This window comes from Cupressus sempervirens, chromosome 4 (assembly GCF_028749045.1).
Source record: "Cupressus sempervirens isolate cs-2001-9-10 chromosome 4, ASM2874904v1, whole genome shotgun sequence".
NCBI classification, from domain to species: Eukaryota; Viridiplantae; Streptophyta; class Pinopsida; order Cupressales; family Cupressaceae; genus Cupressus; species Cupressus sempervirens.
In genome coordinates this window covers 581,044,795-581,116,883 of record NC_143121.1, presented here as the reverse complement: position 1 = coordinate 581,116,883, position 72,089 = coordinate 581,044,795, and the positions used below count along the sequence as shown (strand labels likewise).

Below are 72,089 nucleotides of genomic sequence, written 5' to 3'. Positions count from 1 at the left end.
CTAGGACCAGGTGTGTGGATCTTAAATTAGAATAGTTTTTTTTAGTTCATAGGTGGAGTGTTTAATGATTTTTAGAATCCAATAATAGGTAGTAGGCAGTTTTTGGAATATTTCTAATTTAGAAAATGACTGTCTAATATTGGTAGAAAAAATGTTTTAGATTCTTATCCTTTTTTTGGATAGAAGACGTTCTTCTTTTCTAAATAAGAAGAAAACGTTTCACATCCTTTAATTAGGAAAAAGAAAGTCAGTTTTAAAATGAGAGCCAGTCGGCTATGTAAAAAAGAGAGGAATCGAGTTTGGAGAGAAATGAAATGATTTTTCATTGTGCAAGTTTCAATGGACTAAATTTAAAACAGATTTTTTTATCTTCTCATTGAAAAAAGTTGATAGTTTGCAGAAGATTAAAAAGTTTTAGTTTTGGGTCGAATTCGGTATGTTTGCAGAAAATTAGTCTCAGTGCGTGGGTAATATCTCCAAAAAGAATTGTTGAATTTTCATGAGCTTTGGATATGTTATTATAGGCCTAATTACTCCCATATTCACTAGAGCGATTGAAGATTTTTGATTTGGTTCAAAAGTTATACATGTCTGTTCACAGGTCTATCTAGAGACAGCAAGAAGCAATGTTTTGCAGAAAAATGTACTCTGATGCGGGGTCAATAACTTGGGTTTGAACCGTTGGATTTCTCTCAAATTTTTATATGTTGTTTGAAACCTAGTTACACAAAATATTAATCGTTAGATTGAGAAAATATTGTCTGATTAAAAATTTATACATGTCTGTTCACGGGTCTATCTAGAGACAGCAAGAAGCAATGTTTTGCAGAAAAATGTACTCCGATGCATGGTCAATATCTCAGGTTTGAACCGTTGGATTTTTCTAAAAAATGTATATGTTTTTTGAAACCTAATTATGAAAAATCTCAATGATTGGGTTGAATAAATATTTTTTGGTTCGAAAGTTATTCATGTCTAAGTGCAGGTCTATTCGGAGGCAGCAAGAAGAAATTTTGGGGAATTTATTTTCAAAGTTTTGTTTATTGAATCTAGTGGATGGTAATAGGAGTCTTATGAGTTGAGTCTAAGGTATCTCTGGTTGTGTTTTCATAATAATAATAATAATAAGAACAGTTGGTTCAAATCACAATGGGTGGTTATAATATATCGTGTGTGATCCTGAAGGTTGTAGATGCCCCTTGAAGCAACTCAGTTGAGTGACTAATTCCTCCTGAGTTTTCCAATGTGTGGCTCTGCATCAAAGATCTTCTTGATTTTTTGGGCAATGCAAAGTACTTCACCAAAATTGACTTAAAGTTTGGATATTATCAAATAAGGATTAATGAGGGAAATGAGTGGAAGACAACTTTTAAGACTACTAAAGGTTTGTATGAGTGGCTAGTGATTCCCTTTGGTTTTTCAAATTCCCCATCCACATTCATGAGGCTCATGAATGAATTTTTTTCTGATTACTTGGGTAAGTTTGTTGCCATTTACCTTGATGATATCTTGGTTTTTAGTAGCACAAAAGAGGAAAATTTAAGGCATTTGAGTTTGGTGTTGAAAAGGTTGTATGATGCTAAGCTCAACATCAATCTTAAGAAATGTGACTTCATGAAGGAAGAGTTGGTCTACTTGGGTTTTTTCATCTCACAAGGGAAGCTCAAGATGGATCCCAAAAAGGTGGGGGCCATACTTAGTTTGCCAACACCCAAGACTGCCTCAGAGGTAAGGAGCTTCCATGGCTTAGCATAATTTTATAGAAAGTTCATTAAGTAGTTTAGCCATATTTGTGCACCTTTATTGGAGACCATTAAAGGTTGGATTAGAGCCAAGTTCAAGTGCATTGAACAAGCCACTAGGAACTTTGAATTGTTGAAACAACAGATTCCCATTCAACCCATTTTGGTTTTACCTAGCTTTGAGAAGTTGTTTACTGTTGAATGTGATGTCAATAACCTTTCCATTGGAGCGGTCCTTAACCACGAGGGTAAGCCAATTGCATTTCATAATGAAAAGTTAACTGAAGCCAATAGGAAGTATTCTTCCCATGACCTTGAGATGTATGCCTTGGACCAAGACTTGAGGAAATGGAGGCATTATCTATTGCCTAAAAGATTTTGTTGTATATTCTGATAATTAGGTATTGATCTTTCTAAATTCCCAAGATAAGGTAAGTCACAAGTACATGAAGTGGGTGGAGTATATTCAGGCCTATACCTTCACCATCAAGCATAAAAAAAGTCATTGCAAACAAAATTGCACATGCACTTAGTCATAGGTTGCTGATTGTACAAGAAGTGTAGATTAGGAGTGTGGGGATTGAGAACTTCAAGGAGTTGTACCTGGTGATCTACACTTTTTCAAGCCCTATCAAGTGTGTACTGATTATACAAACCATTTTCATCATGAGTTTTCTAATTTTTAGGAAGCCCTCTTGTTCAAAGACAATCAATCATGTGTCCCAAAAGGATCCATCAGAGAAAAGCTAATTCAAGAGAAACACATTGGTGCTTTGAGTGGGCATTTTGGAATTCACAAGATAGTGAATTTGGTCCAAAGGTTCTATTATTAGCCTACCTTGAGCAGGTATGTGAAGAGGTATGTTGAATGTTGCATGGTTTTTTAGAAATCGAAGAGAGTTTCCACCAATGTAGGATTATATCAACCACTTCATATTCCCCAAAGACCTTGGGAATTCCTAAGCATGGACTTTGTGGTGGGACTACCTAAAAAAAACCAAGGTTTTGATAGTGTTAATGTTATTGTAGACAAGTTTAGAAAAATGGCTCATTTGTGCCATGTATAACCACTCATGATGCATGTTCCATTGTAAATTTTCTCTTTAGGGAAGTAGTAAGGATACATGGAATACCTCTTAGCATTGTCTCTAATAGGGACACTAACTTTATGAGTCATTTTTGGAAGACTATGTGGCCCAAGTTGGGTGCAAACCTTTCTTTTAGATCTTCATATTGTCCTCAAATGGATGGGTAGATAGAGGTGGTTAATAGGAGCTAGGAAACCTCTTAAGATGTTTATCCAAGGAATATGGTTAGATTTGGGACCACATTATTGCACAAGCAGAGTATTCCTACAATGACACTATAAATAGGTCTACTGGGAAGAGCCCTTTCGAAGTGGTGTATGGAGTGCATCCTAAAGGCATTCTTGAACTAAGGGACATGAAAGAATGTGTAGAGGACATTAGAGTGGCCAAAGGCTTTTCTCTTTCCATGAAAGAGGTTCATGATATGGTAAAGAAAACCTTGGAGAAAAACACCACAAAGATGAAGTAATGGGAAGATACAAGGAAGAGAGATGTACAATTTGTAGTTGGGGACTATGTTATGGTACATCTTAACAAGCATAGGTTGTCCAAAGGAGAATAAAACAAACTACAGATGAGGAAGGTGGGACCATGCAATATTTTGGTCAAGTATTGAGCCAATGCATACCAAGTTGATCTATGATCAGATATGGACATATCCACTAACTTTAATGTTGCTGATTTAGTATCCTACAAGGGTCCTATTTAATGTAGGGAGATATTAGATAACCAAGGCCCAAAGACATACCCATTTATTCTAACCATTTGTGAGAGTAAACACAGTGGAAAATAAACACCAAATAATAGAAAAAATAAGAGATAGAGGAGAAAATGCTTTCATACATTCATTCAAATAGCATATGCATGCCTAGTTGTAAGGCCTTCTAGGTTACAACCAACATTACAATTCAAATTTTATTCACAATGATAATCTTTGCATTTCAACTTTCCTTCTACTCCTCCTACTCTACTTTGATCTAACCTCCTCTCCTATGATTCTACCCAAAACCTTATTAAATACATGCACAGCCACAAGTTAGCCTATTCCAAATACAACAAAATAAACTCTTATATTAAATGATAAAACAAGCCACAAGTCAGCTCTCAGAAAATACCTAACACAAAATTAAATGCAAATCTTGGCTCCAACTAGAAATCACACACAGACAACTCAGCACACAAAGGATGAAATAAAATGTTGCAACTTAAAAAACTTGGCAACCAAAGGAACACAACAACTACTCTAAACTCAAAAATTAAAGAGAACTTGACAACCAAAGAGAACTCAAAAACCACTTTGACTCAGCAAGCAAAGGATAACTTGGGAACAACTACAAACTTAGCAAACATAGAGAACTCAGCAATGCAAGACATTACAATTCAGCAACACCTAAAAAAATTGGTAAACATGTAGGATAGAAATGCAACCCATGATGCTCCTCCATCAGAGAACCAAGGTTGAAATAAATGATTCTCCTAAATCATTTAGATGTCACAACTCAAGCTAAATCCAACTCAGATTGGGAAATCCATGTAGCATCTTCAATTTTTCTATTCTTTCACTTTACCAAATACTCACAGTAATCTTTCCCTCTTGTGCTCTTACCAACCTTCAGATCTAATATTTGTTCAACCTCTTCAATCTTCTTCTTAGGATAATTATCTAACATAGCAACTTCATCATCTAACTCATGATACTTATACAAATCAAAAACACTGAATATAGGAGATATAGTCATGTCACTAGGTAACTCAACCTCATAAGCATTACCACTATCAAACTTCTTCAAGATCTTACAAGGTCCAAACTTATTCATCTTCAACTTATTGTACATTCCAATAGGAAATCTTCATTTCTTCAAATGAACCATAACCTCATCACCAACCTCAAAAACATGATGTCTTCTAGACTTATCAGCATTCTCCTTATACTTCAGATTACTTTGTTCCAATCTCAATTTTACTTCCTTGTGAAAAGACTTCATAAAATTAGAAAACTCCTCTATTGTAGCACTTCTCTTCTCTTCACCAACAGTATCTCTTAAATCTAATATCCTATTAGGCTATATTCTAGTGACAATCTCAAAAGGTGTTTTTCTTGTACTTCTATTCACATAATTGTTATATGCAAGCTCAGCTTGTGCTAATACCTCTTCCAATTATGTGGTTTGTCTCCAACTAAACATATCAACAAATTTCCCAAAATTATTTTCATAACCTCTATCTATCCATCTATCTATAGATGGAAATTAGAACTAAACTTCAACTCAATACTCATCTTCTTCCACAAAGTCTTCCAAAACCAACCAAAAAACTTACTATCTCTATCAGAAATAATACTTTTTTGGTAATCCATGCAATCTAACAATCTCTTTGAAGGAAATCTCAACAAAATTCTTGACATCTGATGTCTTCTTACAAGGTATAAAATGAGCCATCTTAGAAAATCTATCCACAAGAACAAATACAGAATCATAGCCCTTCATTGTCTTAGACAAAACAAGAACAAAACCCATACTAATGTCACTCCAAGGTTTCATAGAAATATAAATAGGTGTATACAAACCAATATTTTGACTTAACCCTTTTTCAACTTGACAAACTCCACAACTCTTTACAAACTTCTGAACATCCTTATACATTTGAGGCCAATAATACTTCTCTTTCAACAAACTCATTGTGTTATCAATTCCAATATGTCTAGCTAATCCACCACTATGCTTTTCCTTACTCAAATTCAATTTCATAGAAATCTTAGGAATACACAACTAAATACCCTTAAACAACATACCTTCTTGAATAAAATACTCATCAAACTTACTTGGTTGTTTTGTCAAACTAGGTGCTCTACATTCTCTCCACATCTCATTAAAATCAGGATTAGTATCATACAACTCCTTCATGTTATAAAAACCAAGAACTTCAATCTCGGTCAACAAAGAATTTCTTCTACTCAATGTATTAGCAACTTGATTAGTGACTCCACTTTTATGATTAATCACAAATATGAAACTCTACAATTACTCAATCCACTTCATATGTCTCTAATTTAACTTATGTTGACTTCCCAGGTATTGTAAAGCTTTATGATTGGTATACAACACAAACTCCTTAGGAATCAAATAATGTCTCCACTTCTTCCATGCTTGAAAAATAGTATAAAAATCTTGATCATACACAAAATAATTCTTTTTAGCACCATTCAACTTCTCGCTAAAGAAAGAAACATGTTTTACATCTTGAATTAATATAGCTCCTATTGTACTACCACTTGCATCATATTCAACTTGAAATACCTTATTGAAATTAGGCAAAGCTAATACACATAACTCAATAACCTTTTGTTTCAAAGTCTCAAAATTGTTATCAACTCCATGTGTCCACTTGAATTCCTTTTTCTCTCCTCTCATTGTCTTAGTCATAGCATAACAAATAATATTGAAATTCCTTATAAACTTCCTATAAAAACTAGCCAAACCATGAAATCATCTTACCTCACCCACATTCTTAGGTGTAGGTCATCCCAAAATTGCTTTAACCTTCTCAAGGTCCATCTTCAAACCATTAGCTAAAATAAAAAATCCCAAATACACAATCATGTATAGGATGTCTATCATATTACCAAGGTCTACCCAACAAAATATGACAACAATCCATAGGCATAATATCACAAAGAACTCCATCAAAATTTAATGTCCAATCTTGAACTTCACAATGCATTGTTCACTTACCAATATCTTGTGCTCATCTTTGATCCATGAGACATGATAAGGTTTAGGATGCTCCAACCTTTGCAACTAAAGCTTTGTAACCAATTCTTCTGATGCAAAATTTGTAGAAATTCCACTATCAATGATCACCTTGCAAAATTTTCCAACCATCTTACATCTAATCTTGAAAAGACTTCTCATTAGGATAGGCTCCTCTTCACTTCCCTTATTACATAAGGTTCTTCTCACCATCAAATTTTCTCAAGCCTCAAGTCCACTAGGTGAACCCTTAGTATCTCCTTGTACCACAACATTTTTGTTACCTTTCCCACTTGTAAAGGATCTACATTCAAAAAATATATTCCCTTCTTTACCACATTTGAAACAATTACCATGAAAACCACCTCTAGAATAAGAATTACCTCTTCCTTGGTAAGAACCAGTACCTCCTCAATTAGAATCACCACTTTTCCACTCGGTCTTGCCTTTATCATCATTCTTCCATTCAGGTTTTCCCTTATCCTACACATAATTGTCAAATCTACCACCTTCTCCATAAGATCTACCTCTGCCTCTCTAGATTCTACTACCTCTACCTCTTTGTCTTTGTGCATGCTTCTTTGTCAATATCTCCTCAAATTTCAAAGCATATTGATATGCTTCCTCCACACTTTCCAATTTCAAAAAACTTATCTCATATTGAATTCCATATCTCAATCCATTTAGATACTTAGCAATTTTCTCAACATCATCATCCATATGTACAGATATGATGTCCAATATATAGAATTCCTCACTATACTCCTTCAAAATCATGTCTCTTTGTCTCAAATTTTGAATCTTTTTCAACAAACTAACTTGGTAATCAGCAAGAAGGAACTTGTTCTTTACCTTGTTCACCATCTTTTCCTAATTCCTAGTCTTTTCCTTTCATTTACTTTATCTATAGTTTGCAAATCCTCCAACCACAATGATGCATGTCCCATCAACCTAGTAACTAAAATCTTCAACATCCTATTATTAGTAGTGTTTTCATAGTACAAGAACTTCTCCATTTTAGAGATTCAATCCAACATAGCATCAGTATCCAATTTTCCATCATAACAAACAACATCTATAGTAGGTTTTGAATTTTCCCTAGATAATACTCTCAACAACCTCGCCTCATCTTGATCTTCTTTAGGTTCTGGATTAGGGTTTGGTGTTGTTGCATCATCACCACTCACATTATCAAGATGCACTCCTCTTCTTATCGTTGTCTCTACAACATCTAATCTAGCTACAATTTGTTTCAATGTATCCAATATGACATTACCATCATTTCCTCTACCTCAAACCATCTTTACAATTATGTTCCTACAAGATCATAACCCTCTGTAAGTTATAGGTCGAATATATAGATCTACAACCCTACAAAAAAATTCACTCAAGGTTCTACACGATCCAATATCCACAACAATAAACCTTGAGCTTTGATACCAACTGATGCAAGGATAGACTAGATAACCATGGCCCAAAGGCACACCTAGTTATTCAAATAGCCTGCAAGAGTAAAAATACTAGAAAACAAACACCAAATAACAACAAACATTGAAGATAGAGGATAAAATGCTTTAATACATTCATTCAATTAGTAGATACATGTCTAGTTGTAAGGCCTTCTAGGTTATGGGCAACATTACAATTCTAATTTGATCCACAATGATAATCTTTGTATTTTAGCTTTCATTCTACTCCTCCTACTCTACTTTGATCTAACCTCCCTCTCCTAAGACTCTACCCAAAACCTTATTAAATGCATGCATGGACACAAGTCAGTTAGTTGAAAATACAAAAAAATAAACTCTTATATTAAATGATAAAACAAGACACAAGTTGGCTCTTAGTGAATACCTAACACAAAATTAAATGAAAAGGTTAGCTCCAACTAGAAACTACACATGGACAACTCAACACATGAATGACCAAACAAAATATTGCAACTCAATGATATCAATAACCAAAGGAACTCAAAAACAAGAAACTTAAACACCAAAGGAACTCAACAACCAAAGAGAACTCGGAAACCACTCTGACTTGGCAACCAAAGGATAACTTGGCAGCAACTACAAACTTGAAAAACATAAATAACTTGGCAATGCAAGGCATTGCAACTCAGCAGTAACTAAGAAAATCAGTAAACATGTAGGATAGAAATGCAACCTAGGATGATCTTGCATCACTATTCTATCTTGCATTTTGTTAGAGGATACAAACCTCCAAGACATTGTAGCCACTTTGCCTAAGCCATCTACAAGAAAGCCACAAGCTAAGAAGATTTTTGAGTTCTAAGGTGAACAAGGTGACTAGGAATAAAACCTACATGAAACATCTTGTGAAGTGGATGGGAAATATAGATAGTGAAGCCACTTGATCTGTAGAAGGAGACTTCAAGAAAAAGAGCATTGACCTTTCTCTAATTCCCTCTTAAACTCCTAGAAGGACTTTCAGCTCATTGGGGGAGTATGGTATAGGAGCATATAGGATAGGTGATTAGGAAGAAATAAGAGTTTTTTAATGACCTAGGGGGAATAAAGAGTTCCTTGATATAGGTTCATCATACATGTTAAGTGCCAATGTAGTGCATGATAGGCAACTAGATGTAAAGTTTCATTGTTGTCAATTACGGGCAAAAGTGCAAAAAGTGGTTTTAGGGGGAAAGCTAAACATAGAAGGGTAGTTATGCATGGAAATGACCTAAAAATGGTTTAAGTAACTTCCATGGTTGATTTGGAGTCATAATGTATAGTCCTAACAAGTATAAGGTTCAAAAATGCAAAAAATGTCAATTTCGAAAAAATTGCACATTAACAATTTTGCAAAAATTATAAATTTTCTTGTAAAACTTACAAATGTGGTTAGAAGTCACAAGGTGGTTACCAACTAGTAGTTTTTTCTTCAATTAGTTGGGAAATGAGTTTTTAAATCCCTCCAGGTCACTATTGTATGGTTGGAAGTTTCTGAGTTGTACGGATGCATATAACAAACAAGGAAATCCATGATAGTTTGAATGAAAGAAAGTGATTTTTCTTGACATGTGATTGAATCTATGTTTTTGCATTGGAATCTAGTTTTTGAATTGTAATCACTTGTTTCTTGTTTTTGTTAGAAGTTCTTAGCAACCAGTTAGTTCTCACAATAAATGTTTTAGGAAATTGCATGTGTGTTGGCCAGTACTAGGGTAGACTTGGAAAAATGGTGTCCACTAGCATTCCCCATGGTTGAAACTCTCTAAAACCTTGAGAAATCCAATTATACACCTTGTACATTTTTTAGTAGGAAGGATGTACTAAGAAGTGAAGGGCTAAGCCATTTCCTTGGAAGCCCTAGGTGAGACAGAGTTGTACTTAGGAGCCAAGGAAAGAAGATTTCTTGCAAGGGTGAAGTGATTTGAATAGGATGGTTGTTATGCAAGGTTAGAGAATAGTGTGAAGACACTTTGACTATAGGTAGAAGATTTGGAATTTTCTAGAGAGTCAAGAAGAGCAAATTTTCTCTTGACTGGTCCAAATTGTTGTTAAACCCTAGCAAACCCTCAAAAATAGGGTTAAGGGATGTGGTAGATGTTGAGAACCTGAGACCTCAAGAATCTTGAAGGCCTTTGAAAAGGGTATCTCAAAAATAAGCTTTTTTGGGGCCTTCTTGAGGAAATATTTGCACAAATTTCAAATTAGTCCATTAGGAGGGCTAGTTGATAGCTACTAGGCCTAATATGAGTTTTTCATTGGTTTGATGAAATCATATAATAATATAATGAATGGACTATGACAGATGGATGGAAAGAAGTCCAAGATACCATAGGAAGATCCTCCAACCCTTGCAGGAGGCCTAAAATGAAGTTTCAAGTAAGTGTGCAAACCTAAATAGGTAGGTGAGTCTTAGGGAAAGTTGTCTCTAATTAATTAGGGTTAAACTTGTGTAATTAGGGGATATCAAGGAGTGCATATCAACTATCTACACTACCCTAGGCTATTCCTATTATTCTCCATATTCAATTCCTTCTTCTTGTGCATATCCCTTGCAAACTAATCTTGCCTTATTCCTTGTGACTTCACCATTCTCATCTAGTTTGTTTCTGTACACCCACTTGCTTCCAATCACATTCTTGTTCTCTATTCTGGAAACTAGAGTCCATTTTTTGTTCTTCTAAATATGACCAATCTCTTCTTTCATGGCTTTACTACAATCCTCATTCTCTAATGCACCCTTCATTGACTTAGGCTCGTGCATGCTTAACAAACATGTATCATTTCTCAACCTATTCCTTCTTATTGGTTTGTCTTCTTTATCTCCAATAATTTGTCTAGTAGGGTGATGTCTTTTGACATACTTTGACAATATTTTTTTTTCTCTTATTTCTATAACGAGTCTATCAATTTTAGAATCATTGTGCATTTCTCTATTAGGTAACTTGACCTTCCTTTTATGTACATTGATTGAGCAATATCAAAATGTACCTCAACTTCTAACTATAACTTAGCTCCTAAATCTAGCTTGGCTCTTGACTGCAACTCAACATCCATTGTATGTGACTCAACAGTCATTGATTCTTGTTGATTAGCAACTTGGTTAGTAGAATTATCATCATTAGCAGACATGTCTTCATAGTAGTACATGAAGAATCTATAATTTTTAGGTTCCTTCTTTGGTTCATCTTCATGCACTTTTCTATATTCATCAAAATTAACATTTTCACTTTCCACAACTTTTTTGATGTTAGTAATTAAAAACTTATAAGCTTTACTTCTTGTGGAACAACCTAGCAATATACCTTCTTCACTTTTAGCATCAATTTTACCATTTCTATTGTCCTTAGGAATGTAACACTTGCTTCTAAATACCTTAAAATATTTGACATTGAGTTAGTATCCATACCAAAATTTAGAAGGCATGGAATTTGTACCTTTCTTGGCTTATACTCAGTTCAAGGTATAGATAGCTATATTGATAGCTCTCCAGTATTACAAAGCAACATTCTTCTCCATAATCAGTGTTCTAGCACAATCTATTACAAAAAATTTCCTCCTTTCAGCAATCCCATTTTGTGGAGGGGTCCTAGGTGCAAAATTTTATCTCTTGATTCCTCTATCATTACAAAAGTTTTCAAACTTATTTGATGTAAACTCTCCACCTCTATTAAATCTCCAACATTTCAAGCTCTTGCTAGTTTCCTTTTCAACTCTTTCCAGATACCACTTAAACATTTTAAAAGCATTTGATTTTTATTTTAAGAACATTACCTGTCATCATTCTTGAGTAATCATCAAAAAATAGGATAATGTACTTGTCGCCTTTGTACATTTTCACATCAATTGGTCCACATAAATTAGTATGAACTAATTCAAGAATTTCTTTTAAAGTATTTTTCATACTTTTAAAAACTAGACTTTGTCATCTTTCCTAACTAACATTGTTTGCAAATTACATTATTAGATTTCTTCAGTTTTGGTAAACCTTTGACTCTTTTCATCTCACTAACACTAACCAAATTATCAAAATGTACATGACATAACCTCTTGTGTCATAGCCACACATCATCAAATTGTACAACAATACAAGTAGCACCATTCATATCAAGATAAAATAGATTACCTCTAGTTCGATATCCACTTTTAATTAGTTTTCCTTCAGTGTCATAGATCTTAGCTTTTCTATTATCAAATTCAACTTTACAACCCAAACTATTCAATTGTGACACACTTAACAAATTTTAGTTAACTCCTTCCACATAGTAAGCATTGTTACACATGATCTTGTCTGTCAATCTTATTGATCCTTTTCCTTTAATCAGATAGGATGCATCATTACAAAATCTAACACTATTTCCATTGTAATACTCAAGGGAAATTAACTTACTCTTGTCTCCATTCATGTGATGTGAACTTCCACTATCAATGATCCATCTATCACTTTTTTTGACATAAGATATCAATGTAGGCCTCATCTTCATAAAAATCATCCTTCATAGCAACATAGACAACTTCATCATCATGGTCTTTAGATTCATCATGTGAACTTATCTCTAGCAATGTAAGAAGCCTCCTTTCTCCTATCCTTGTGGCCTTTACTAATGTCATATTTTCTACCTTTGAATTTGTCTTCATTCTTGTTGTTTCACTTATCAAGACATCTTGCTACAATATGATTAACCTCATGACAATTAAAGCATATGATAGGTAACTTATCTTTGTATTTTCCTTTGCCTCTATGAAACTGCCTAGCTAGAAATGCTTCCAATTCTTCTAGCTCTTAATCATCTGTATCACTATCACTAGCAATAGGTTTTGCCTTTTTCTTTTTCTTATTTTTAGGCTCTTTTAGTGTCATCTTAGCTTTAAAGGAAGATTCAACATTTTTAGATTTGAAATCAAAAGCAATGAGTCTACCAACCAATCCTTCAAGGGTCAAATTACTACCAAGGGTACACCTTAGTTCTTCTATAGTAGAGACTCTAATAGCATAGATAAGCATCAGAGTTCTCAATACTTTGTTGATCATAGTCTCATCTTTAATCTTTCCATCAAATCCTCAAATAGCATTAATAATATCTTTGATCCTTTGAAAATACTGGACTATAGTCTCACTCTCTTGCATTCTCATTTCATCAAATTTTCCTCTAAGGATTTCAGCTTTGGCTCTCAACACATTCTTGTCTCCTCTATAGATCACCTATAGGTCAACCCACATCTTCTTATCAATATCACATCCTTTGATGTCATCAAACTCTAAGTAGCTTAGGGCATATGCAATCTCTGACATTGCTTGATTGTTTTCTTTCTTCTGTTTCATTTGATTAGTAGTTGGGGCTCCAGCTAGATCAACATGCTTAGTTGTGATAGTTGACTATGTGGAATCTCTAAGACCTCCTAGACATAGCTTCATCAAGCTTTTCCATGCAAGAAATTTTTCCTTGTTTAACTTGGGCACCTCCTTTCTATACATCTTGATCTTTAGCTTTAAGTACCTTCAAACATTCTCTTCATAGGCACTTGGTGCTCTAATACCAACTGTTGGAATACTTTACAATAATTAAAGGGGGTTTAGTTAGTTATCCAAGGTCCAAATGTACAAATAAAATTTTTTCAGTACTGCAACATATTCTTATGCATGCATTGACCATTCAATATATTAAACATACGCATGTTTTTGTCCTTTTTCAAAATAACATTGTAGAAATGTAAACATGCAAAATCACAAAATCAATCACACGTTTTGATACAAGGATTTTATGTGGAAACCCAATTTGGGAAAAACCACCAGTAACATGCTACCAATTTTCACTCTTCTGAAGTGATCTCTATGAGGATCCAACCCTATTATAGGTTACAATGGACATTGTCAAAGGATTTCAATCACACTATTAGGAGTGAGCCTTGTTATAGGACTTTAAAGCATTCCATTAGAATGTCACCTTGCAAATTATAGATCTCTAGTTCAATCCTCCATTTTGCTTGGCATTCATACCCTTCATCTTTGATTTCTTCTTCACCCTTCAAGCCTTCAATTCCTTAAGCCTTCTTTCTTAGTATGCCAATTGTAGATTCTTCTATTTGACCACCAAGAAGCAATACCCTATACTTCTTCTCTTTCCTAGGTTCTCGTACATGATAATTGTTGCTTCTGGCTTGCTATCGCTATAAATAGAGAATTTAGGTATTTTTCTACTTAACCAAAATCATCCATTCTAGGGTTAGGTAAGATTCAATGAATCTACCCACTTTTCCATTTTAGTCCCTTCTAGAAAATTCTTCTACAATCCTCTTTGAATTCACCTCAAAAAGGCTTATCTTGAATTCCCTACCACCAGCTCATCATATAAATCTTCCATGTCCTTTACACAATTCAAGAAATCAACTTTGTCAGCTTAGATTCATTAAATCTTTGATCTAACACATTTTATTAGCACTCAAAAGTAACATTCTATTTTCTCAACAAACACTATGTTTTGATGCTCGATACTAGGTTTCTCGACATCCACTGGGTCTTTTAACTAGTGCTCGACACATACTATCTTCACTTGGAATCAACAATATTTCTCTTGCTTGGCTCAACTAACTTTCTTCACTTGACACATGATAAACTTTGATGTTTGGCTTCAACTATTTTTTGCTCGACCTGCACTAACTTTTCTCAGCTTGCATTATTTGCTCGGTCAGGCTTGGTAGACACTTTGCTTTAGTTAGCCTCCTTCTAGTCTTTTCTTAAGTATACTTTCATTATAGACTTTAAGTAGATAAAAAATACACTATATCATCAATGTATTTCTTGTTTTTAGTGCTCTATTTATACACCAAATAACATAACCTTTCTCTACATTCTCTTATTATCCTTTCTTTTCAAATCCTCTTCATCAATCAAAAAACTGATAACATTCAGAACAAAGTAAGAAATTGTCTCACCAAAACCTTAGAATAGTAGGGGCCTCAATAGAATTGTGACCCCTTCCAAGCCCCTACTTTTGCATGCACTGGTCTAGTGTCAAGGCTATACTGGTGCATGCTGGGGTGCCATAAGGTTGAAGTTCGATCGAGCATGTTACGCAAAGATGGTGACATGAACAATAATTTTTGGAGCCCTTCCCTTATCTTATAAATGTAGGGATAGGGGGTAGGGTACACCTATAATGGTTCACCTACCCCCACATTATTGGCATGAAGCCTACCCATAATAGTTGAATGGAGCCCTACCATGTGCGCCTACCATTCTATAAGGGGGCTATAATCTCTATGGCCTATAGCCTCTACATCAAAATAATGGGGCCTCCTAGTAGTAGGTTTGACATCAGTGAAAAAATAATGATTCTTCCATGATAGTTTCATCAATCTTATTCACTTCAACAATCTCATTTCAATAGTTATTTTTCGTTAGGAAGGTAAACTCATTTCTTGTTTTAGTGAGAAGTTGAATGACACCAAAAAAAATGTTTATAGTTAAGAGTTTTATGATCTATTTCATGCAGTAAGAAAATAGAGATGTCATATTTTTCCTAAGGAGTTTGTCTTATTAACCGATCTTCAATCTTTATAGAATTTAAATAGTTAAGGAAATTTGAATCAAAGACAAATAAAGTGGGTTGAGTTTTAATATAGTTATACTTTTTTTTGAAGCACAAGACTAGAAATTCTAATAGAATTAGAGATTGCCTAAGTAAGAGGTAAAATTTGTTGGTAGATTTTTAGGTTGAGTTCTTGTTGATGGGTTTCATGAAATAAACTATTTATAACTAGAGGATCCTAGTTTTGGTGAGGCTTAGAGAGATTGTGTCAAGCCTATTATAAATTAGAAAAGATCAAATAGTTGTATTTTATTATATAATATCTTATTCAAATGAATCTAACTATGCATTATAAGAGCTCCATAAGGGAGAACCTAATCAAATAATTGCATAATGGAAGATTGGTTGGACACTCTAGTTGAGATAAGGCTATTTTTCTAGTTAGTGAGAATTATTATTGGTTACAATTGCATAAATATGTTAAGAAGTTTCTGTAAAGTTGTAAAATATGTTGGATTCCAAAAGGAAATAAATAGGATATAGGACTTTGTTCTTGGTTTATTTAGGACTAAATAGGACATGATTCCATTTTTTGGGTGGTTGGAAAATTCTCAAAGATGACACATTTAACTCATTTTACAAATATCATGATGTTATTCATGTGACAAAACTATTTTTCAAATAAGTATTGAGACTACATGGTCTACCGAAGGGAATATAAATTGGGTAAAAGTACAAATCTATGTCATCTTTTAGGACCTCTAAATATGTTTTGGTCAAATATCATTTCTTAATCAAAACTCAACTTTTTTCAAAAGCTAAAAATACTCTTTTATAGATCCAAGAGTTATATCATCATTATATATAAATTTCATAGCGTTTTGATTAGTTATAATATGTTATAATTTCAAAATATTATAAGTAATTATTTTAACATTTGAGAAGATGCTACCTCAAAAAAGGGAAAAAAATAGTAAATCATATTTTTAAAAATTATATTTATATTTAACCCTAAAGGAGAGAGTCATCTTCAATAACATGTAATTTCTTTTCAAAATGGTTTAGATTTGATACGGAAATAGGAGGAAAAAATTATTGGTTTCTAATAAGGCCAACCTTGAGTACTTATAACAAAGAAAATATACATCAGAAACTAATATTTCTTTTTTGTGCCCTATCTATACATGTCATCTATAACATATTTCCAAATCAGAGCAAAAAAAGATGATTTGCATATATTTGTTTTGTTGAAAACTAAAAATTGGAATAATTGTTGTATTGTCATTGATGCCAAGTCTACTAATGAGACATGTAGTTATCTGATCCAAATGTCATATCTATTTGTTTGATAAAGAGGATTTGAGAAGTTTCTCATAAAAAAAGCACCTAGAAGAAAGGTTGAGTTATGAAAAGAAGCTACAATGGACATTTGATTAGTTAGACTTTGATAAGGAAAAGTGATTTTTTATATCATGTTAATGCTCAAGTCTTTACAATATAAGTCAAGATATATCATTGATGCAAAGCTTGACCGAGTAATAGAGTAAAAGTGTAAGGTATGTCAAGTGATGCTAGTGTCAACCGAGCCATAGTACAAGCCAAGCAAATCTAGTGTTGACCAAGCATCAGTGTTGAGCAAGAAAGCTAGCTAATGTCAAGCAAAGAGTTCTATAGTGACCAAGTAATTTAGTGATGACTGAGTGTCAGAACTTAGTAATGGCCAAGTGACAATATTTTGAATGTGTATGAGGAATCATGATTTCTAATTGACTTAGTTGATTTCTTGGGATATGAAAAGCATGTTGAAGATAAGATTGATGATTTGGATCATTTAATTCAAGGAGGGATTAGGTATAACACCCATGATCGAATTCAATGGATGATACATTTATAGAGAAGAAGAAAGATGAACAAATACAATGAACCTGATGAATCAAATTATAAACTCTAAGATCCATGGTGATCATGAAAAATGTAAAAGTTAGAATTACCTAATTAAAGAGGCATAGAGTCAAAGAGAAAGTGAATGTGAGAGCAAAGCACGAGAAAGTAATGCTTGCATAGATATTGTTGGAAGTCGATAAGTGAATATGAGTAGAAGGCATTAAAATTTTGTTGGAAGAAGAAGATTTGCTGCTTGAAGGGTTGCCAAGAGAGTCAAGGACATAGATGAGAAGGGGGAACTTATCAAAGAATTAGCACAAGAACTTAGCAGTGATCTGAACCTACAAAAGTGAGTTGTAATCATATAGATCAAACCCTACTATTTCCTTTCTAACCATTGTAAATAGTTTGTATTGAAACCCTTTTAATCAAAGGTTGACTTAATAGTCTATGTAAATCCTTTAGTAAGGTGATATTCTAAATGGAATGATCGAAGTCCTCTAACAAGGCCACTCATAGTAGGGTGATTAAATCCTCTAACTAGGTCACATTTAACAGTGTGTATTGTAACCTTTAACAAGGTTGGCTCCTAACAAAGCTCACTATAAAAGAGTGATGAAGTGGTGACATGTTGTTGGTGATTTTTCCAAAATTAGGTTTCCATGTTAAATCCGAGTGTCAAACTTGTGTTGAATGTTTTGTGATGTTTTACATTTAGTAAAGTTTGTTATCTTAGGATAGTGAATTATTAGTAATTTTTTTTATTAATATATAGTAGAGACCAAGTTACAACAAAATAGTGAATGTCTAATGTTTGATTGTTCAAATGGTACTTATGGACCTTGAGTAACTGATTCAGCCCCCTCTTAGTTATTCTAAACATTTCTAACATGTTTGACGAGAAATACACCCCATATTTTTCACAATAAAATAAAAGGACTTCAAAAAAAGTTTTTAAAATGAATAAATTCTTACTCAATTTTTAAAAAATAATTAGATGCATGAAATTCATCTAATTTCACACATTTCATCATTTTACATCATCTTCAAATTCTAAACACAAATATCATTTTTATGTCATTAAAGTTGAAGATTTTGCATTCTCAGATCCTTTTTCTTAATAAATGGTGACACAATCTTGTGCTTTTACCTTTTTTTTAGATCAAGATATCGATTTTTTTGAGTAATTTTGGAGGAAATTGTGGAAAAAGTTTAAGAAAAGTTAAAGTTTAGTTCATCACATCATCTCGAGACAAATGGATAGAAAAAAGTGGTGAATAAGGATTTGGGGAATCTATTGAGATGTTTAGTAAGGTATAAACCTAATTGGTGTGATCTTATTCTACCAAATATAGAACTTTTATACAATAAATCAGCCAATAGGAGTACTAGCAAATAACCATTGGAAATCATATATGAAAGTAATCTTAAGAATACTTTAGAATTAAGAAAATTGGACACAGGGGAAGAGAGAAGTGCCCTAGATGAAGTCTTTGTAGAATACCTAAAGAATTTTCACAAAGAGGTAAAAATGTACATTACAAAAAAATAATTTCAAGACAAATTAGTGAGGTCATGGTTCATTTGTAGAAAAAAAAGGTTTCTAATAGGAATATATAAAAATTTGAAGATGAATAAATTTGGACCATACAAAATCTTCAACAAACATGATTCTAGAAATGCTTATGAGGTAGAGTGTAAATGGACTTAACATTTCACTTATTTTTTATATTTTAGATTTGTAAAAGTATCATGAAGTTAGAAATTAAGATGAAATAAAAAAGAATAGTAAAATATTCTAACACCTACTTTATCTACATAAAGAGATATAAGATATATTGGATAGTTCTCTAGGAAGAAGCAAAAAAGAAAAGGTAATATAAATATTTTATGGTTAAAGGAAAAAAGAAACCTATTGAAGATTCATCATGTCTATCAAAAAAATAGATAATATAGGTTACCTTAGTTTTATTTGAACACATGACAGGTAACAAGGTCAATTGTAATGCCCATCTAACCCTGACATGTAATTTGAAGTACTAGGAAATGTAACTAGTACACTAGGGCTATTAGAAGGTATGTTTTCATCTCATTGTTTGATCCTAACTATTATGTTTTGTGAGCTAGCTTCAAAATGATATATATGCTTCAAAGACTAAGAGGATGAGATATCATAAGATTTTTCTTGATGATATGTTTCTTGATTAGGATCCTAGATATTACTTAGTGTAAATCATTATTTTGATTCGTAATGATGTCTATGATCATTTTTTGCATGGCGATCTATATTTTGGTAACAACTATCTTAATGATACCATGTATTGTACTTAAATGACTATATTGATTCGATATAGAATCCTATATTTTGATTTTCATGATTATTGATGAGATGAATATCAACTAGATCTATATTTTTAGATAGTACCATCACATTCTAATGAACATGTTAATAGTTAATGTGTACTCTTATCTTCCAATGGACACCCTAGCAGCACTATAATATGATTTAAATTAATATATGATATTTTGATCTTTCCTTCGTATCTTTCTTTGAACTTTATTTCATATTGGGATTTTAGATTATTTAGATAGAATATTGTTTATATGAGTACTATGATGAGTTGTTTATATGAGGATATTTATGGGTTATGTTTATGACAATGTTTATGAATATTTTGATGATCATGGTTTGTGATCTAACAATACTAACCCCATTACTATATTTGATGCACTATTTGGCTTATAAGTAAGATGAGGGGAGGATGTCATAGTCAATCCTACTAGAGATCTACATGATGTTGCACTCCTCCTTCCTTGTTTGTTATTGTTGTGTATATTAGTATATGTTGTTCGCTAGTAATGCAAGGATTGAAAGGTTAGACATTGACTCCACCTGGCTACATAGGTTTGATTGTACCTTAAGATCTATGAATATTTTTGGTTTGGAGATGAAACTATGATCCATATATGCACCCTTGTGTCCCTAGAACTATAATAGGAAGTCATTCACCTAGTCTATGGATTATGTTTGCATGATTTTTTTTTGGTTCGATTAATGGATGCTAGTGTTTAGATTTGTGTGTTCTTGATCTTGATATAAATTTAAATTATGGATTATCATGTCATTTATCAATGGTATTTTTTTGGTATATTCATATAAGCATACATGGGTGCACACATAAATGCTTATATAAATATACATACTGGCATAATTAATGTATTTAATTGTCTATGTATGTTTTAAAATTATATTTGTGTGGTTATTAACATGATTAGCTATTAAAGAGAAATAAAAAGAATTAATTATAAGAAATAATAAGATTAAAATAAAATAAAAATCTTAAACAAAATTTTATCCTAGTTTCAAGGAGATTCTAACCTAAGATCTTCTAGGAGAAAAGTATGTTGGTTGTTATTGACCCATTAGTATTCCTTGGTGCATTAAGCCTAAAATAGGTTATTTGTTAAATATAAATTAAATTAATAAGAAATAAAACTATGTAATCCTACCTATGAGACTTGAACCTAAGACTTCATAGTTAGAAGGGTGTTATTTTTTCATTGGCTTATGAGTGTTTTTACTTGGAATTAGTTCTTATGAATAAGTATTTGAGAGGGGATAATAATAAAATTATATATATATATATATATATATATATATATATATATATATATATATATATGGTAGTTGGAATTTGTTATGTAATCAATAATATTATTTATTAAATAATGTCATTCCAACCATATGGCTAGAGTAATTTCTTCCTATGAAGCAACTCCTCCAACCATATGGAGAGATATAAATACATGAGTTCTCAATCCTAGAGGGGAAGCTTTTGGAAAGGAGGCTTGGTAAAATTTTGAAAATAAAATAGTAGTCTTGGGAGGAAAGCTTGATTAGGAAGGAAGGATTCTAGTGCCATGGGCTTGGCTAGAGAGGAAGATCCTAGATGTGTGGGAAGTCTTGTAGAAGCTATTCTTAAACAAATTTATTGTAGGATCTTAAGTAAGTCTAGAACCTTTGTGATACCTATGTTCTTGATATGTGTCTACAATATCAATAATTCACTAAAATTAAACAAAAACATATCATGGATATAAGTATGAAGGAATAATTTTATATAATGTCTTATTCTCTAGATATTTGAGATGTTTGATAAGTAGTAAATATATGGAACTTGATTTGTATATTTAAAATATTGTGACACATCCTCTATGTGATTAGTTTGTACCTTTCAAACTTGTAGGAGTATACCTGAATAGTGCCCAAGTTAGACACACTTCATGACATGTTATGATGGGGTTTCCCTCATGGAAATGGAGTCATCCTTTTAGGATGCACTTTGTTTCTAGTTTTAGGGCCCCTATCATGTCCAAGTTAAGATGCACATCTAATCTAGCACCATCTATTTTTTTTAAAGCATTGTTCTAGAACATATTTGTGGAAATAGAGAATCAATGTGTAAGATCCATATTTGTCTATAGGAAAAAAAAAGTGCATATGTTTCATTCAGTTAAATGTATGCGTAAATTTTGCATATTCACAATTCTACACCCTAGCTCATAGTTTCTATACACATTTGTATAGGTTTAATAATTGTTCAGCAATAATGTATATATATATATATATATATATATATATATATATATATATGCAAAAATAATTCACAAATGTGGAACTCTACTTCTGTTAACTTTTTCAGTTATGCTATTTTGGTGTCCTAAGTTCAATTTCAGCCTTAGGGTAAAATATAAAATGTAAAGTATAAGCGACATAATTCTCCTTTCTTATACTTCCAAGTTACATTCTATGTTATGCCTTTTAGGATGTTTGAGAGTGGTTTCAATCTCACAGGACCTAAAATAAAGATTTATATTTTGGAGGAATTTTGGCCTTAGTCATATTTCAAGAATCAATAATGGTTTCATCACTACATCCTTGTCAGGATATTTTGTGAATTTGTATCAATACCATAGACATTTATGATATTATTTATGGTTCATGTTTTCCTTGTAAATTCATGGTTATACTTTGCACACAATGTGCTTGTGAACTTTTTACGTGTTTGGAACCCTAAATGGTGTGGTTAGGGTTTAGGAATATCTTAGGGGTATGGTACCTAGGAATGCTTCCTAAACCTTGATGTTAGATATTTTGATCTCTTCTTTGTGTGACCATACATCCTATTTGCATGTTGAGTAGGGTTGGCTAGATGTCCTAGGTGAGTGGCTCACCATAGGTGTTAGGACCCGTAAGTAATCTCTAGAGAATCTTATGTAGTAGAAACCAAGGCCCTAACTAGGCTAGATCAAGGTGTGAGTTTTGTAACCAAGTTATTCTTATTATGTAGATGCTAATATAAACATATGTTGATTCTTGACTAGTAAAGTTCTAAGATGAAAAGTCATAGTACAATGAGGGTGCGAATGTCAATCAACAAGAGAAGACACCAATTCACACAAATGGTGATCCATATACACATTAGTTCTTGAACAATGGACCTTCTAAGACTAAAAATATTAGTCTAGAGAGGTGACAACATCAAAAAATAGTCAAAGATGTTAGTCTACCCAAATGTAGCAAGAAAGTGAAACTACCAATTTGGGAACTTGTCTTAAAATGAAAGGAAAATATTAATAAATATATGAAAACTCCAACATATGGCTTAAATGCATCTAGAACCATACTAGGGAGTACCAAATACATGTAAATAGAGGTCATGATCTCTTGATTGCATTAATCATATGTAAATGAAAGACATAAACTAATATAGGCTAAACAAGTACATTAAGTCAATGAACATGAATACACGCACACACACACACACTCTCACACAAAACAAAGTATAGTGACCTTTGAAGCTCCAAGTATTGTAGTTGGAGGAAGCTTGTACATGTATGTTGGTCCCTAGTAGTGGTATAGTAATGTGATACCACCCTACCACATGAAGCCTACAATTTCACCCAACTATGCTAATAGAGATACTAACCCAACCACAATCACAATATAAATACACACAAAATAACCATACACATGCCATTCAAAATGTCTCAAGGATGAAACCACAGTTTGAGTTTGAGCAAAATGCAATATCTTAGGTTCACTACTCAGAGCTTTAAAGGCCAACATGCAAGGACTCTAGTGGAGTTTCATTACTTGGCTCATAGTAGCCCAAGTAGCATTGAGTATTCAATCAATATACACAAAATACTAGGAAGAAAATGTATCTTCAATCCACACCTATAGGTGGAAAGACTTTATGTTTTTGAATGACACTCATAGGTGGTCATACATTGCCTTACCTTTTATCAACACCCTTGGGTGGACCGGTAGTCCTTTACTCTTGTCCTTAAGGTTTAACCTCATTAGTTTATTAAAATTTCACTTATTGGCTATTATTCTTGTGACAAAATTGATCCACTTATAGGTTGGGGTATGTATGAGAAGCCACTCCACAACTCTATCCATGTAGTGAAATCCTCTTATTAAAAATTGAGGAAAAGAAACAATAAGTCACAAAGCAAAGCTATAAAACCCAAAAAATACAAAGGTGCTCGATTGTCCTCTCACCAAGAGTATAGGTCTTACAATATCTTGTTAAAGAACACTTAATGTGATATTGAGGTAGTCTCAAACACCTCCCTCATACTCAAGATATGATCTCAAAATCAATCATTGAGTTAATACCACACAATGGAAATTAATCCAATAATACACATGGTAAACTCAATGAGGCACTTTTTTGGGAGTGCAAATCCATCCATAGATCCTAAAATCATAGAGTAAAAGCATAAAGTGATTGTAGGCATGGACCAAAATCCACCCCAATATTTAAGATATGTCAAAAAAGAAAAATGGAAAATCTAGGCAGCACATAAAACAAGAAAAACTAAAAAAACATTTAAACTTCAAACTTATAAAAAATCAATAAAATTAAAACTCATATAGCATTATATTCCTAAGATCCCATAAATCTAATAAAAATCCATTTTTGGGCACTTTGCAAAAAATCAACTTTATAATGGTGCAAAGACCCCAAATGACACATAGCAAAAGCAAGATATGCTTACACCCATCCAATCAAGTAGGCGATATCAACAAAAATGTGGGGTACTGCTAATCCTCAACCAACATGTCTATTGCAATTATTTTAAATTGGTAAAACAAAGTAAAATGAGAGATCTAGAAAGCCCTACCTCTTATGAATGAGTGAAACCTAAGATGTAAAGAAGAAAATAAAGAATCCACCAAATTGGTTGAAATCTTTGACAAAGTTGAGGAATCTTGACATGAATCCAACCGACTACTCATGTGGATTTGATTCCCAAACAAAACATAATGAACAAAAGAATGATTTCCTCTTAGAGGTTTTTTTGAGAAAAATCACAATTTCTCTAAAAATATAAAAGTGAAGTATAGTGAAAGTCACTTTTTCAATATTATAAATAGTTTTCGAATTTGATATATGAAATAGGTCATGAAATAATTGAATCCCACTATGCAAGGCCAAAGCCACTATCTCCCATCCCACTATTGGAGACATAGACTCACTCAAATCTTATAGCTTAGGGAATGTGTCTAGGGCCTGTTCACAAAAACAAGAAAACATCTAGTGGAAATGCTTAATATATAAATAGTTGAAGCACATAAAATACATGATAACTGTAGTGTAGTGCCTCTTGTGTTTGTAGTCTACACCTTGTCTATTTTGATTCGAGATATACTTGATGCTCTTATTATATGTACTTTCAGATTACTTGAGGGTCGGGTGTTATACCTTGATTCAATATCATAGATGCTTTTACTGTTGTTCAATTTATCATATTTGCATGTTGATGCCATTTTGAGATGATAATAGATCTATGATGATATATGATTATCTAGTATTTGGACACATTTCTAACTATGTTATGTGATGGATTTTATTCTATCGTGATTTACTTCATTCTTGTCTCTTTATGCTTTATGCAAACATGAGTGATGTAAATGGATTAATTAGATATTTAATGCATCTTGCTTCAGCTATGATATTATATGCAATTGCACTTGATCATGTGTTTTAGTGTATAGGAATTACATCCCTGACAGTGGCACGTGGAGTTAGTGATTCAACTATTCATATTTTACCAATGTCATCCTTGTATCGTTGACATATCCTTATTTTAATTGTTTAAATTAAAATATTTTGGTGATTAGTAAATTCGAAGTCATCTGCATTATGTGATTAGACCAGTGAGTGTGTCTGTGAATTTAGAGGTTCACATTGTCATGAAAGTTGTTTAGTGATTTCTATTATTTTGGGTTTTTGGACTTTAAATCTTCTAAAATTTAATTTCTAGAAGCTTTACCTTAGGTGAATTTCTATTACAAGGAATAACCTACTTTCATTTGGGTTGATTTAGACTTTAACTGGCTAATTGTCGTAATCGAATATTCACTCGAAAAAGTAAATAAGTATTGAAAAATGGATTTTATTATTCACTTTTCACTTTTTAAAATACAAATTTTGAGAGCTTTTCTAAAATCCTCTTCCTGAAAGATTGGATTTCTGTTCGTTCTAGGAGTTGTGAGCATGGGATCTTCGTGAGGTTAGTCTTGTTGGATTCAAATTGGATAGACCTCGCTTTGTCATGATTTTTGGCAGCTTTGACGAGCATTTTATTTTATTGTGCGAGTTTCAATTTTTGCCCCTTTTGCTATTAAGTAGGGCTTTCCCATTTTATTTTTTCAGTTCCATTTTAGGTTGTTTTTTTGGTAACCATTTGCTAGGAGGCTGAGAACTAGTGTTCCCCTCTATTTTTGTTTGTTGGTTCTGCCCAGTTGGTCAGATATGAATATTTTCCCTATTTTTGGGATGGGGGTTTGGGGTTTTGCACTATTATGCTGGTTGTTTTTGCATACGGTGTCCAAACCCAAATATTATTAGATTTTTGGGGTTTTGTACCCAAAGGTCAAATGAGTTTTAATTTCAAAGTTTTCCAATTTTTGGGGATTTACCTCATTTTGTGGTTTTCCTTATTTTCTCAAGTTTTCTTGGCATGAGTTTGGTCGTGGACTTGGATCATTCATTTAGATGTCGGTTGAACCTTTGTCACTCTTTTTATGTTGCATTGGGATATTTGTCGCATCTATCCTGAGTTTATTTTTGGTTGGGTGACTTTCTACATTGGTTTCTCATCTAGTCCTTGTGTTATGATCTTTGTGATGGTGGTGTGCCACACACAATTACATGCGCGTACAGTTGTTGAGTGACTTGTGAGTCTCAATCTTTCGTGGTACTTTCGAAAGTTATGATCATTGGGGTTGGGTTGGGAATTTGCATATCTACGAGCACTCATCATTGGATGAGCATGGGTAGGTTAGGGTAACATATGGAGGGGGCTTCTACCTCACAATCTGGTGATCATTGTGCCCAGAGGGTTGGCGAAGGACATTTTAATTAAGTGATAACTAAATAAAATATTTGGTGTTAATGAAAATTAAGATAATAAAAAGATGTGGTGTGCTAGAGCCTTCTGTTGAGGAGTTGAATATGCACGATCTGAGCTTGGGCTTTTGGATGCCAAGTGACTCTCTATGATTTTAGCCCCTAATTAAAAGCCCATTGAGTGTTTGACCAAGACCTGTAGTTTTCCATTGTCTATATCTTGGTTTCAGCCATCATACTGCCTAGCGTGTGTGTTAACCATGGATGTTTTCCTGGTGTGTGTTTATGGTTGAATCATTATCTCCATCAACATGGTGGGTGTGGGCCTATGGGTTCCACACGGTTGGGAGGTGTAGCTACCTATACTGCTACTAAGGACTAGTGTATAGAGATAGTGTATTGTCCTAGTGCAACCATTGTTGGATGTTGTCACTTAGTACTTCAGGTTCTGGAGTATGTCTTTTTGTGAGTTATGCTTTCATTGGAATGTGTGTATATCATGTTTAGATGATGTCAGTTATTGATGCATTTCCTTACTATGATGATTAGCATATGATAGATGATGTTATCTAATTTTGTAGGATCTTCTTATGCTTTGCATTTAGCATGTTAGATTTCCTTATGCTTATGTTGTAGCATGTTTTAGTAGTGATGTCCTTCTAATGATAGTACCAATGATTTGATTGGTAGCTTAGGATGTTATGTACGAGGGATGGCTAGGGTCCATGATGGCCTAATGATACTATTATGGTTGGGAGGAACTACGTACGTAGTTTGGTTGTTTTGCACATTGTGATGTTGTTTTTAGTTATTGCTATGTTGTTTTAAGTACACTACAATGTTACCTTCTATACTTTTCCTTTTTACTACTTGTTAGATGGTTAGATGTTGTTTACATCTTTTAGTATTATATTCAAGTGTTTACATCTCAAATTATGGATCCAATACTCCTTGGTGTGGAGGTCTTGAACTCTATTTAACCCTTTTTGTTTGTCCTTAAGTGTTTTCTTGCATTTCTTGGGTGACCATGTCTCATCATGGTGTGATACAATAAAGTGTCACACACCTATTATAAATATTCCATGTGTTCCCTTATTGTTTCACACACCTCTTAGAGAAATGTCATGCGATACTTTCTAGTATCGCAACCCTTTTGAAGAAATATCACACGATACTTGTAAAGTATTGCATGTCCTTAGGAGAAGTCTCACCCAAACCTTGAAAGTGTCACACCCTTTCTTGAGGAATATAGCGCGATACTAGAAAGTATCACCTAGTGTTGATTTAAAGTATCACCTAGTATTTGCAAAAACCTGTCTGAGAAGACAGTAGGCATTTTTTAGTAAGACGTAAAATTTTTGGGAAGTGTTTAGGGTACCCTCTTAGGTGTTCTTCAATATTTTGGTGTCATATTTTGAATTCAGAATGTTTTGATTCAAATTTTAGTTATCTATCTTCTATTGTTAATTGCTTTGGTTAGCAGTGGCATTTGGAGAGCCATTGGTGTCAGTATGTTTGGTTAGTCTCTCATTGTGATCTTTTTGGTCCTTGTATGTTGTTGCCATGTGCATTCATACTTGTTTAAAAAAGAAAATTTATCTTGGCTTATATTTATCCTTGTTTCCAAGGATCTTTGGGCAGGGCATTACATCTGGTATCAGAGCCCATGTTGCTACTTTGGGATCTTTGTGCTATGTGTCCACTACGGTTATGTTTTCTATTGTGTACTATTTAATTATGTTTGATTATTTGATATCTCATTGGTTCATGGTTTTGACTCTTATGCTCATGACCTAGTTGTTCTAACATTATCTTTTTTGTTCTCATAGTGATGCCTCTTGCACATAGACCTAGTGGTCAGGGTGGTACTCGTAGTGGTAACCATGAGTAAGAACACTAGAAAGAGGGACATCAAGAAAGAGTGGGAGAACAGGGTAATAACACCAATCAGAATGGTGTGGGGGCATTGATACTAGTACTCCAGGAGATTCTTGCTCAGTTGGGCCCTCATGTAGAGGAACGCCAACAAGATCATAACTAGGAGGAGAGGTCCCATCATGGGGATTCCCATCACTCAAAGCATAGAGAGGAGGGATGTGAACATGAACATTCTCTTACTCCACTTGGTGGCAGAGGGCACCATCAAGGTGGTAGGGACCACAACAATGAAGATTCCATCAGGTTGGATATCATGAGTCTCGTCACCAATCCAAACCACCATTGTACGATGGTAAGGGAAGTGGCCTCAAGGCAGAAACTTGGTTATTGGACATGGAGTGTTGATTCACCATGTACCTATATGGAACCAATTTGAAGGCACATTGTGCTATTATGCAGATGAGGGAACATGTGTCTGTATGGTGGAATATTGAGAGTCAGAAGCTTCAAATCAGCATTACAAATCTCACCTAGGAGATCTTTAAGGAGAGGTTTCAAGAGAGATTCTTATCTCCTCAGTTTAGAGAGGTCAATGCTAATGAGTTCCATGTAATCTAGCAAGGGAACAGGATAGTGGATCAGTACAAAATCTGGTTCTTTGAGCTTAGGTAGAATTCTTGCTACAACCATGATGATTTACTCTTGACTCATCATTTCATTTGAGGCCTTAAGGATACCCTCATTGGAGAAGTCTGTATGCATCATCCTAGGACTCTTGTCCTCGTAGTAGAGAAGGCATATATTGCAGAGGAAAATTTGGTTAGAGGTTTTAGCAACAAGTTTAGTTCTCAAAACTAAAGTGCATGATATTAAAAGTAGGATTCACAATTCACTTAGTCTTCTGGGAAGGGCCAAGCCCAGTCAAAACCCTCTCAGGGTGGTTACCATCGTAAGAATAAGAAGTTTTGGGGTAAGGGTGGACAAGATTCTGGTACCACAGGTAAGAAAGGAGATAACCAAAACTGAGGATAGAAATTCCATAGAGTGTTTAGAAGAATTCTAGTAGGGGCAGTGCCCCATATCCTAGCACTACTCAGGGTGGTAGTGGGACAGGTTCTAGCTTTACACAGAACTATCATTCTTGTAGTCAGCCTAGCCATAGATCTTTTGAGTGTTCCATCAAACCTTCTATAGGATCTGGTAAGGGCATAGCGAGATCTGAGCCTACTGTCAAAGATGCTGGTAGGAATCACGGAGTCTTTACAGCAATTGACAACCGTCAACCTAATCATCAGGGTACAGTAGTCAAGGCTATAGGTACGTTGCATGGTATTTCTTCTTCAATTTTGTTTGACTCTAGTGCTTCAAATTCTTTCATATCACCATCTCTTATTCAAAAATGTGGGATAGTGGCAGTGCATTAGGTTGATAGGTGGTAGGTTGAGTTAGCCACAAGTTCCAAAGTGGTTGTTGACTCATTGGTTAGGAGTTGTGTTTTTAATTTGGGAACCTTCACCACCACAGTAGATCTACACATTCTACCTTTGGGATCCTATGACATTGTGTTGGGCATGGATTGATTAGTCACCCATCAGGAAAATATCAATTTCCATCATAAGACAATATAGTGTGTTGATGACATAGGTGGTCAGGTGAAACTTTTGGGATTCCCAAGACCAGTCTCACTTCGATTGATCTTAGCTAATCAACTAAAGCAGAGTGTGCAGAAAGGTTATCAGTTGTTTCTTGTTTTTGTCAGTGATCTTGAGGAAGCTGAGAGTTGTACAGTGACACTTGATGATCACCCACTCCTTCATGAGTATGCATATGTGTTTCCTAATGAGATTCTAGGGATACCACCACAGTGTGACATTGGTTTTCAGATTGATCTTGTACCAAGAGTGGAGCCAATTTTACGAGCTCCTTATCACCTCATATTGCGGTTGGAGGAATTGTTGGCCAAGGGCCATATTCATCCTAGTGTATTCCCATGGGGTGCACCAGTCATCTTTGTGAAGAAGAAGGATGGTTCATTGTGTTTGTGCATTGACTACCGGTAGTTAAATAAGGTGACAGTGAAGAATTGTTATCCTTTGCCTAGGATAGATGACTTTTTTGATCAGATGAAGGGAGCACGAGTGTTCTCAAAGATTGATCTTAAGTCAAGATACCATTAGCTTCATATCTAGGAGGTTGATATTCATTGAACAACTATTCGTACACAATATGGGCATTATGAGTTCACGGTTGTACTCTTTGGGTCAACCAATGCGCCATCAATGTTTATGAGTTTGATGAATGGTGTATTTTGCACTTATCTCGATCATTGTTTCATTGTATTCTTGGATGACATATTGATTTATTCGAAGACTATTGAGGATCATGAAGTCCATTTAAATCAGGTATTGCAGTGATTGTGAGACCATCAGTTGTGTGGCAACTTGAGTAAATGTGGGTTCTTCCAATCAGAGGTGAAGTATTTGGGACACATCATCACTAGTGATGGAATTGTAGTGGATCCAAAGAATATTTGTGCTATCATGGATTGGTTAGTACCCACTAATGTCTTAAAAGTTCATAGTTTCATGGGATTGGTGGGTTACTATCATCACTTCGTGAAGGATTTCTCGCAAGTAGCTCATCCCATCACTTCTCTTCAGCAGAAAGGGAAGAAGTATGTTTGGTCAAACCAGTGTGAAGTAGCATTTAATGCTCTTAAAGAGTTTTTGACTAGTGCTCTAGTACTTGTAGTGCCTAATCCTATAGGTGATTTCATGGTTTGCACAAATGCTTCATTGGAAGGCATAGGTGCGGTATTAATGTAGGATGGTCACGTAATTGCATATGAGTCCAGGAAACTCAAGGACCATGAGCTTAATTACCCCACTCATGATTTGAAACTCATAGCTATAGTGCATTCCCTTGTCCATTGGAGGCATTTTCTTTTGGGACAAAGGTTTGAGTTGCATAGTGATCATTGGAGCTTGCAGTATATCTTTACTCAGCCAAACCTGAATGCACGAAAATATTTTTGGATGGAGTCCTTATGTGAGTATGACTTTGATGTTCATTACATTAAAAGGAAGGAGAATTTCATCATGGATGCTTTGAGTAGGAGGCAACATGAGGTGTCAGTGATGTCATTGGGGGTGGATTTTTGAGGCCATATCTTGGAGGCTTTGCCTAATGACACTTGGTATCAGGAGGTGAGGGCAGAGATTGAGTCTGAACATATCCTTGAGGGGAGATGTTCTGGTTATATGCTTCAATCTAATGGACTATTGCAACACTCAAGGTGTATCTATGTACCCATATCGGGTGATCTTTGTACCTTAGTTTTGTCAAAAGTGCATCATGCACCGTATTCTACACATCCTGGTGTTAAGAAGATGCATGCTAATCTTGAATAGCTATACTTTTGGGTAGGGATGAGGTGTGATGTTGCTGATTTTTTTGCTAGATGTCTTGAGTGCCAAAGAGTGACGGCAAAGCATCAGCATTCGAAGGGTCTTTTGCAACCACGTACCATTCTCGAGTGGACATGGGATACGATATCCATTAATTTTATCATAGGGTGTCCTATGTCATCATGGAGACAATGGACAAGTTGTCCAAGGTAGCACACTCTTCACCCATGAGAAAATCCTACACAACTTCTTCTGTAATGCATGTTTTCTTAGAGGATATTGTTCATTTGCGTGGGATCCCTTGTTGGATTATTTTAGATAGAGATCTAATGTTTACTTCTACATTGTGGACATCTCTTCGGCATGCATTGGGTGCTCAACTCAATTTTAGTTCATCTTATTACCCAAAGATCGATGGTCAGACTAAGAGAGTGAATCAAGTTTTGGAGGATATGCTTTGCATGTATGTTATGGATAGGCAAGTGAAGTGGGAGGACTATTTGTACCTTGTTGAGTTTGCATACAACAACGGGTATCATAGTTCTCTTGGCATGTCACCTTTTCAGGCCTTGTACAATAGACCATGTTGTACCCCTTTGAGTTGGGATCACTTAGAGGACTGAGTTCTTTTGGGTCTAGAGATGCTTTAGGATATGGAGCAGCAAGTTATTCACATTAGGGAGCATTTAGTTATTGCTCAAGACAGGTAGAAGAAGTATGCAAATGCCCATAGGTTGGATCGTCACTTTTCTATTGGTGATAGGGTGTTCTTGTGAGTGCATTCGAGGAAGAGCCCCATCCATTATGGAAAAGGATCTAAGTTTGCACCATATTTTGTTGGACCTTTTGAGATCCTTGAGAGGATTAGTCCTGTTGCTTATTGACAAGCCTTGCCACCTAGCCTATCGTGCATCCATGATGTCTTTCATGTTTCTATTTTGAGGTAGTATATTTTGGATGTGACCCATGTTCTTGATTGGGATACTTTGTAGGTAGTGGATGGGCAACTTACTTTGGAGCCCATTTGAATCCTACAGCATTGGAGGCTAACCTTACAAGGTCAGAACATCAAGCAGGTAAGGGTCCAATGGGACCCAAATGATGAGACCTTTGCGACTTGGGAGGATGCTACACAACTGAGGGGATTGTACCCCTATCTTTTCATTGGCTTCCAAGAGTAAGCCTATGCTAGTGGGTGAGGATGTAGTGCCTCTTATGTTTGCAGTCTGCACCTTGTCTATTTTGATTTGAGAGATACTTGATACTCTTATTATATGTACTTTGAGATGACCCGAGGGTTGGGTGTTATACTTTGATTCAATATCATAGATTTTTTTACTGCTATGTTGTTCAATTTATCATATTTGCATGTTGATGCCATTTTGAGATGACAGTAGATCTATGATGATATATGATTATCTAGCATTTGGACATATTTCTGACTATGTTATGTGATGGATTTTATGTTATGGTGATTTACTTCATTCTTGTCTCTTTATGCTTTATGCAAACATGAGTGATGTAAATAGATTAAAAAGATATTTAATGTATTTTACTTCTGTTATGATATTATATGCAATTTCACTTGATCATGTGTTTTAGTGTGCAGGAATTAAATCCCCGGCAGTGGCACATGGAGTTAGTGATTTAGCTATTCATATTTTACCAATATCATCCTTGTATGGTCAACATATCCTTATTTTAATTGTTTAAATTAAAACCTTTTGTTGATTAGTAAATCCAAACTCATCTACATTATGTGATTAGACCAGTGAGTGTGTCTATGCATTTAGAGGTTTGTATTGTCATGAAAGTTGTTTAGTGATTTATGTGATTTTGGGTTTTTGGACTTTAAATCTTCTTGAATTTAATTTTTGGCAGCTTTTCCTTAGGTGAATTCTCATTATGAGGAATAACTTGTTTTCATTTAGGTTGATTTGGAGTCTAGCTAGTCTAATTGGCTAATTGCCCTAATCAACTATTCACTCGAAAAGTAAATAAGTATTGAAAAAAGGATTTTATTATTCACTTCTCACTTTTGGAAATACAAATTTTAAGAGCTTTTCTGAAATCCTCTTCCTAAATGATTGGATTTTTGTTCATTCTGGAAGTTGTGAGTGTGGGATATTCACGAGTCCTGTTTTGTTGGATCTGACTCTGGTAGACCTTACTTTACCATGATTTTTGGTAGCTTCAGTGGGCATTTTATTTTATTGTGTAGGTTTTAGTTTCTGCCCCTTTTGCTATCAAGTAGGTTTTTCCCATTTTCTTGTTTCAGTTCTATTTCAAGTTCTATTTTTGGTAGTCATTTGCTAGGAGGCTGAGAACTAGTGTTCCCCTCTATTTTTGTTTGTTGGTTCTACCCGGTTGGTCGGGTATGAACATTTTCCCTATTTTTGGGATGGGGGTTTGGGGTTTCATACTGTTATGTTGGTTGTTTCTGCATATGGTGTCCGAACCCAAATATTATTGGATTTTTTGAGTTTTGTACCCAAAGGTCAAATGGGTTTTAATTTTGAAGTTTTCCAATTTTTAGGGTTTTTACCTCGTTTTGCATGCCACCCTATTTTCTCAGGTTTTCTTGGCATGAGTTTGGTCGTGGACCTGGATCATCTATTTGGATGTCGATTAGACCTTTGTTTCTCTTTTTATGTCACATTGGGATGCATGTTGCATCTGTCCTCCCAAGTTTGTTTTTGATTGAGTGACTTTCTGCATTGGTTTCTCATCCACTCCTTGTGTTATGATCTTCATGATGGTGGTGTGCCATACACAAGTACATGTGTGTACATTTTTCGAGTGACTTGCAAGTCTTGATCTTCTATGGTACTTCCAAAATTTATGATCATTGGGTTTGGGTTGGAAATTTGCATGCCTATGGACACTCATTGTTGGATGAACATGGGTAGGGTAGGGTAGCATATGGACGGGGCTTCTACCTCACAACCTGGTGATCATTGTGCCTAGAGGGTTGGTGAAGGAAGTTTTAATTAAGTGAAAACTAAATAAAATACTAGTTGGTAATGAAAATTAAGATAATAAAAAGATGTGGTGCTAGAGCCTTCCATCAAGGAGTTGAATTTGCATGATCTGAGCTTGGGTTTTTGGATGCCAAGCGACTCTCCATGACAATAAGTAAATACTTGTTTACACCAACACCCCCCTTAAGTGCAACTTAGGAGAATGTACTTAAGCTCACAAAAGATAGATAATAATGCAAGATGGGTCCTAGCTACTAGGCCATGTTAGGTACCCATGTACAAACTGCATGTGAAAAATATATGTAATGCAATCTCTCATAAAGTGGAAAAAGAAGGAAAACCACATGGGAAAACCCCCCTCCAAAAAGAGAGATAAGTATAATAAAATAAAATGAGAGAGAAGAAGACCTCATGTGAGGAAAAGATCCCCCCATGAGAGAGAAGAAGTGGAAGAGAGATGGAGTAGCTCCCCCTCAATGTAGAATATACACCTATGGTAGATGCTCCAAGCTCGATGTAGAAACTGTACCATGAGTGTAGAACAACATTCCTCTGCTTAGGAAGAAATAGAACCAAAGGTGTATCAATGAAGCCTCTCCCATCTATAGGAAGAAACCTTAAAATGTATGGAATCTCTAAAACCTACTCAAGTGTCCCCATGTCAATACTGAAAGGTGTCTTCTCCAAATCATGTGTACTATGCTACTCTGTTGAAAAAGACAAATCAAGATCAACTAAGGATGAATGTATAATATGTATCAAAGACTCAAATATCTCCTCTAAAAAGAATGTGACCTCTTCCAACTGTTGTATCAAAGGATCTACCATCATGTCAACCTCAAAAGAATGATCAAGTAGAGAATGAAGATGAGGGTCAGAGTGTTCCCTCGCAACAAGTGAAGAAGGATCATCTTCACCAAAGAGAAGATGAATGTCCTCAATAGTGTCTTCCAAATCTACAATGTAGGACTCCACAAACAAACTAGAAATGTCTACCAAGTAGTCATCCCATGGAACTGAGTTTGGAAGACAATGAGTGTCCTGTTGCACTAAATCACTTGAATCCATGGTTATGTGAATACAACTATCATTAGGAACAATAGTAGATGGAATATCAATAGGAGGAGAAGCAATGGATGGCTCAAGAACATGATCACATGTGAGAATACCCAAGTTCAAGTAGCCAAAGTCCTCCTCACAATATGAATTAGCACTATAAGTGTGATCAAAATTTGTTGAAGAATCACTGTCATCATCATGACCAAATTCTGTGAAGTAGTATAGCCGAGATACATGATCAACCACCCTTGTAGCAATGATCTTTCTAGTCTCCAAGTCTCTAATAAAAATTGAATCAGGTGTGAATTCCACAATCCTTCTTCTATCTCCATGAGTGAGTTGATAGATGGAAAGAAGATTATGACTTAGGTGAGGTACACACAACACATCTTTGAAGTATCCCTCCCCCTTATCAATAGTTCCTTCCCCAATCAAATTCATGTAAGTATGATTTCCCATCAAAATAAGTGGAGTATGACAAGGATCAAGTGATGAAAACATAGACTATGAAGATGCCATATGATGAGAAACCCCTGAATCTAGAAGCCATCTCCCTGAATCTTGACTTGAAGTAGCTACTAAGGCTTGAACTTTTCCCATGTGATTCTTTCCTTTATCAAAATTTGAATGTGAAGAAGAGAATGAAGTGGTCATTCTTGATGGTAGACCAATTTGATTTTTCTTAAGAAGATTCTTGAGTTCATCTATCTCCTTATAACAATGATGTTCTTCATGTCCATTCTTCTTGCAATATACACAAGTATAGAACTCCATTTGGATGATTTTCCCTTATTGTTGGTGTTGTCTTGTGGTGAGGAGATTAAGTGTTCTTTCTCTTGTTGTGAATTTTGTTTCCATGATTTCTGCTTCTTGTTAGACCCTTTTCCTTGATTCCCTTCACTAGCCACCAATGCTTTAGACTTTGAAAACTTAAGAATCCCCATGATCATCAAATTTGATTGTTCTACCATCAACATCTCTGTGAAGGAATCAAATGAAGGCATGGTGTAGGAAGAACCTAAGGTCAACTTATGAGTGTTGAAGCTCGAAACAAATAATGCATACTCTGGAGGAAGTTCTCTCATCAAATTATCAATTTTTCATCCTCTATGGTAATTCCACAATCCTTAACCATTGACCTTAGCTCATGTTCTTTAGCGATATAGTCTTGAATTGTGTCAAACTCCTTTGGATCTAATGAAATGAGATTTTCATCAAGTCCAAAACCCCTAGCTTTGTCGACTTTTGCATACAAGCTAGCAAACTTATCCCATGTTTCCTTTACTATTTTACAATTATCAATATGGAAGATAAGATCTTCATGTACATACTTCCTCAAAGTACCAATAGCAACCTTATTGTTATGATTCCATTCATTTAGTTTATCAGGATCAGATGGTGCAACCATGGTTCCATCAAAATAATCAATTAACAATGTTTCCATCATTTTACTCCATGCTCTAATTTTCCATGTAGCATAATTATGTGGAGTTAAAAGTGCAAACCTAGGAGAGCCCATGATGCAAAATAAAAGAACACAAAAGAAAGAGAAGTGCAAACACTCAAGAAACATCCCCCAAATCACTCAATCAAAGAACCCCCCAAAATGGATGATTTCGACACTTTATACTTAGTGCATGTACAATCGACCACTTGTCAAAATAGATGAAAGTGGACTTTTGATTTTGATAGTTACAACAACAAATATGAAGCTATATATGACTCAACAAGATAAGACACAAGACCTCTCAAGGATCTAATTAATTAAAAGTGTCAAAATAGGCCAAAAATGACCAAATATTGAAAGTACTATGTCTACTCAGAATTACGCCAAACTGATACCAGATCTGGAAAGTAGACAAAAAATAATGCACTTTCAAAAAAATAGCACCTGAATATGTGTCCATATGAGCCCGAATGAAGCCTTTGAAGTTGCAAAAATTGGGTTTTGCAATTTCCAGAAAAACTTGGGAACAGGGATTGCAAACGACCTACAACAATGTGTAGATCACAAAATTTTACCCCAAAACAAAACAAAAAAAATTGCTCAAAAAAAGGAGTCTGTATGAGGGAGATATCATTGTTTAAAAATCACCTCTGTAATTAATTTTTCTGAATTGTCGTTGTCGCACCTCCAAAAATCAAATGACTCTATATTTCACCTCAGATGTCCAATTTTGGTGAAACAAAAGTTGATTTAGAGGTTTTTTGACCTTCTAAACATGATGCCAACATTTGATTTGCACCAACAAGCTCCAATCTTGATCTACAAAAAAATCTCTCCAATGGCTATGCAATGAAACTCCAATGGCTTTGACACCATGTAAGAATTTGGTATAGCTCTGATACCATGTAAGAATCTACCTAAGGCAAGAATGAAATGCCAAGACCTAGAAGCTCAAGAGATATCACAAGAGAGACAAGATATGATCAAATGAGAATGGATTAATCAAATAATTGGATGAATACATCATACAAGTGCCTCATATATAAAGATAACTGATATGTCTAGGAGTCATACAAGAGATAAGCATAACAACTAAGTAGATGTCCACCAAGAGTGGATTATCCTCCATTGTGCATGAATGTATGTGCAACAATGAGAGGATAAGAATAGAAATGTGTATCTCATTAAGAGATGTAGTAGACAACATGTGCTCAATTGGAGTGCAAACTACTGTGTTGTCAATGTGTTGTCAACACAACAACTCATATGAATATACAAACTCCTAGGTGTCTACATGACAACTAATATGAAAATGCATTATTCTAAGTAAACTTAAGTAAAGTATAAATAGTAAATACTTATTTACACCAACATCAACCCCTACTTAATAGCCCATTGAGTGTCTAACCAAGACCTATAGTTTTGCATTGTCTATGTCTTGGTTTTAGTCATCATACTGCCTAGCATGTGTGTTACCCATGGATGTTTGCTTGGTGTGTGTTTGTGGTTAGATCATTATCTCTCTCAACATGATGAGTGTGGGCCTACGGGTTCCACGTGGTTGGGAGGCGTGGCTACCTATACCACTGCTAGGGACCATTGGACAGAGATGGTCTATTGTCTTAGTGCGACCGTTGTTGGATGTTGTCACTTGGTACTTTGGGTTCCCGAGTATGCCTTCTTGTGAGTTATGCTTTCATTGGAATGCATGTATATCATGTTTAGATGATGTTAGTTATCGACGCATTTCCTTACTAATCAACATATGATAGATGATGTTATTTGGTTTTGTAGGATTATCTCATGCTTTGTGTTTAGCATGTTAGATTTCCTTATGCTTATGTTGTAGCATGTTTTAGTAGTGACATCCTTCTTATGATAGTATCAACAATCTGATTGGTAGCTTGGGATGTTATGTGCGAGGGATGGCTAGTGTCCACAATGGCCTTATGATGCTATTATGGTTGGCAAGAACTGCGTACTTAGTTTGGTTGATTTGCACATTGAGATGTTGTTTTCAGTTATTACTATGTTTTTTTAAGTACTTTGCGATGTTACATTCTATACTTTCCCTTTTTACTACTTGTTAGATGGTTAGATGTTGTTTATGTCTTTCAGTATTGTATTCGAGTGTTTATGCCTTGAATTGTGGATCCGGTATTCCCGGTGTGGAGGTCATGAACTTTGTTTAACCCTTTTTGGTTGTCCTTAAGTGTTTTCTTGTATTTCCTGGGTGACCATGTATCAGCATGGTGCGATACAATAAAGTGTCGCACACCTATTAGGAATTTTTTGTGTGTTCCCTAATTGTGTCGCATGCCTCTTAGAGAAATGTTGTGCGATACTTTCTAGTATCACACCCCCTTTGAAGAAATGTTGTACAATACTCGTAAAGTATCGCACATCCTAAGGAGAAGTGTCACCCAAACCCTGAAAGTGTCGCACCCCTTCTTGAGGAATGTTGTGCGATACTGAAAAGTATCACCTGGTATTTGCAAAAACCTATCCGAGTGGATAGTGGGCACCTTTTAGTAAGACCCAAACTTTTCATGAAGTATTTAGGGTACCCTCTTAGGTGTTCTTCAATCCTTTGGTGTCGCATTTTGAATTCGAAATGTTTTGATTTGAATTTTAGTTATGTGTCTTCTGTTGTTAGTCGTTTTGGTTAGTAGTGGCATTTGGAGATCCATTGGTGTTAGGATGTTTGGTTAGTCTTTCGTTGCGATCTTTGTGATGCTCATATGTTGTTGTCACATGCATTCATACTTATTTTAAAAAGAAATTATCGTGGCTTATATTTATCGTTGTTTCCAAGGATCTCCAGGTGGGGTATTGCATCTAAAGGAGAGTGGTGCATCATGTGGATCTCACAAATGAGTGACTATAACTCTATCACACTCTGTATTGGTACAAATGAAAAAATGCATAACTTTTTTTATAGTATGATAGTACACATCATATCACTCTATTAATATTGCACTTAAATTGAAAGTATTTAATTAAATCATTTATGACTTTTTTGAGCATAAATCACTAAAAGAAAATAATTATTTTATCCACAACATAAAGGCATGATAAATCAAGGATCTCAATAACATCATCTTGATAATCATAAATCAATAGTCTCGAATACGATATAAGTCATGTATCATCATAAGGCATTATGTCATGTCGCTAGAATCATCATGCAGATATAATCAAATTGAAACATCAAAAAAACCTATTTGTCCATCACACTCAAGATGCTAGCAACCAAAATTATATTCATCATCAATGCATCTCATCAACTGATAATGGCAAATAAACAAGTGTATATCTCAAATTAAAATAATCATGGAAATGAAGTGCAAACACGAGAGGCGTTGCAAATATGGTGTTACTCAATGTTTTTTATTTATTGAAGTTATTATTTTTTTTAACATGTATACAACATTGAGGTTTGATGCTACGTTGTTTTCTATTTTGGGGTATAGTGTTTATTTAGGATTTTTGGGTCAATTATCCATTAATGAAGTATTATAAATATGTACTAAGCTATTTTAAAGATGGGTTTTCTTGTTTCTTTGTAATTAGAGATAATTGGCATGTGATATTAATAAGTTGGTTATTTCATTCTTCAATTTTAGCTCATGCATTTAATGTGTTGTTATACACAATCAAAAATATGAATTGATGAACAAATTAGAGTAATGTATTTATTTTGAGAATATGCAATACTAGTTCAAGAAAGAATTGATAGGATGTGAAGATAATTAAGGTGTACTTGATATAAAAGACAATAACCACCTTTTATGCTTTTATCGTGATTGTATATTTCATTGTGGTTTTGGTAGATATAAAAAGGGGATTTTAGTTTTTAGAAGTGGAAGAGGTTTTATTTCCTTTTAATTTATAATCTAATAAATAGAATTATCAATTATTGTCTATCAATTCATAATTTCAATATCATCTTCATTTTGTTGTAATATATATTAGAAGTCTGACATTTAGAATCTTCATATGAATTTGAATCGAGTACACCTGGTTGGTAGCATTGTGCTTTTAATACGGCATATGTCTTATTGAGTAATTTTGTGTATACAAGCATCCTTATGATTAGATTATCATGGGTTTCAATATTGTTGTCAATCATATTGATTTCCAAAGTGAGTATTTTTACAATGGAATATTGTTGAGGTAGGTCACAATTATCATAGAATTCTTGTAATGAGAAATCCATGCTTGGAAAATTAGAGATGTGTGTCATGTGTTAATCCTCAATTTTCTTGGGGTGTAAGGTATACTCTTAATAGGTTTTCATCTAAGTTTCATCAAGTGGGTGCTAGCTGACAATGAAACTATCTAGGAACTCTGACCTAGAAAGGGTTGGGTACCCACTTTTGTACCATTTCAAACATATGGTAATAAACACTTGATGCTTTGTGTACCCTTCCTTTGTGAACTAATATGATATGGTTCAAGATTCAAAATTCAAACTACAATATCTCTATGGGTGGCATAGGCAGACCATAAGAGATGAGCCCTTGAAACTTAGGTTCAATCCCTTTGGTTTTTTCTATTGTTGTTTCTACTTTTTCTAGATAAGCTAATTAGAAAGGTTATAATATGACTATGTATTTAATATACAATCTCTTATGACATGGATCTAGTTTTGAAGAATTGTGTGCCGATACAAGGATTGAGACACAATGAAGAAACAAGAAATACAACTTGGGTATGTAGTGGTGAGCAGTGACCTTTTATCCCAATATATTATGGACATAGATACCTTGTAATCTATCTATACTAGAGTATTATATATAACTTTGAATGCATAATGAGGAATCTATGTTGATTATCAAGTCAAAATTAGGATGAATGGTCATTGTTTATCAAGTAATTATAGTCTAAATTGGTGACTCTAGAGCTATTCTAAACAATCAATAAGAATAAAATGCACTAGACCACTAGAACTCGTGCTAACAACTTTTGTTCTAGGGAACTATGAGAGGAAGTGTATTACCAATTATTATAGCTAACTTCGCTCACCCATAAAGCCTAAAGTATAAATCAGATTTCAGCAGATTTTTTGTTGTTATCTTTGTATGCAACCTTACAATGAATTAAATATGTTTCTGCTTCTGGGTAGGTGATGAAGTTCCCTATAGAATTTGTTAAGCATCTAAGGGTTAAAAAGTGGTCATTTCAAAGTGTTTCATAAAGATGTCCAATAACCATGCACTCAAAAATTACATTACTTATGGACAAATGTCCCTGGAAATGTGCATAAATGTCAGTAGTCATGCACAAATGAATCAATAATGAATCAAAAAGACTACAAAAATGATCGACTATTGATACATATGCAACTTTTTTTTTTTTTAAATTTTTAACTCCTTTAAAATCAGTAATTGTGGAATCAAGTCTACACAGAGTGTACAACTAGAACACACTCAGCTTGATAATCTTTCTTTAAAGCCCTTGCCCAACTTTATAATTAGTATGGAAATATATATGATTATATAAAATATCAAAATTATAAAATATAGTCTAAAGATTTTTAAACATTAAAAATCATCCAATTCCAGGCCTTCTTCAAGGTTATCTCATTTCAACAGATAGGAAAAATAATATCAAAAAATGAACAATAAAAATATATTCTGAAAAAGAAATCTGACTTGGCTATGACGATATTGGTGGTCCAAAACTCGTCCAGGGCACTGGCCACAAATCTAAGGCCTCAAGATGAGTTTTCTAAATGTAGGCCTCATTTAGCCCATCAATGGACTGGTTAGAAATGGCTCTGCCAATTATACAAGGTGTATAACATTGTCTTGCAAGTGTTCTACAGCAAGGTAAAGATAAGCTGCATTCCATTGGAGGGCATAATGCTCAACAAAGATTTTGGAGAGTGAACATAATTTGGAGACATAGTAAATGAAAATCTGGATAGTATGAGGCTTAGTATTGCCTTCTGCTCCAACCGGGCCACTTTCTCCCCTGGACATATTCTCCCTCCAAATCCAAAAGGAATATAACCGTTGTTTTTCTTGGTAGCCTCTATATTAGAGAACCGTTCTGGATTGAACTCGTACACATCCCGTCTTCCCCATAGCTGAGGATCTTCATGCATTCCCAATATATTTATTAACATTGACATCCCTTTGGGAATCTTTAGATTTCTCATCTTCACGTCTTGCTTGGCCTGTCTCACGGTGTAAGACACTGGAGGGTACAGCCTCATGGATTCATTGATAACCATTGTCATCTGTAAAGAGAATGAGCAACAATCAAAATGGTTATTTAATAGATTAAAAAATTACAGTTTATGTCTTTGAGTTTGACTGTATAAATAGATTTTTATCAATGTTTTAGATCATATTTTATGCTATTAAAATAGTGAGTTGAAGTTTAGAAAAATTAGTAACAGACCAAGACCTATTAAATGGTTGAGAGCACGGGAGGTGACACCAAAACTAAAACAAGTTTTAATTTATCTTCTTTTGTCTTCACTTTGTGCCACTTTCCCCTTCCACTTCCACTATTTAGTGATTCTTGTTTTTCTATTTATTGTTTTTGTGTTCTCTATCTGACTATTTTGATGATAGATCATAAAGTATGACTTAAAATTTTGATAAAAGAATGTTCACCCAGCCAAATATAATTGTTTAGATTGTTCAAGGAGGAAGCCCTTACAATTTTCATTTTGGAGAGCATGTTGTTGTCTGGATGACCTCCTTTGGTGATGTCCAGGACCTCAGCTCTAACTCGGTCTTGCCAATGAGGATTCAGAGCTAATAACATCAATGTCCAGGTTAAGGACAACTTGGTTGTCTCCTGCCCTGCTATCAACAGAGTTTTGCATTCGTCCACAATATCTTGCAGAGTTAGCCCTTTGGCATGATTGAGTTCTCGCAAGAAGAGCCCCAATAAATCATCCTCCAATCCTTTCATGTTGTAATCCAGGCGTGCATTGATGATTTGTAAGATTAAAAAATTGGCCTTCTTACCCAACCTCCAAACATCTTTATTTCCACCCCAAGGTATAAACCTGCCAAAAATTGCCTAGTTCAAAAACCAAATAAATAAAATTGGCGGGTACATGATATTTAAGTGTTCTACCCTTATTGACTTCACAACTAGTTATTGTGAACCTCTAAATTTAATGGCGTTCCCATATTTCTATTTAGAGACGATTTAAATGAGATATTTCAGGGCAGAGGTTTTGTAAAGTAGAGCAATATTCAGAAGCTGAATTGTTGAGTACAAAGCAGTTCTCTTGAAAAGGGCAAATCTTTGAATCCTATTTTAAATTCCTACATGGTGGAGAAATCTTCTCGCTGAAGTGTAACCCAAATGAATAGCATTAAGATATGTAATCATGAAAATGAAAAAATGCACTGTTTTGAAGACATAACCATATTATTTGGTTCGACTTTCTGAAAACTCAATGATGGTACCTGCTTCCGGGGACACCTACAAATCTGGTTGCTTTGAATAAGGCATGCTGAAGAGCTTTGAGCTGATCAAGTATCTCAAAACCTTCCCTATAACTACTTCCAAATAATAATTTGGAGATTACATGGCCAGTAATCTTATTCAGTTCTCCATCAACTTCAATTTCTACACCCTCTCGGCCACACTTCATTATTCTAAATGCCCAGTCATTTAAAATGGGCAGAGAAGCGTCCATCACTAAGCCAAGCAATCCCTGAAGGAAAAAATTCAGAGGCAGATGATTCAAAGCCAAACAACAAGAACTCTCATTGCTCTAGCCAAACAGTTTCACATACAGCAACTCAAGTGTATTTGAAAGTGCTTGGAATGCATTACATCTTATGAAACTTATATTCAACATATAATGTCTAACCTTCAAATTTTCGGCTGAGAGAGCCTGACCAACAATCCGACGTTGGTGAAACCAATCATGATCTTCTGCCATGATAAGCCCATTGCCAAAAAGAGGAAATCTGTCAGTTTTCAGGAACCCTGGCCTCCCCCAATTGAAAGAGCCCGACGAGCTTATATCCTGTATCAGCTCTGGCTCTTGTACATACAACACTGCTTCAATTCCAAGCCAGTACACGAAACTCTTTCCTGCACAATATAATGTTTCTTGCTGGTCATATTCCGAGCACCAATAGGAAATCCTGAAATACTCAAACAAGTGATTGGAAGAGGCTATACACGATAAAAGTTCTGACTTTGACTCCAATCAATTCAATGCATTTTTTTAAGATATACTATTCCAGTTAGCTTGTGCCCGCTCAAAATTTTTGCCTGTAGAATATTATTGGAGGTGTAAACTACCTAGTAATGGTGTCAGAATCAGTATAATCAAATCCAGTTACTTCTGCCAACATAATAATTTAACGATACGTTATCTTTTCAAGCCAGACTGAATTAGGTAAGGGTATCTATAAGTTTGGACGATAAAAGAGGAGATTGGAGGACAAGACTGCACTTCAAAAACAGTTTGGAACTTCCCTCCAATCCAAGGAGGGCAAGAGATGCCCTCTACACTTCATAATTATGGCTGAGTTACTATCTATTAAAGTCATAACATGTTCAAGGTCAATCCACAACCAATAATTGAAAAAAGCTTGAATGCCAACTTACAAGATAGATTCCAGCAAGTGAAGAGAAAGAAATTTAAAAATGGATGGTCCAATCAATTCATTTTTCTTCTTTTGTTTTCTGCTTTGTATGATAAATTATAGAGTTCAATTCAAAATGTTGATAAAACAATTCATACATAAATTCTGAAACAATTTCTGACAAATTCATACTTTTTCATCCTTCAAATACAGTAGGATAAACATCCAAATTGTTAAATATATTATTTAAAGAGTTCTAATAATAGAATATAGACTTAAACTTAAATATCAAAAAATAATTCACATAATCAAATCCAAAAACAATTCATACCAATTCAGACTCTTTCACCACTCAAATACAAGAAAACAAGCATTCAAATTACTCTTTCACCACTCAAATACAATAGAATTACTAAATATATTATTCAAAGAGTTCTGATAATAGAATATAGAAATCTATCCACCAATCCAAACTCTTTCACCATTCGACATCCAAATTGCTGAATATAATATTCGGATAGTTATAGTAAGACAAACCGTATGTTTTCTTCCAGTCTACAAAGTAGGGGAAGAAAAGATTCTCCAAGTTGTGCATTGCAGCATGTTTGTGCTGCTTCCAAGTCTTGTCAACAATTTTCTTTATATCAAGAAGATTTCCAAGCAGAAACTTTGGATTGGGCCCTTGTAAACCTTGGCTCAGCATAATTTGCTTCATATGCCTAGGACTTAAGAACCCATAAATTTTACATATGACAAATATGAAAAGAAGCAGCATAATCAGGATGGGGGCAGCCATGGAAGGAACCCCAACAAAGAGGGGAGACACAAATAAAGTGAAGAGTGGGCAGTCAAGCATGGCAGCTCTGGTGCTCTTTATAACTTCATATATACCAATGACGGCAGTACAATCTGTACAATTTCATGGAACTGTGTTTACAAATTTAACCCCACACGTGCCAAAAAAAAGGGGTCCATTTATAAAACTGCCCTAGTAAACAAGTTGCCCAAATTTCCCATCAATACAGACATCGCACATAATTCAAATAAATGATAGAAGATCAAAAAGATGTACTGCACACAATTCAAATAAATGAGAGATAAGACCAAAAAAATGTACCGCGTATGTCCGTTTTGGTTTGAGACCGACATCCCTTGTGGTTTTCCTCCTCACGAAACTTGCATTATCACAAAATCCTACCAGACCAGCCTCGTAAGGAGAAAAAATACAGCCCGAGTCATTCTCAAACTGTCAGCAATGTCAAGTAGTGATGAAGAAAAACACAGCTAATTGTGACCCTCAGAGCAATTGTCCTTAGCCATCAAATGCAAGTGGCTCCCCGAAAATTTCACGCCCTAAGAAAAATACGAGGGAAGTCAGCCTCAAAGTAGCCCGTGAAGCACGTTCTAAATAAATGCACTATACAAAAGATGTGACTCCCATTTAGCAAGCTAAATGACCAGTAGATTCATGTGATGGAGCTCAAATATGCTTAGCAGAATCATCAAACTAGTGATTTTGTGATTGTGTTCACAAATTAGTTGGGTTAATTTTAAGTGAAAACAAGTGTCACTAGTACTTGTCATTAGTTTGGAATTATATAGTTAATTTTATTTGAAAATATTAAACTACTAGCATTTCTATCAGAAGGTGCGATGTGTACGTCAATAATAACATATGTTGTATGGTGTGACAGAAGAAGGGATTATCATATGTTCTTGTAATTGATTGGTCGGATGATTGTATGGATGTTGTCTACATAGTCTTTAATAAAATAAGCAATGTGTAAGAATTGCACATCATAATCAACAATCATACTAAATTTGATGCATGATTTTTTTAAAACCATATAATATAATGTATTGAAAGCATGGTTAATTAAACTTATTAGTAAAAGAACTAAACTAGGTTTGAAGTGTGGGACAGCTTACTTTTGGATCCTTTGGTACCATGAATTCACATATAAACATGTCCTTGCTTATAGTTTTCTAATAAAATGGTTGTATCCTATGCTTGTTCTACTATTAATTTATTTCAAGATTTATAAAAATTCACATAAGTTTTCAACCTACACTACAAAATATGAAAATACAATAACAATGGCATCTCGTATGCTAAAATCATTAACATAAACATGAAGGAAAGAAACTAAGTACTGTTTCATTTACTTTCTATTCAGCTCTTTTTCTATAAGATCAATACTACTAATTAGTAGGAGCTAACAACCATATAATCCATTTAAAGCTTATCCAAAGCTATTCCCAAGTAAGTATTATGATTGGAAGGTGATAGGAATAAAATCAACATGCAAGTTCAAACCAAGAGCATGTTATTTACCACAGAAAATATTATTGACACACTCTTCCTAGAAAATTACCCACTACATTTGAATGTAGTTCTACAGCCCAAGAGAAAAGAAATCAAACAAATTTGGGAGTTTGACCAACCACTTTTATAAGAGGTGTTGTGAGATCGCAGCGAGAATAAAATCTTTCATTTGAATGCAATGTGAATAACCTTATTGATTTGTATTCCTCGGTTTCTCATACTTTTAAGCTGAAGAAGATCATCTAGAGTAGTTAACAACATCAATTAAAAAATATAAAACAATATCAATCAAAATAGAGGAAGCTATGCATGATCGTAGGAAACATAGAGGAAAAAAATGCCAAATATCATGATTAATATATTGTTAGAAATATTAATGTCTACTTAGAATTAATCGTTTGTCATTAGATGTTTCTAGATTATTAGGTTTAGGTTTAGGTTGTTTTAGAAGTTTGAGTTGGCTGTAGTATTTTCCATAAATATGTAATATTTTGTCTTGTTGACTAATGTTAGATTTCTCTAGAATATTGTACGCTTATCTATAAAAAGACACTATTTATTCATTTGAAATCACGGTGAATGAAATATAATCTATTTTTATTGTGTCACAGCACATTGTGTTTGGTGTTTTGTATTTTCTTGTGCCTTTGCCCAATCCATCAGATTGGTATTAGAGCCTAGTTGGATAGAATTTTAGGTTGTGATAAAAGAACAAGTGGTGTGTTGGCACTGCTAAGTGGTGGAGGATTGTTTGTGATATGAGAAAGATAGTTGTTTTGAAGAAGACTACACAGGAAGTTTTCAGCAGGAAAGAGGGCAAGTTGGCAAAAAATGTATGGTGTGAATTCTTGTAATTATTTAATTACATTTGAGAAATTATAATAGCAGAAGAATATTGTGAGGAGTCTAGCTGTAAAAGTTTATTTCAAGCTGTTTGAAGATTTAATTCTAGAAGTAAAAAGGTATTTAGAATTTTCTAAAAGATAGAGTAAAGTATGTTAAATTGTTGATTTCAATGGGAAAAGCTAGTAGAGTTCAAAAAGAGAAGATAAATAAGTTAGAAGAAGAATTAGTGATGGTGAAGAAAGAAAATGTAAGATTATTGTGTGAAAATGATATTTTGCAAAAGGAATTGGAAAAAGTAAGAAATGAAATGGGAGAAGAAAAGTCTAAATTGTTAAATGAAATTAGTGTCCATATAGAGGCAATTGAAGAGCTAGAGGATAGGCTAAAATTTGTGAAAGAAGTACATAATTGGCAGGTGAAGGAAACATGCAAATTTAGCGAGCAGAATAAAGAATTAGAAGAAAAGTTAAAGTTGTTTGATGATGCTGAGAAAAAGAACAAAGTTTTGGAAGAAAATTTGAAGAAATCGGAAGAGGAAAATAGTATGTTAAAAAAGGAATTGTCTACTCTAAAACAAGATAAAGAATTTTTTAGTATGAAACCATTTGTATGTAATGTATCTTGTGACACAAATGATTTCAATGATTATGGGATTGAGAAATGTGATTTTGATGAAGTTGTTTGCAAAAAGGAGTGTAATGATGAACATGAAAATTGTATTAATAGAACTTCTAGCTATTATAATCATAATATTGGTTTGAAGATTATGGAAAGAACAGGTTTCAAAGACAAAGGTTTAGGAAAGGATGAATAGGGATTAATGAATTCGATTGAGACTATAGTCAAGTCAAAATATGTAGGTCTTGGATATGATGCAGGCAATGGAAAGATGAATGAAGGTGCAAGAGAAACAATTGAAAGCATAAAGATTGTGCAATGTTCACACTGTAACAGGAAAGGGCATATAAAGGATAGATGTTGGGATATACATCCTTGTAATATTTGTGGCTTGAAAAATCATTGTGATAAGACATGTTGGAATAAAGAGTGCAATAAAGATTTTATGGCAGGTTGCATCAAAATGAATTGTGGATAGAGCTATGGATCAAATTGGCAAAGAATTGCAGGAATGATCAAAGGTTTATTAAGGTACAAATGTTCAAGTGTAAGAAGGAATGTAGCAGCATTGGGAAACAGATTAGAGCAAGGCATCAAAGAGGAAAAAGGTTATTAGTAAACCCTGTCACCGACATTTGTGACAAATGAGACAAGATTATCAGTAGATCCTATGAAAAGAGGAAATTGTTGGCAACTAATTGCTAACAAAATGTTTGTAGAAATTAAAGGCCATAGCCTTGGAAGACTCTACTCATGCATTAACAGATATGAAGATTACATGGCACATTGGAATTTGTATGCAACAAAATTTGATAGTAGAAATTAGGGGGGAGTGTTAGAAATATTAATTTCTACTTAGAACTAATCGTCTGTCATTAGATGTTTCTAGATTATTAGGTTTAGGTTTAGGTTGTGTCAGCTGAAGTATTTTCTAGAAGTTCGAGTCAGCTATAGTATTTTCCAGAAACTATGTAATATTTCATCTTGTTGGCTAATGTTAGATTTCTCTAGAATATTGTACACTTTCCTATAAAAAGACACTATGTATTCATTTGAAATCATGGTGAATGAAATATAATATATTTTTATTGTGTCGCAGCACATTGCATTTGGTGTTTTTTATTTTACTTTGCCCATCCATCATATATAATAATTGTAAATACTAAATTATTTTTAAATTGAAAGCATGGTTAATTAGACTTATTAGTAAAAGAACTATAGTGGGTTTGAAGTGTGGGACAACTTACTTTTGAATCCTTTGGTACCATGAATTCACATATAAACATGTCCTTGCTTATAGTTTTCCAATAAAATGGTTGTACCCAATGCTTGTTCTACTATTAATTTATTTCAAGATTTATAGAAATTCACATAAGTTTTCAACCTACACAAAAAATATGAAAATACAATAACAATGGCATCTCATATGCTAAAATCATTAACATAAACATGAATGAAAGAAACTAAGTATTATTTCATTTACTTTCTATGCATCTCTTTTTTTGTAAGATCAATGCTACTAATTAATAGGAGCTAACAACCATATAATCCATTTAAAGCTTATCCAAAGCTATCCCCAAGTAAGTATTTGAAATAAAGGAGGGGTGAAAATTTATTCAAGCTGAAAGAGAAATAAGAACAAACAGAGAAAGGGCATCAAACAACCTTGTCAAGATCAACCAAGTGATCAAGTTGATGGGACAAGCCCATCGAAAGTTGAGTCTTATCAACAATGTTTCAATTACACATATGATCATAAACCCACTTTGCCAAACAATTAGCAACACTATTCCATTCCCTAGGAATATGAGTGAAAGTAACAGACTCCAAAGAAGTACACAAATTATGAATCTGGTCTGCAATCAAAGCTAACTTCCAACTAACAACTTCAGAATGTTGTTGATTCAAAAGACGTATCACCACTTGTGAGTCAGATTCACAGATAAGCCTTCTCCAACCAAGGTCACAAGCATTCTTCATGGCATACAAAATAGCTATGGCCTCCATTAGGTTGTTAGTGTGATGACCTTCATAAATAGTAAACACAAACTGGACATCCCCCTTACTATATCTACCAACACCACCAATGCCACCAGGGCCTAGATTTCCCTTGGAAGACCCATCCATGTTGATTTTAAGAATACCCTGTGGAGGGGCACTCCACTTCCCCACCCTATTTATCTTTCACAAGGGATGTCTAGACATCTTTCTTAGTAGGTTTCCACATGAGGGGGGAATATTCAAATGATTATTAAAAATATCCTTCCCTGGTTCCATGGCCTCAAAAGTGTCACATTTTGTGAAAACAACTTCCCCTAAAGAATGGAGAATTTTTCACCATAAGTGAGGAACCTCTAAAAACTCATCCTTAAATATACGACGATTCCTTTCCAACTAGATAGGCCAAATAATAAAGGAGGGTCCAAGAGTCCAGACAACTTGAAGAAATGAAGTCTTGACAAGAGCCTTACCCAAGTGAGCAAAGAATTCTACCAGTGAGGAAACATGCCAATAGGATTGGTTCCACACATTCCACCAAGAGTGCCAACTATGTCTAGTGAAAGAGCATTGGAAAAAGAGATGAGAGATATTTTATTCACTACTTTGACATAGAACCAACATTGAGGGTCCTTGGAAGCCAAACTTGCATAAATTATCCCACATAATACATTGACTATGGATCACCAACCACATAAAAAATTACATTTGGGCCAAGAAAACTTGTACCAGACTTGCTTCCATTAAAGCATCTGAATGTCCCCCAATGTCTGCCGAAGAAGCTCAACATATCCTGCAACCACTAAAAATTTTCTAGACAAATCTTCACTATCCCAAGCAAGAACATCATTACCCACCAAAGTAGTACACTCACGAGACTACAAAATCTGAAACAACTCCTTCCTATCCTCCTCAGATCCTCCTGAAGGCCATTCAGAAGGGTATTTTTCCAAAAAAAGGAAGGAGCCAAACCTCTAACACACCCTATCTTATAAAAATCAATTGTGTCCCAACCAAAATCACTAAAATTTTGATAGAGGGCATGTAGCTGAGGATGAGTGGTAAGAATAAGAGGGTGCCCATCCTAAGAGTCAAGCCAAAATAAAGCTTGTGATCTTGAATGACAAATCCAAAAGAGACCATCTTTAACCTACTAAGCTTCAAACTTTAGCATATTCCAAATCATGTATCCTCTTCCTTCTAGAGCCTATTCAAACTTTAGCGTATTCCAAATCATGGATACTACCTATTCACTTTAACCTACTGAGCTTGTGATGTTGGTTAGTACACCAACACCAATAAAGTTTTGTAGTGAGAACATGTCCATTTAAAATAGCTGATTGTAAGCCAACACCACCCTCCTTCTAAGGTCTACACACTATTTCCCATTTAACTAGACTCAATTTAGAAGTTGAAAGGTTCCCACTCCAAAGGAATTGATGGGACGAAGCATCAAATTCCTAAAGAAAATACATAGGAGCATCCTGAACAAAACACCTATAAATAGGAAGGGCTTGAATTACCGATTTTAATAGAGTCAGACGAATAGCAGTTGATAGCCATCGATGAGTCCAATGATTAACCTTTTTCTATAGTTTATCAAGCAAAACTTGCCAAGAAGATCTAGGATGTCTATCAATAGTAAGAGGAATACCCAAATAAACAAAGGGAAGAGACCCAATCTGAAACCTCAAAATAGAAACAATATGCCTCTAAATAACCTGCGGAGTATTGAAAGAAAAAAGTATGATTGGAAGGTGACAGGAATAAAATCAACATGCTAGTTCAAACCAAGAGCATGTTATTTACCATGGAAAATTATTATTGACACACTCTTCTTAGAAAATTACCCACTACATTTGAATGTGGTCCTCCAGACCAAGAGAAAAGAAATCAAACAAATTTGGGAGTTCAACTAATGACTTTTATAAGAGGTGTTATGAGATCAGAGCGAGAATAAAACCTTTCATTTGAATGCAATGTGAAGAACCTTAATGATTTTTATGCCTTAGTCTCATACTTTTAAGCTGAAGAAGATCATCTTGTGTAGTTAACGACTTCAATTAAAAAATATAAAATTATATCAATGAAAATATAGGAAGTTGTACATGATCGTAGGAAACTTAGAGGGAAAAAATGCCAAATATCATGATTAATATAATAATTTTAAATACTAAATTATTTTTAAATTGAGAATAGTGTTGAAAGAGGGGATTTGGAATCCATGCAAAGCATCAAGTTGCAAAGGATTTTTAATCTCAAAGCTAAATCTCTTGGTCAAAATTCATTGATGTATTAAATGTTATTTAGTTTTAAATCTATAGACAAAGATTATTTTCCTTAAAAAATCAAGATAATTATCCTGACAATAAGCTTTTTATTTTTATTCTTAAAAGCTAGCACATAGAAATGAAAAGATGGAACCTAGTAATGGTGGTTCTAATTGCTTCATTGGTGTTACTCTACTGTAACTACCCTTTTTTCCTCTTTGGTGTATGCAAGAATCACTGACTAAGATTTCTCTGATCACAATATTTTTTTTCATAAATAAATGATTCCAGCCCTTTTCAAGTGAATAGGCAGGACCTAATAAAAAGAGCACTCGTGACACATGCTCCCCTAAAACACACACAAATAGATAAAACTTTTATTTTGCTTTTTTATTCAAGAACTCTCTTCCCCAACATTGTTTTCTCAAAGATGGTTATCCCTCCCCACAATGGTGTGAGATCTTCATAATAAACCACCACTTGCACCTCTTATCCAACCATTTTTAGGTTGAGGGAACTTATTGTACAGTTCCATTTTCATAGGCATTAGAATTTGAGACATCAATTTCCTCAAAAATAAATAAGAAAAACTACTTTTTTGAAATCTATTTATGCATAAAAACAAAGGCAGAAGAAGAGTTAGCCATGGTGGTCATGCAAATATCACATATCATTTTTTCTGGTACTTATTATAAAATAGTATAATTCTATTTCAAAATATGAAAATATAATTCCTGTCATCTAACATCCATGACAATTTTTCGGCCATTGTGTGCCACAATAAATAAACCTATATTATATTTTTTACTATTATATATATTACATGTTTAATAGAAGAAATATTTTTGAATGTATAATAATGATATATTATAATATAGTTCAAAATAAAATAATAATATATTATTTATATGTATATAAATTTACATTGGTTTCACTATTATAGAATTTGTTATGATATGTGAATTGATAATAGAAATATTTATATTTTATATATTTTTATAAATATAATTACATAGTTTTTGTTTCATGTTTGAAATATTAAACTATAAAACTTCAATGGGGATTTTGATTATGTAATAAACATTGCTAACTAATTAGTAAATGCATTAAAAACATTAATCAATTATATAATTACATTCAAAAAATATTTTTCTTAATATTTATAAATCAATTTTAAATATTTATATAATTACATTTAAAAAATATTTTAAATAATTTTAGAACATGAATTTTTTGATGTAGGTAAGAATTTATGTGAGAGACCTTAAGCTCAATTTTAATGCTCAAATTTAATGAATAATTTGAAATTGTGTATTAATTCTAGTACTAGATAAATTATGTAATAATATTTTTAAATGAATTTTAAGTAGTTTAAATTGTGTATTTTAATATTTCATATTGTAAGTTTAATATAAGAAGTATTTTAGAATTTATAATATTAACACATTATAATATTCTTTGAAATATAACAATAATATATTATTTATCTTTCTTTACATGTTATAAATTTACAATGATTTTAATATTATAGATTTTATTGTGATATGTAAATTGTTAATAGACTTATTTATATAATTATATATTTTAATGAAATATACTTATATATTTTAGTACAAATAGATTAGCAATAATAAGTTGTGTTCCAAAATCTATCTAAAAAATTGAATATGGAGAACCTTTCGAAAAAGGGCTCCTATAACACAAAATAAATTAAGCCAATCATATTTGAGATATTTTATTTTTATAATATAAAAAATTACAAATAAATAACAAAACTTTAGAAATATTGAAATTACTCAAAAATAATATTTTGCGATTGGTGCATATCAGTTGAGTAATCTAAAAGTGAATACAATAGTACATTGCTATGACAAGTACAATAATGGTATGAAGAGAATGGAGGGTTAAGGGTGATTTAGATGCATTGGTTTGATAGAAGCCTATTAGTTTTAGGTTGTATAAGTCTTGTATTTAATAAGATTTGATCTTTGATGGGCTTTCTTAAAAATTGAGTAAAATATAGAGTTCGAGTTGTTTACTATTTTTAGGAAAAAATTGAAGGAAGTTGGTGGTGTTATGAACGCACTTTAGCTTACATGCTTTGTGCAGGAAAAAAGAGAGTAGAATTGCCTTCTTTAGGAAGGAGTCTTATGAGGGGGGCTTAAGCTCTATTTTTTAGGAAGAGGAGGTCTTCTAAACAAAATTGTGTTTGGTTATGGGATTATTTGAAATCTTCTTCAAATAAGAGCTTCTATATTTTAGAGTTATGATTAAGAGAAGGCTCCATGTGATTTCTTAGATTTTTTAGGTATAATTTTTGGAGGTTGTGGTCCCATGCAACTACTAATTTTGTTGGTTATTTTCGAACAAATATTTTAACATTAATTATTCACATAAAATTTAGAGAAAAAATGAAAAATAACAATAAATAAAAGAGAAAATAATTGTGAAGACATGTGACTATTTATTTCAAAAAGAAAGACAACTTATTTTAAGCCCCTCCATTTTCCTCACAGCTTAGGGTAGGTCTCCATACATATGCTAAGCTTATTTTAGTTAGAATCATTGCTCAAGTTTTTTAGAAGTTATCTATGGAGTAGGTAACTCCATGCTAATGAATTTTGGTTGTGTATTTTCACTTCAAAATATTTTAAAATAAAATAAGTAATAAAAATAGTTTAGAGACAAATAAAAGGAAGGAAAACAAATTGTTGAGCCATATTTTTTTTTTTTCAATTAGCATTGGTTGCTTATTTCCAGTCCCCACTTTTTTCAATGTTTATTTTCATTATTTAAGTAGACGTTGCTCCACCAAAATAGGTGAAGAATAAATTAGAGTCAAGCAATCACATGTGTACGTGGGGTTATTTTCATGTCTAAAAACTAGCTACTCCATAAGAATAGGAAGAGATTCTATATTATATTTTTTCACAATTGTAATTTTTCATGAGAACATATAAGGGCTTAAATTTAAGCAAAAAATACATTTAAGTGGCATGAGAACATGATATAAGTGGATAAAAAAGAGGTGGGGATCGAAAGTGCCTGCTTAAGAATGTGTTATAGTATTCATGAGACTATCCACTTCCTTAATTTTTAAAACTCAACTAGACTAGACAATTAATGTGACTTATAGCTTTAAATTATTCCTTAAAAAAGCAACCCTACCTTTATTTTTATGAAGCACCCTTCCATAGGACCCTAGCATTAAATATGCAATGCTGAAAAGTAGGGGACCCTATTTTGAAGGAGAAAATTTCAAATAATCTTATAGCCAAACTATTTTTTTTGATGGGATTTTCACTTCCTAAATAATAGAGCTTAAGCACACTAATGGGACCCATGCCTAAGAACCTTTCAAAATTACGAACAAACCAAAGACCATCAACTATTTGGGTGATTTTAACTTATTAGATCCCTTATGCATAGTTGTTTAGTCTAAGGTGACTTCTATATTATTAAAAATAAAGCAATTATATAACTTTGATTGGTTGGGAATTCACTTGCACATGGTAGTTTAATCCAAAGAAACTTGTGATTTAGATGTATGCTAACTCATTTGTAATCCATTATATAGAGATAGAGATGCTAAAATCTATGTAGTCTATTTCTTTTAATCAACATGTAATATATTTAAGTTTTAATATAAGCAATTTTTCGGTACCCAAATTAGTAGATTAAGTTTCCTATGGAATGATGATTTAACTATGGGAATTCCTAGTAGAAATTTTCCAATGTTTGATAGGTTCCACTCTAAATGAATGTGAACCTCTGCAATTTCGGCTCTACAGAACCAAGACTAGTAGGCCTATACCTCGCACCCTAAAGGCTTTTTAGAGAAGATAATTTGAGGATCTTGGGTGTTGATTAAAAATTTGAACAAAAGATAAATGAAGGTTAAATGTGATTAAAAGTCTATTTGTGTGTGTGTGTGTGTGTGTGTGTGTGTGTGTGTGTGTGTGAGAGAGAGAGAGAGAGAGAGAGAGAGAGAGAGAGAGAGAGAGAGAGAGAGAGAGAGAGATGTGCAATAATCAAGGATCTTCATCACTTGGATCTATGCCATTTCTGTAATCAGGATGAAAATTGAACTAAGAATCAATAGACCAATGCCTTAACCAATGGAATACTTATCATATTACTATCAATTACTTAAAATGTTAAAGTAACTCTTAGAGACAATCAATGATCCCTTTAAGACAACTATTATCACTTTAATGCTTCAAATTGACAAATGAATTAAAATAGCTTCAATACTATGTCTTATTGAATTTAATTCCCTTTAGGAACCCAATAAGACAAAGATACAGATTTATCAATCAACACAATAACTTTGTTTAACAAGTATTGAAGAAATTTTAAAAATTCATACAAATCTAAAAGAAATTAAAGAAAATTCAAAATTTAATCTAAGGAACAAATTAAACCATAGATAGATGCTATCACCAAAAGATCAAACAAGCATGTCAAATCTCTATATTGCTTTTGATATTATTCACCACATAATTGTGTGTTGTTGATACATACAGATAACAATAGAATCTATAATGATCAAAATAATCCCTTCTCAATCGATAAAATGTAGGTTATAAATATGGTGATCATGAATCCTATGACATTCAATGATCTTGGTGTCCTTTATAGAAATTCAAAAGATGCATACAAGCCTCAGATCATCATGACGTTTCCTAAAAACCCTAAATACAACTATAAAATTTATTTACAATGTAAAGGCTTTAATAAAATATTTAGTCTTCAATGCCTCTTTGATCTCCCTTTTGATTCTCTTGATAGGTGCTTTAATAATTTCAATACATAAATTCTACACACATAAAATAACTTAATGAGAGATTTTAATAAAGTAAGTTAGAGTCCTACATTTAATTTAGGTTTTTCCAAAGTTCTTTCCCATACATTAGTACTAGGTCAAATTATTCATATTGAAAACATTTAACCTTCAACTATTGTTGTGGATAATATTCTTGTAATATTGATTTTCTAATTTTTAGGGTAAAAGTACATACTTTGAAAATGAAAGCATTGTCCTAAATTGAATTTGAAAATACTTTATTTAATATTAAGAGAGGCATCATTTACACACCATATGCTTTTATTCTTCACAAACTTAGGGTAGAAGTAAATAAAATACCTACCCTTTTCACAAAGAGATGCAAATATATTATATTAATGAAATAATTCTTTATTTTCAATCATATACTTTTAAAGATTTACCTTTATAAAATAAAAGCATATATAAAAAAGACAACACTAAAATTATAAAACTCACCTAAAGAAATATTTTTAATAATCATCATAAGGAAATAAAAAATATCCTCTTATAATAAAAATAGTTTTTACTCTTAGAGTACGTTTAATTTTCTTGAAAAGAACAAATATTTACCCAATAAAAGAGTTTCACTATCTCAAATAACCCATAAGAAAGATTAAATATCCCTTTAAAACATTATAATTATCACTTTTCTTCCTAACAACCATCCTCAAGGAATTAGATAGAACAATTGGTTAGGGTAGATGGGGTAGTTAGGATAGGGAAGAGGATAGGGTCAAGAGGTTGAGTGTTCAACTCCCTCTCCCCATCCTTTTTCATAAAGACCATTTTTTAATTTCCATTTACTTTCAAAAAAGGATAAATTAATCAAATATGTATTGTAAATCATAATATTTGACATTTAATCATTTCTTACCTTTAATGAATTTTACCCTAATGAGAGATTTCATATGCATGACAAGGGTAAATATTATTTTTAATAATAATAATTTTTCAATTTTTTAAAATATAAAAATATATTTTCTAATGAAATAATTAAACTTTCTAGTACAAAGAGTACTTCCCTATCAAATTTGACACCTGCAAATTTAGGTGTCAACACAATTAATGTCATAATTTAAATAAATTTTATATATAATATTGGCAATATAATTTTATCATTAGATTATTTAATATTAACAAGATTTAAAGGGGGATATGAACAAAACAATGCATTTATCTCTTACTTTTATGATGATTGTCTGAAGAAATACTCCTTAGACTTCTAAAACCTAATTGTAAAATAAGACATAGAATTAAACATTCCTAGGAGCTAAGTAAACTTAACATGTGTATGACCTATTCCTCATGAGGTAAAATACCTAATTCACACCAACATAAAAAACTTTTATTATTATGACCACAAACTCTATGCCACAATATACAAACCTATTACACTCATGTACTATCTATCTTCTATTGTATTGACACCTCTATGGTGTGATTTCACCCTTATCTGTAGGAAGGGAGGCTAGTGGCACTCTAACAACCATACAAAATAAATTACCCCAGTGTCAAAGAATATCTCATAAATAGGTCAATTCAAGTATATTTTTTTTTCCCTTTCACTTGTGTTTCATTAACACACTTAAATATATTCAAATGTTCAAAATAGTAGAGATAATACAGATTATCGTAAAAGTAGAATAGTAAAAAAATTCGAGATAACATAGAGACATAAGAGAATAGAGTAAATTAGGAACAAGGAATCTTGATTCCAATAACCCCATCAACACAATGGAGAAACATAACAATCTAGAAAAAAAAAACTTAAGGCATAAATTTTGGGAAACACTAACCAATGGGAGAGATCTCTTTGGAGAAGGATGGAGAACAACAAGAAATTGAGAAATCTCTAATACCAATAGAAGTAGCAACATATATTAAAGCATTAGAACTAGAGGAACAAACAATCTATAAGGAGTAGAGGACAGGAAAAAATTATAATGGAAACAATAAAAAATGAGAGGATTTTGGGGTTTTGGATGACATACATCAAACGAATGAAAAAGAGGAGGTTAATGAATTAAAAAAAAATCAAAAGATAACAAAGAGAAAAATAGAGATGAAAAGGAATTAGAAGATCAAATACTTAAAGAGTTAATAGAAGAAGAAGATTACAAGGAAAAAGAAACAAACTCGGGTAATGATCAACACTCATTGGATAATCTATGCATCTCTATAAATTAGGCAGGTTTTAGAACTCCAAAATGTGGCAAACAAAAAATGAAGAGAGGAAGGAAATCATTAAAGAAATTAAGAGAGGTCAATGGACAAGCTAAGTAGAAAAAAAGATATTTGAAGTCCTAAATGCAGGGAAGAGGAAGAGCCTTCCCAATGCTCAATGAGGATTATAACTTGAAATGCTAGGGATTTGAATGCCCCTAGCAAGAAACACCTATTAAACTATAACATCACCTTATTTGAATCAAATATAACATTAATACTATAATCCAAACTAAATAGATAAAAAGGAGATAAATTAGAACATAAATTAGGAAAGTGGAAAACAATAATTAGAGTATCAAATGGGATATTAGGAGGATTAGGAATTAGTTGGAATCCATAGAAGGTAGACCTAAACATTATAGAGTCCAATAATAATTGGATGGGGAGCAAAGTGTTTAGCTACAAATATAATATCCAAATAATTCTAATCAATGTTTATGGACCCACATAGACAATAGACAAGAAAAAATTATGGGATGAAATCAACATATTTATGGATAATTACCCTAATGAAAATCTTGTCATTGGAGGAGACTCTAACGTAATTCTAAACTTTGATGAAAAATATGGAGGAACTCAAGTAATCTTATGAGTAACTATGGAATTTAGAAACTGGGTTGGGGACAATAAGTTACTAGAAATCCCAACTAGCAACAGAATATACACTTGGAATGATAGAATGAAAGATTTCAACTACATAGCAAAAAAAATGGATAGGTTCTTCTTTAAAGGAGACTTAACGAATATGGATTTGACAATCCTAGCAACTATTCAACCTATAACTAGTTCTGATCACTACCTAATCATAATAGAATCATAGAACCTAAAAAAACCTATCTAGGAACCTATTTAAATATGGAAAAAATTGGTTCCTAGATAAAAATTTCACGGAATGCATAAAACAATGGTGGCAAGAAGGTAAATTCAAAGGATAAAAAATGTATTGTTTTTTTTTTAAACTCAAAATGATTAAAGAAAAAATATTAAAATAGAATAAAACACACTTCAATAACATATTTAAAGAAAAAATAAAAACTAAAGAAGATCTCAAAACTTTAAACGAAGAAGTAATTCAAAATAGTATGAACAATGAAAAATATCTTAGAGAAAAAGAATTGCTAGCACAATAATAAGAAATATTGGCAAAGGAGGAGATATTTTGGAGATAGAAATCCAGGAAAAAATTCTTTGTAGAAGGAGATAGAAATTCTAAATTTTTTCACAATAGCACAATCCAAAATAGATTAATCAACATAATTACAAAAATAAAAATAGTGATGGAAATATGGAAGATAATCCCTCTAAAATAGAATAAATATTTGTAAATTATTATTAAAATATCCTTAACAACTTTGAATTCTCTAGTCGAACAAATCAAGAAAAGATGCTTAGGATCATTCTAAAATTGGTCACAACAGCAGACATTTCAACACTCAATAAACCATTTTCTATAGAGAAAATTAAGATGGCCTTCTTTAATCTCAATCTAGACAAATCACCTAGACTGGATGGCTTCTAGGCTTTCTTCTTTCAAAAATGTTGGGATATCTTAGGGGAAGATCTATGGAAGGAAATAGAAGTATCCAAAAATGGAGGATCAATATTAACAAAAATCAACCACACCTTTCTCGCCTTAATCCTAAAAAACCAGCTTCATAATTTCTAGGTGATTTTAGACATATTTTGCTATGTTACATTATATACAAAATATTTTCAAAAGCATTAGAAAATCATGTTAAATCAATCCTCCCCAAAATCATTTTAGAAGAAAAAAATGGCTTTGTGCTAGGGAGATCCATTCTAGATGGGATATCAATTATTCAAGAAACCATCCACTCAAGTTTTTCCAACAAGGAAGTGTGTATGTTTATGAAACTAGATATTTAGAAAGCATATGATGTAGTGGATTGGAGATTTTTATGTAAAACTTTAGAGGCTTTCGGGTTTTCACACCAATGGATCAATGTAATATTCAATTGCATTTGAACACCAAAGATTTTTCTTCTAGTAAATGAAACCTCAGAAGGATATTTTGGTATATCAAGAGGCATTCATCAAAGAGACCCAACATTGCCTTTCTTATTCATATCATGGCTAAAGCATTCAGAAGATTAGTAAAGAATGCTCAAGAAGTAGGAAAAATTAAAGGAATCATACTGACAGAAAACATCCCTAATATAACCCTTCAAAAATTTGTTGATGATACTATTTTTCTAGGGTAAGTACTAACAAAGAAGCTCAAAACTTTAAACAAATCATTCTTGAACATTTAGAAGCTTCAGGACAAAAAGTGAATGTGGAAAAATTAGAAATCTTCTTTCTTAATACACCAAGAGAAATGAAAGATCTCATATGTAATCATATGGGATATAAGAAGGGTACTTTCCCATGAAGTACCATGAGATTCATTTAGAGAAAGGAGCAAGGAAGAACAAATGATGGGATAATATTTTATAGATATAATTGATAAACAAATGGAAACATGGAAAGAGAAGTCTTTAACAAAAGTTTGTAGAGAATTGAAAATTTAATCTATCCTTTCAGCAATACCAACATATCATATGTTGAGCCTCCCTTCACCTAAGAATATTAACAAAAAATTGGAAGGAAAACTCACAAATTTCTTCTGGAGTGGAACAAAAGAAAAAAAGAAATCAACATTAATAAAATGGGAGAGGATATGTTGACTAAAAAAACAAGGGGGATTAGGCATTAAGAATTTTAGTTGGCAAAATGAAGCTTTGGGAGAAAAGTTAGTATGCCGAATGTATCTAGAAAGGAAAAGCAAATGGGCTAAAATATTATACAATAAATATTTAAATGTGGATGACCCAACATCGTTATTCAGAATTAGGAACCCAACCAAAGGATCAGAAGTGTCAAATTTCATGGTTAAATGTCAATCAATGATTAGTAAATACAACACTTGGGACTTAGGAAGAGGTGACGGAGCTCTTTTTTGGGAAGACTCATGGGATGGGTTGCCTCCCTTAATTAACTCTAATATACATGTTAATGTCAAGAATGTGCTTGTTAATGTATGGGGTAAAAAGGTATCTGGTTATAATTATATTAGGGAGGAAAATAGGGAAGATATTTGGGCATGGAAAACTTTGGAGAATGTATGTATAATGCCTAAAGATAAAGAAAATCTTGAAAACATCCTCAATTAGTGACAAGTAAATCATAAAGATAGGAAAGAAAAACTTATTTGGGGAGTTTCCAAAGATGGATCGCACAGTGTTGAGATAGGATGCAAACTAATTATCAATTCTTAAAGATGGGGAAATATTAGCATTCCTCTTAAGTTATGTTGGGACCCAGCATGCCTACCAAAGGTAGGAATCTTCTTATGGGCAGCAATGCAAAAAAGAATTCTAATAGTTGACAGATTTACAAAGATGGGATTCAAAGGCCTTTAAGATGTTTCCTTTGTAAATAAAGTCTTTAGACAACTGATCACTTACTTTTCAATTGCTCCTTCACTAAAGAAATTTGGTATTGGCTTTGACAAAAATTATGTTGGACTTCTCCTCTTCTTGAGGATCTCAATAGTTAGCTATTGGGATGGGAAAAAGAAAAGAATCATAGCATCTATGTTAAACCATGAAACGTATCCCCAACCATACTAATGTGGGAAATATGGAAAGAAAGGAATAGGAATATATTTAGCAATGTAGATCTTAGTGTGAACTCTTTTCTTACCAAAGTAGAAGCAAGTATTATAGAAGTTATAAACAACTATTTAAGAAAATCCATCAAAATTGAAGGGAGCTTCTTAGAATGGGATGGGATAATAAAAAGGAAGTGGGCCTTCCTAATCAACCCACAATTAGTGTATAATAAAATATCAAAATTTAAGAAAATAATGCGAATGGGAACTACCACCACAAGGACAAATGAAACTTAACTTCGATAAAGCATAAAGAGGTAATCTAGGAAAAGGAGGAATATGATGCATTATAAGGTTAGCCACTGGAGAATGGATCATTAAAAGAGATAAACCTTTAGGCATTACATTAAAAAATATAGTAGAATTAGAAGATCTTAGTGAAGAGCTAGTACTAAGTTTAAAAATGAGGATTAAAAGAATAATTATAGAAGGAGACTCCCAAATCATTATCAATGCCATTGGAAAATGTAAAACTCCAAATTAGGTGATGAACTCAAAGCTTGAAATTTTTCTAAGTTTAATTGACCAGTTTGAAGATACTAGGTTCCAACATATATATCGAGAAGGTAACACAGAAGTAGATTGTTTAGAAAAAAAGGAGTTGAACATGAGGATTTTATACTTTAAGCCTCAACATAGCCTAAGGCTCGACACTTGGGTTGATTGTTTTATTTTTCCTTACCCACCTTTTACTGCTTTCATTTCCTTTTTAAATTTCTCGCACCTTGTATTAATATTAATGATAAGTATATAAGTTATGGAGAAATCTAACTCTGATCATTAAAACTCTCCAGAAGCATAATGATGTCATTAATGCAGTAGTCATGCTTTTTTCTAAGTATTTAGCTTGTTAGTTTATGATTACCCTTAGTAAGACATGTATTTTCTCTCCTTTCTAGATCATTCAAGGTCTTCCCTTAGCTCTTGATTTCTATTTATTTTGGTCATTAGTAGATTCTTTTGTCATCTCTAGGTGTATTCTATTTAGTGTTATATTTTATTTTGAGTTTCAATGGAGTCAGTGATCTCTTTGTATCATGATGTGGAGGTTCAAATCATGGAATTTTGGGGGCATGTGAAGCCCGAGAGATGGAACATTATTTTCAACCCTGTAGATGATATGGCTAGGGTTGCTATTAGTTGGTCTATATGTGAGAAGATCTTCAATTATGATTTTACCTATCTTACCAATAGCTCTATTATTGGATCCTTCATAGGCTATTTATCTAGGGATAATATAGGGAAATGGGAGATCATTTGTCTTTTTTATAATATCTTTGATCCCATTTGGCTGGAGGGTTTAGAGAATGTTGTGCTTAGTATTGATTAGAAATTAAAGGTTTTTTTGCCTAAAGTGTATATGGCTTATCCTCTAGAAAGTCTAGGGTTGGCCATCATTGTAAGGAGGCCACCTCTATACATTTGAGACAATATCCGATTCTACTCAGAATGGCCAAAGATGGAACAAGTATCAAATTTTCATTGTGTTGGAGGGGAATCATAGAATATTAGAGCATAGAGTGGTTACATAATTATTTGCAAATGTTTGAGGCCTACATTGAACTAGGGGTGGTCTTTGATGATTTTAACAAATTGGAGTTTACATTTCCAAATATGTTTAAAACAAGAAAAGAGCAATTGGCATACATTCACCCCACCCCCTAGATCTACGGTGGATAACTTGGAAAAAGTAGTATATATTATTGAACAAAGCGGTAGATATCATCATGGGGTGTTGGAAGAAAGTAGAGGAAGAATATCCCTTCAATAGTAAGGGGATTTTTTGGGAGGAGCTCTTTTCGATGTTTTTTCTTTATGTCTTTCTCTATTATCGGGTAGTATGTTCTGGATAGGGTAGTTTTTGTTTGTTTGGTTGGTAGGGTGGTCTTCTTTCTTATCTAGGGTTTTCTTTTTTCTTTAGCTCTATAGATGGTTAGATACCTTAGTATGGTCATTTTTTTTGATCTCTATCTTTGGGGTTTATTTGGTTCCTTGGTCCTTGATGGCTTATTACATGTACATTTTGATACTCATGTACAATTCATATCTTTAATATATAATGAATGGTTACACAAGTGGAATTGTGCCATCTTTTTGTATCTCTCTAGTATTAAGGACCTTTGCATCTAAGATTTGATATTATAGATGTCTTTAATCTCATTTTGCGATGTTGATTATTTTTGCATGTTTCTCACTTCTAATAGCCAGATTTCTAGAGTTCAATCCATAAACATTTGTTAGGATAGGTGTTCCATCTATTAAGAAATATATTCACAATCTAGTTAGCTATCAAATAATCAAGATTGAAAGTTTAAATTATACATTATAATTAACTTTATTTATATTAGATATGAGTGGGAAAAGATTTCAAAACAAAGAGAAGATATGATCATGATGTAACTGATTCCTAAAGTGGGACCAATTAAATCTTTCTATTTTCATACTCAATGAAAGGTAACTTGAATATGAGTGGTAAAGAATTAAATATGTAACCATAAACTACAATTATCTAAATCAAGAAAATTATTGATTCTTATCAAATCGACCCTACAACCATCCTGGAGATAAAAGATAGAACTAAGATTAAATTTTAACTTAAATTAAAGGGGAGAAGTTATCAAATATTAAGTTTCAAAACAGTCAAGAATTAAATTTATTTTCAAAATTAGAATATGAATTGATAGATAGTACTAACCTTTAAAAAAAAACAAGTTTGAAGTGGTTTGTGATTATAGAGAATCAATAAGAAATTCCTCATAAATAGAGTGCAAAGCTTAAAAGGAACTTAAGAGGAGGTTCAGGTTGTGATTAGTATCTTTGGTGGATTATTGAAAACATATAAATAAAAGAAATTTGGATTCATCTCCAAAGTTCCAATTATATCAGAATTTAGTTATTAAACTCAATAATAGGAGAAATTTAGAATATAATTTTGTATTATAATGATCAAACTCTAAAATTGGGGAATGCCCCTTTTATAAATGTAATATGCAAAGGATAGTGCCTATTTGAATGAATAGAAGTGTAATTATATTTTTAATATAATATTATATAAAAGGCTTCTGCCATTTACTAATAAAAAAACACTTAAATAAATCATCGATAAATTAGTGACAATAGTTTGTCTAGTTCTAAATAGATTTTTTTAATCTACTCAAATGCTAAATATGGTTTCTACCTAAGAAGATGTTAGATCTAGGTGAATTTAATAGGGATTGCATGACAATCTATTAAGAAGGAAATATGCCAAGTGAAGGGCTCGACAATGAAAGGCTTGAAGATATCATACATCCAATTTTGGAAAATTATTTGATACCTCTAAAAATACCAAAAGAGAAGGATACCATATCCAGATGACCACAAAAAATGAAAATGGCCAATGACTACTAAATGAATCAATTTGGAACTAATAGAAAACACCTAGCATAAAAATGGGACCAAAAATAATTATGCAAGCTTTGGCTCCATGATAATAATCCAAATAATTTGAAATATATGTCATGTTACTTAAAGAGTAGAGATCATATTTGTTAGAAATCAATGTACCATATGTAGATGAATTTAAAGTCAAGTATATATATTATAAGGCTTATAATTATGAAATGGTTTCTAATATTTCCACCATGGTTTAAAGCATCTGATCATAATCTTTATAACATGTCTATCAGGAAGAATTGAAATAATAGTATGAAAAGATGAAATACTAATTAGACCATGCAAATAATATTTCTTCTTATCACATGTCTATCAGGAAGAATTGAAATAATAGTATGAAAAGATGAAATACTAATTAGACCATGCAAATAATATTTCTTCTTATCAAGTAATAAGATTCATGATGATTCTTTAAAAAACCTATAGAAGAATCATAGTACCTCACTTAAATGATTCCAATGCATTGACATGGTGAACTTTAGTAGGAGAATGTTAGTGAGAGTCATGTTCTAAGAATTAATCATAATGGACCTTCCATAACAAAATATCAATTGACTAAAAAACTACTAATCATTTCCATTTTAAATGGGTCATGGATCAAATAACTCCCAAGCTCTTACTATTATTTTTGATGGAAAATAATAATATTTAATATGATGTTATTATTATTAAGGATATGGTTGTTGAACACCCAAAAAAACTAAGAGTGTGTCTTGGGGTGAATAAGTTATCCATAAACAACTTTTAAAAAATTACTGAATTGGTAAGCTCATAAACCATTCAAAATATATACATAAATATTAACTTGTGTTCTACTCATGCACAAGTTTAAAATATTATGAAACTTAAAAAAATTATAAGCATGAAATTACAAAACTATAAACACAATGAACACTAGAATTTATGTGGAAACCCAAATTGGGAAGAATTGTGAAAAGGCTATTTTTCATGAAATGGACACAAGTTGACAATGACTAAGGTAATTTTAACAAGGGATTTGTTGATTTACTAACTATAGGTTAGTTCACTATTGATTCAACTAATGTCTACCCTAAAATATGAATATGGATAACCACATAAAGATGTATTACAATTTTTTTTCATAAAAATATGTGAATTTATATAAAATTGCATCTAGCTATGGATGAAATAGTTTCATTTGATAGCATAGATCACCAAAAAAAAAGAGGATCCAATACAAACCCTCTTCCAACATACACCAAAATTATGTTGTATAGTACATAAGAACTTTTTGTACCACTCAACTTCTTACACACTACTATGTGGTATGCTAAAGTAGAATCACACTATACCACCTTTAGATGTCTATTCCCAAATTGTATATATGCTCATATTATATTTCCTTCAAATACTATCTCATACCATACCACTTTGATCACATTTGTCTCTTTAGATAAAAATGTTTTCTTTTTTTATACAAGTATTTAATCAGATGTATGTTAGCCTCAATTCAAAAATATATTACAAGTATATTTAATATACTAGCATCAATCTTAAATCTATAACATACTTAAGAAATAATCACATGTTACCATAGGACCTAAATATAGGTCACACTTAAGATGAATACAACACGTATCACATTTAGTGAAATATAGACATATTATGGAACCATCAAAATGCGACAACCAAGACCATATCTTAATGATCACAATTTTTTAACCCATCAATAGATGAAACTAGATAGAATAGTCTATGATGTGATACCAAAATCCATTCTAGTAAACTACAAGAATGTCCTAGTAACAAGAACACATAGAAGAATATTGTAACCCCAATAGTCAATTGATACTAATAGGAGATTCATGCAATTCCAAATACCAAAGCATACAATTGTACTAGAAGATGTAATCCATAAGTAGAATAAAAAACACCTTTCAACAAGCACCAAAATTGAAAATGCTAAAATTGATATTGAAATAATACCAACAACCATAAATATGCCACAAATACCACCAAGCAACAAGTATGGAGGTATTAACATCAATGAAACTAATGCCAACAACATCTTGATATATCTAAAAATGGTAAACCCAATATTTATTCCTCCAAGGAAATTGTGTGAGAGATATCATATGGGTGGCTACAAGAAGTTGAGTTCCACTTTTGAAAAAAAAAAGTTGAAGTGTTTTTTTCTATTTTTCATTATTTTTTGTCAATTTATATCAAATTTGAGGTACTTAGAAATTTAATCTTAGAAAACTTTAGTAATAGAAAATGTAGTGCTTGGAGTCCAGTTATTAAATGTGTATTTTATTTCAATACCCACATTTTAGAAATTTCTTTTTCATATGCATGTTTAAAAACCATATTTTCAAAATGGTCATTTCATGGCCCTAGCACCACATGTATGGCCACCATATTTTGATCTAAATTTTTTTTTTTTTTTTTTTTGTGAATCCTTCTAGGGAAATCTATGTACTTGACACTAAATATGGATATGCACATTTTTTTATTAAATATTTTAAACTAATTATTAATTGATTGCAAAGTACATTTTCAAAACCTATGGTGTACAATCATATTAAATTGACAAAATTTACATTTTTCAAAAAAAAACTTCAAGAGAATTATATGGAGATTGATGTCATATAATATATTTTCCAAAGAAAACTTAAAAGAAAGAAAGTTATTAAAATTTTAGTAAACCTCATTAATTTTACATTCAGGTACATTTTTTATCAATAAATAATGTAAAATAATTATATCACTATGAAGTTTATATTTATAAGATTAGGATAGTGAGAACTCTAATGTGTTGTAGTTTCATCAAAAAGTTTGATTAGTTTTATCAAGGAAGTGCAACAAGGCATAAATATGACATTATAGTGTCTTAGCCATTATTTTGGAGGTCCAAGAATAGGGTTGGTGCCACCAAGCCATTCCTAAACTAAGAACTATAGAGAATGCACATTTCCCACTCCATATTTTATGAAATGAGTGCCCATATTTCTTAAGTATAATCAATTCATGTGGAAAAATATGTTTCTAGTCATAATAATTTTTTTAAAAAATGGGTGCTCATTTTTAAAATTTTGTATTAGATGTCTGAACCTAAAACAAGCATAAACTTCTAGTCTATTTTTTCAATTTCACATGGCTTTTACCAAATGAGACCCAACTTCTTGCACTTACTCATATAAAAAATAATTTTCTTATCTTCATGACCCTTGAAAAATCTAATTATCAATTGAGTAAATTACCTTATCCTTATATACCCATAAGACATATCTCTCTATAGTCATAAGGGATGTGAAAATTAATTCACAATCTTATCAAATCCTTTAGCCTCAATTGAAGATGACCATAGAAAATCTCTTATAATTTTTTTTTAGTCAATTGGTAAAACATTATAATGTATCTAGCATAACAAATAGTAAAAATGGGTGGTTTCAAAGCTTTATTAAGAAAAACACTAAAAGTTTTCTTCAAAGAAAAAGAGGGCGAGAATTTTAATCGATTTTTTTTCACTCAATGAGTAATAACATTCTATAACAAAGAATAATAAGAATATAAAGTAACATGATTTCTTAAGAATCTAAAGAATTCTCTAAAATAAATATACTTATATCTAAAGATAGTTAAGCCATACCAACTTAAGAAATGAAGATTAT

At 33.0% G+C, this 72,089-nt stretch overlaps 1 protein-coding gene across 3 annotated transcripts; it reads right to left on the bottom strand.

The window, feature by feature from the left end:
• Positions 1-43,173: 43,173 nt before the first annotated feature.
• Positions 43,174-47,587, bottom strand: LOC149562536 (cytochrome P450 714C2-like). 3 transcript variants are annotated; one of them, XM_089826014.1, is made up of 6 exons: positions 47,352-47,587; positions 46,772-47,143; positions 45,508-45,734; positions 45,098-45,348; positions 44,334-44,688; positions 43,174-43,905 (listed from the first exon to the last, which is right to left on the bottom strand). In XM_089826014.1, exons 2-6 carry the CDS (start codon positions 47,088-47,090, stop codon positions 43,483-43,485), a joined length of 1,575 nt encoding a protein of 524 aa, XP_089682140.1. In that variant the 5' UTR covers positions 47,091-47,143; positions 47,352-47,587; the 3' UTR covers positions 43,174-43,482. The 3 variants fall into 3 exon arrangements, with proteins under 3 accessions (XP_089682140.1, XP_089682139.1, XP_089682138.1); XM_089826013.1 differs by having other exon boundaries at positions 46,772-47,217; positions 47,352-47,487; XM_089826012.1 differs by lacking the exon at positions 47,352-47,587 and having other exon boundaries at positions 46,772-47,082.
• Positions 47,588-72,089: the final 24,502 nt, after the last annotated feature.

Coding starts and splice junctions, on each gene's coding strand:
- LOC149562536 (XM_089826014.1), bottom strand. CDS start 47,090: ATGCTTGACTGCCCACTCTTCACTTTATTTGTGTCTCCCCTCTTTGTT. Junction 44,689..45,097: donor GTAGGTGTCCCCGGAAGCAG/GTACCATCATTG, acceptor AATTTTTGGCAG/GTTTATACCTTGGGGTGGAA. Junction 43,906..44,333: donor TGCTCTCCAAAATGAAAATT/GTAAGGGCTTCC, acceptor TTCTCTTTACAG/ATGACAATGGTTATCAATGA.